At 40.7% G+C, this 72,089-nt stretch overlaps 1 protein-coding gene across 1 annotated transcript; it reads left to right on the top strand.

Moving 5' to 3' along the window:
• Positions 1 to 45,226: 45,226 nt before the first annotated feature.
• opn8a (opsin 8, group member a) lies at positions 45,227 to 65,239 on the top strand (the record flags this gene model as incomplete). Its single annotated transcript, XM_084560629.1, has 4 exons — positions 45,227 to 45,299; positions 53,618 to 53,911; positions 58,862 to 59,187; positions 64,865 to 65,239. 4 exons carry the CDS (start codon positions 45,227 to 45,229, stop codon positions 65,237 to 65,239), a joined length of 1,068 nt encoding a protein of 355 aa, XP_084416755.1.
• Positions 65,240 to 72,089: the final 6,850 nt, after the last annotated feature.

Genomic DNA, 72,089 nt, shown 5'->3' with positions numbered 1-72,089 from the left:
TGGCTCCAAACATAGAGACACGAGAGGGGGAAAAAGAGGGATGGAGGAGGAAAAAAAAAAAAAAGAAGAAGCATTCTGGGAGCATTTGGCGATGGTTCAGTCATCTGCAAGACGTATCGCTTGAAGGGTGGAGAGAGATGGAGGGAGAGCGGCAGGGAGGGAAAAAGGAAGGGGAGACGTTTGGAGATTGCGTTGCGGGTGTTCCCTTGATGTCCCCCTGACAGGAACCAGATTGGGAGCCGCGCGGCGTCGGCGCTTTTGGCTTTTTATTCGTCTGGCTCCGCCGGGTTTTTCCTGGCCTGAGCAGGCCCGGTTCTGAGACGCTGTGGCCCGCTCGTGGAGCCAGCCTGTAGTTTAAGTGAGAATAACAAATGCTAGAAAAAATAATAGGCCTACAAAAAGAAAAAGAGAGAAGCAGCACAATCCTACTATTGTTCGTGGTAGCTAGGCAGAAAGCACAGTCCAGCCACGTCTTTGGGACATTTTACTGGCTCCAATAAAGAGTGTGTGGTCCCTGTTTTGGAGAGGTCTGCCAGACTGACAGATATGCTCTACGGTAGTATTGGACGGTTCCGTATCATGTATTTTGAGTTGTGTTACTTGGCATGGCTCAGATGGGACCCGTCATTCATCATACTTTTTCCCGAGCTGAAAGTCCGAGCTGCTTATGATGGCACAGCGTGCTATACGGTGAATAAGTAATGGTAAAGGTGGTCGTGGATGGCAGCAGACACAGAGGTTTCACCTTCAAGAACACACATAAACTGACAAAATCCTCTAAGTTGACTGGCAGGTCTGAACTCACCAGCAACGGTATACGTGGATTTCACTATCAGAAAAATATTTTTACATGTCAGTGAGAAATAAAGCTGTAAGTTATTTAGTAGACTATCTGAATTTATTTTGAATCAGATGTTTTATTGATCATGTGTAATGTGTAGTTTAGCAGCAGGGGGTATGCAGCTTCACAATGGACATCTTTGTGTGGTTATAAGGTTACGGACTCATTGCAGAAAAAGAAGTATGAGGATTTGACTTTCAGTCTGGATAAAGATCTGTGTATTTAAATCCCTTTTTTATTGGTTTTTATGCGTTCATCAAATGAAATTTCATAGGAGATTATTCCCCCTTCTCCAGACTTTTTGTGTTTAATATTATTCAGCGATAATTTGCTGTATTTCAAGCGCGCACGCACACACACACATGCAGATTTGTGTCCCTGGCTTCTACTGTGTGGGGTACAGGAACACAGTTTGGTCTGTGCTTAATCAGCTCTGTTTTTAAGTGTTCTCTGCTCGGTTTTCCAGCACAGCCCCGTGAAAGAAAAACGTCTGGTCGTGGGTGGCTTAGCTGGGTCACTGAGCCCACAGAGTAGAGCATTTCATAAGAAAGAGCCCACTTAATTCTGAACCATACGTCGCATTAGCTGATTTACATGTGGACAGCTATCATTCTGTGAAGGCTTTGACATTGATAAATGAGGTGTTTTACCTAATAGGTAATAAAAACAAATTACAGGTCTTAAGAGAAAGGATGTTCTTCATTTGGCTCTGTTTTCTGTCTCTTCGGGGGCAAGGGCCAGATTGTTTCCATATGATTGTAGCCTTCATTTGTTAAGACTGCAGACAGAGATTAATAACAGCATTTTCTGATGACCAATCCATACTTTGCCATGGGGTTAATTAAAGGAACAAATGGTAGGAAAAACTGGACATAAAGGATAAATGAGTGCTTTATCTGCACGCTTGGAGACTTGCAAGTTCCCCGACTATTATTATTATTATTAGAATACTGTATTTTAATCTGTCATTTGGGTGTTGTTATTTTTACCCTGTGATTCTCTTTCTTTAACTAGACTTTTACACTGTTTGCACAATTAAACTTTATTAATTACAGGAAACTACAATCCCTCCAGTATAAAAACATGACATGTACACATAACTGATATTTATATCCTCCTAGCTGTACGCTGAGGGCAATAGGCATTTCTCTGATTAGCCGTATACAAATATTGATGAAGTTTTCCCGGTAAGGCTGTTAATTATGAAGGGTATAAATGCCTCAATGCAGCGATTATGTGGCCGCTTGCCTTGACCATGATCCGTCAAATACCCTAAAATCAAATTAGTCAAACTATAAACAATCTACTTATGGTCAGTGGGGATTCACGTGGTTTTCTCAGAGGGTAAAATTCTGACATACAATGTGAAATGACAAATGGCAGTCCAGAGACAGGAACAAATCAGTGCTCTGACTGGAGTCTCTTTTTTTTTTTTCCAAGAAAAAATATTAGCCCAAACGGTACTTAGTAGGTGAGGGTGTGTTATTCTTAACCGGTTTGAATCACTACTGGACTCTGAAGGTCCCACAGAGCTCATATATAAGCTCTCTCAAATTTCTCCAGCTAGGCGTGAAAAGGCTTCCCTTCTGGTGCAATGCAAGCCTGACAGAGGACAAGTCTGCCTCTATTCTCTGCCGAGAGCAACCCAAAAGGATGAGGCAGCCACATCCACGGTCACGCAGGCCATAATTTTCCACAAACGTAAAGATCCTTGCGTGTACACTGCGAAACCTGCTCTGTCATCCTTAACCATACATCTGCAGCGGCGATAAATTTGCCCTCTGCACTGAGGGAGCAGTTAAATACAAATGTAAAAAATATTTACGCCTTTTCCACCGTTCGCTTACAGGTATGACATTTTGCCGTGCTGTAAAATGAAAAGTCCATATGTGAACGCCGGTCAGAGGCATCACTTTTTAACCCTGAAATCAGAGTTATGTTTCGTCACAAACCTGCAATCATTATATAGAGAAACAAAGACGATACTTTTCCTGCGAATTGAAATTTGCTGTTCCGTCTTGCTTGTAAATGATGCAGGCATACATAATGACTGTGTAGTCATGGCGAGGTAATTTTAAGTGCCACATCCAATCAGCGTTATCGCCGCAAAGCATCCCAGCTTGGAGAGCAGTCACTCTCTCCTCGTGGCCCTCAGCTGAGGTGATGCTCGACCGCTGAAACACAGTAAAAGTTACCAATACAGAGGAAAAAGAAAGGGTGAAGAAAGAGACGGGAGCAGGGGGGAATTGGGGTAGAAGGGGTGAAAGAGTCTTGGATCCTGTGGTAAGTGCCAGAGGGACACGTTTTGTTGGAACACGGGTTGTGCTGAGTGATGGGAGAACGGCTACAGCAGTGTTTAGAAACACCAGTCGGCCAGTCTATTGCCTAGGAGCCTGGGTGTCTGCACTGAGTCCCCCCCCCCCCACCACTCTAAGTAGGATGGTACATGCAGCCTCACTGCATACCACTCCTGCGCGCCGCTAAAATTAGCCCCCCTGGAACCAGATGGAATTCTAAACAGAATAAACTTTTCTTGACTTGATTATATTGAGCCTTTCCAAGCTCCGACATTAAAAAGAAAGAGAGAAGGCAAGGAACGAGGGGGAACCTTAGAAGCTAATTGCCGTGGGTCTGGCGTGCACATTGGGCATTGTGTTGAGCTGAGACGCTGCAGTAATGCCGGAGCCTTTCCCCGGGCCGTGTCTCCCAACTGTCACATCTTCCATGCGTTTGCGGTGGGCTTGCAGCTCCACATGGACTGCATGTGAAGCCGCTAATTAAAAGCAAGCGATCCGTAACTGTCTGGCTCACCAGGCCATGCTCATCCATGTGGCCCCCATCGGCTCCGATAGACCCCCAGCCCATGACGATGGCTATTAGGCCCCTGCATGGGAGTAATTTTCAGAAAAGAATTCGTGACTAAAGAATTTCTTTTTCTTTTTTGTTTTTTGGGGATTTAATACAGTGTAGCCACTGCCTTTAACTACAAAACCATTTAATCAAATGATTGCACTTACTTCTACTTATATGAGCATAAAAATATAGTAACATATTTTAAATAAATTATACATTTCATGTCAAAATAATATTTTTGACAGTAATTTAAAATCTCTTTTTAGAAAGTAGATATTTGTTTAGAGTGCAGCTGCAGCTCAGATTTTTTTTCTGAGCTGAAATTTCTTTCTGAGATTTTTTTAATAAAGGAATCTGTCAACAGTAATTGCAACCAGCATTTGCAGACGTTGCAGCCTGACTCCTGTATCTGTTAATGTGAAAACTCAAAACATTTCAAAGTGATCAAAATATTTTTAGACAAATCTTTTTTTTTTTTTTTTTTTAAAGAATGATTGCTTTCAGCACAACAACAAATAAAATGCAGCTACCGTGACTACTTCACAATAAAAGCCACACTATTTTACCATGTGTAGACATTTAATGTGAAGCAGGATCAGTAAGAAAGAAGTTTTGCTTGTAATTACTTGAGACTATGGCAGAAAATATGTGTTAACTAATACAAATTGACAAATTGAGAACTGTGTTTCTCATCAACAAATAAAAACTACATAATAATATATTATAATAGTATAGTTTGCATTCAGTGACCTGCATGTCTCTGTGATATCACACATTGTTGCCTAGCACCTGACCAGTAATATATTTTTCTACAACATATTGTTCAGAAGATGATTTAACCACTGGACTTGTTGGAATGCTAATAATTTGCATTCAATCATGTTACGTATCTATCTGTATTGTTACCACTCTACCACACAGAAGAAACTGATTTATAGACTAAATTCATCAACAATCTGCTTGGAATTAAACAAGAAGCAGTAACACAACAGCTGAGACACACCATGAACCTGTCAGCAGCCAGTGAGCATTTATAAAAAGATACACTGCTAATGTAATATCTTTAGATCATATGGACATCTTTAAAGTAGCTATCAAAAAGAATAATATTCAGGAATGAACAAAGAATTACCACTGTGTTAATGATTTATCTCCTCTCTAGTTAAACTCAGATGGTGGACTGTATTTTAGGGCTGCTAGGCAAACTAGAAAAGAATCTAGTCTGCAGTGTGTGCTACCACAGCCTATCCCTTTAGCTACTTCACGTTATGAAACTGTAATTCCAAGAAATAATCTCCAGTTCAAGAATAAATGTTGTCTTTGTTTACAGATTACTTCTACAAAGGAGTACAGTCCATCTAATGGTGCAATGTCAATCACCTGAAGCTTAATATCAGCAAAACCAATGAGCCTGTGGACGACTGCCAGAGGAACAGGGGGCTCCCTGTCCTGGGTTTCATCCAGGGAAAGGAAGTGAGGAGGCTCGACCCGAATGCCGGAATGATGTGTCGACGCAATTTATGACATTGATTACGTAAATATGCCGATTTGCATAGTGAGTAAGTATTTAGACAGTGAGTTTTGACCGATTGTTGGTTTGTGGTCGGTGACTGTGCCTCGTCATTGTGTCCTCACGAGAAGACAACACTGCTTTCCAGTGCATTTGCAAGTTGTAAGGACTTTGTTTCTACGCATATCGACCCATAAAACTGAATCATGTAGATTTCTTTTAACACTCTCAGGAACCTTTTCCGGATAAACAATAAAGGCCCATTTCCAATAGAAGTCCAGCGATTGAATTTAAATCGTATTCAACACCACCTAAGGCAGTTAATGGCAAAATATGGTAAACAACACCTTTCCTAATTGGGTCTACACAACAACGTATCAGCAAATAACAGATCTGATAGATTAAAGATCGACTAATCGAGAGTTGATAGATTAATCAATTGAAAAAACAACTGTTACAGTTGTTTTTTCAATTGATTAATCTATCCTGCCTTAACAGACTGGACATTTATGTGAGACTGTGTCGTAATTTGTAAGTGCACAGCGATCTTGACCTTTGACCATCAAAATCTATATTTGTGTCAGATTTGAAATGCACTGAGATCCTGAGTAAAAAAGGACAACAAGAAATGCCCCCAGCCAAAGTGCTCACTGAAGTGAATAACTCAAAAATGCAACATGGAGTAATCCATTGTCTTGACTTCTTGTGAGTTTTGTCTGTGTGGTCAGTGTTAATTTAACTCATGTCTTTAAGTTTTGAGTTGAAAAAGGCAACAGAATTGGACAGAATTATTACTATAAAGTCGTGATACCTCAGAAGAAGATTAAATCGAGACATTAAAACGTCAGCAAAAATATTGGCATTTTGTGTGAAAATAACACGACTACTTCCAGCGGCGGATGGACACAACAGACTACAAATTGAAACCAATGAAACGGAGTCAGTACACCTGCCAAGCAGATAGCCCCAAGTGGGAGTAGCAGATGAAACAGATTTGCGCCTAGGCGAGAGTTTGTGTTAAATGTAGAGTGTACTGTATATTGTCCATGGGTTTTAATAGCAGTTTTAAATTCTTGTTGATAAAAGTTAATAAGGATGGTTTCTTCCTACTATCTACCGAGAGAATTCACTGCAATGTGTTTTTGGCCACTGTTTACATTCCCCCACGAGCCAACTCCACGGCAGCGCCCTGCAAGCTCCATGACGTCCTCATCGTCCTAGAGACTGCTCATCCTGATGCTGTTTTTATCGCCGCTGGCGACTTCAATCAGTGCAAGCTACGGTCTGTGTTCTCCAAATACTACCAACATGTGGACATGCCCACTCACAAGAAAAACACCTTGGATCGTGTGTACAGTAACATACAGCGTGCACCTCGCCCCCACTTCGGACACTCGGACCACATCTCTTTGTTCATGTACCCAGCCTACAGACAAAGACTCAAACAAACAAATCCTGTCACCAGGCAAGTTAAACTCTGGACCCTGGAGCCTGAGACCACCCTGCAGGACTGTTCTGCTACGACAGACTGGGATGTGTTTAAAGCTGCAACCACACTGGAGGACTCTTTTGTTAGCACACAGGACTAAGCTGAGTATGTGACTGGGTACATCAGCACTTGTGTTAACAACATTGTAACCTCCGTACAAATCAGGAAGTTCCCAAACCAGACGTCCTGGAAAGACAGTCAGGTATGACACATGCTGCATGCTCTTGCACGTGCTCAGGCAATGAGGCAGAGTACAAGGCTGCAAAGTACCAGAGAGTGGTACTGGCCAATATCCAGAGCAGCATACCAGACACACTGGACCCCCTGCATAACCATTGTCCCAACAGGTCCACCTTGGACGCCATCGCCGCTACCCTTCATATTTCCCTATCCCACCTGGAAAATAAAGACTCCTACATTAGGATACTCTTTATTGACTACAACTCCGCCTTCAGCATGGTCATACCCCACAAACTCACCCACAAGCTGTCACTTGGACTGCACCCCAAACTCTGTGACTGGCAGGCCCCAGTCTGTCAGGATTGGGAACAGGACTTCAGCCACTAACATTGGCACTCGACAGGGTTGTATCCTCAGCCCCATCCTCTACACCCTGTTCATCCACGACTGTGTCGCCTCCCACAAGGACAACACCGTACTGAAGTTTGCAGACGGCACTGCAGTGATAGGACGCATCACTGGCGGGGACGAAGCAGCCTACAGGAGGGAGGTGGCCAGTCTGGTCGCATGGTGTTAGGGCAACAACCTTAACCTCAACACGGACAAAACCAAGGAGATGATAGTGGACATGAGGAAGGAGAGCAGCCCTCATCTGCCATTGTTTATCCGGGAGTTTGAAGTGGAAAGGGTGAGCAGCTTCAAGTACCTAGGCGTCCACATCACCTTAGACCTCACCTGGACACTGAACGCCACACAGCTGGTTAAGATGCATCAACAGCAGCTGTACTTCCTGGGGAGGCTGAGGAAGTTCAGCAAGTCGCCTAAGACTCTCTGTGTGGTACAGCAGCACCACGGCTATGGACTGAAATGCCTGCAGAGAGTGGTGAAGACTGCTGAGAGGATCACCAGGACTCCACTGCCCTCTACAAGCATAGAATCCACAGGAGAGCAGCCTCAATCATTAAGTACCCGACCCACCCCCAACATGGACTGTTCACACTCCTACCCTCTTGCCCGAAAGTACAGGAGTGTGAAATGTAGGACCTCAAGACTACAGAAGTCCTTTTTCCTCACTGCCATCAGACTCCTAAACAGCTAACAGGAGTCTAGATTCATTGACTAAAATCATGGACTACTCATGACTACAATGCACTGTTTACTTTTTCAGTTTCTATTTACATTTTTCAGTTCATTGTTTACATCGATTGCACATCCATATTTGCACTAGTTATTTTATATTTTGTATTATACGTATCTTTTTATATTCTCTTTCTAAGATTTTTTCATATTGTCAGGCATTTGGGTAGACGGCAAAATAAGAATTTCATTGTACAGGGAAACATGTTTCCACAGTGTACACATGACAATAAGCTCTTTAAATCTTGAATCTTGTGACTGTCATGGGTTTTCTTTGTTAATTTATGCCTTTATCAAAGTTTTGAATACTAATATAGTGGGGTTTGTGGAAATGTTTTCCTTGGTCCATTGAGATGTGTATGTCATTACTGTAGATGGAGGTATAACACTTTTTTTCCCATTAAACCAAACGGTTGCTTATTAGCTTATATTAGCTAGCGGTTAGTGTTAGCTAGTTAGCTACGCAGTCGAAGATTTCTTCAAGCATGTCCCTTTCATGAAGTGGAATTGTAAGTTTTGTGCATACTGCATTTTACTAGTGGTCAAGGGAGAATACTACAGCACTGCAAACAATGTCATGGGTGTCATTGAAGGTTCAGGCCTCATCTGTATTTACAAAGGCTGTTTGAAAACGTTTCAAACCCAGTCAGAACTTAAAATTCATTTGACAGAAGATGTAAAAAAATCTTTTGAAATTGAAAGCAAGTTATCCTGTGATTTATGTACATTCTCAGAACCCTGTGACATTACCTAATATTTCACTAATCTGAAGACTCATTTAAGAAACAGAGAAGTTGCTAATGTCCCTTTTCTGGTTGCCTTTTCAAAACTAATGTGCTGTCGACTTTTACTGCTTACAGAAGTGGCAACCATAGGTCTTCCACCTTAGAAAATCTGAGACCGGGGCTTTTGGCACAGCGTATACTTTCAGGAAGATTTTGTTTCTGACAGGGAAGATATACTTCCACTTAATTCTGTAACTGAGGTTGAATTTGGACATGAAAATGGAAAGGGCATTCAGCATCATTTGGGACCTGTCTTTCTCTGCATGCGAACACTTTAACATGTATCAAATTCAGCAGTTCAGGAAATAATTGATGAGCTATTTGATACTGGATAATTTGCTCATCAAAATATAAAGACAGTCATTGATAAAGTCTTGAATGACAATAACTGTATAACGGACCCTTCTGTTTTAACCTCACTGACTGAAGAATTACATACTTTGAACCCACTCAAATTTCTCTCGAGGGATGGTCTTGTTGGCAAAGAGCTCAAAAGACAGTAATTTTATATAAAGAACTGTATCATTATTAAACTAGTTGAGTATTATATGCACAAGAAAAAAAACATACTTTTGTTTACATTCCTATTTTAGATTTGCTCAGCGAACTGCTAAAAAGAAATGAGATATGCCAGGCACTGGAGAAATCCAGCCAGGATGATGGTCATTACAGCTCAGTTTGGGATGGAAAATACTTCAAAGAAAACACAATTCTTCAAAAGAATTAACCATAGCTCTTGGATTACATCACATACTTTATATTGGATTTTGAACTTTATAATCCATTAGAACTTCAAAATAGAAGCACAAATGTTGTGGTGTTTATTAAGCGATTGCCAGTTCCCCTATAAGACCCAGTTTACCCTTAGATCAGTATTTATCTAGCTGTTCTGTGCAAAACAGTGCACATAAATGAATATGGTTATAGCAAACTTCTAGAGCATCTGATTAGAGATCTTGCACTCCTTGAGAGAGAAGGTGTGTTTGTTCAAAGTTTAGGCTCTAAATTTAAAGGAACAGTTTTGCATGTATCTACCAGACAACTTGGAAGCACACTCACTTGCAGGACTCCAAGAGTCCTTCAATGCGGACAAGTTATGCAGATATTGCTTGGCAAATCGTTTAGATATTCAGCAATATAATGTCAGAAGTGGGATTTTTACTTTCTGAACACCAGAATTCCCTTAAGCAAAGTGAAGTGTCTTGTGTTGATGGTGTGAAGAAAGAGTGTCCTTTAAACAGACTGGCTCACTTTCATGCTGCCAAAGGATTTCCTCCTGATTTTCTACACGATATACTGGAAGGACTGTACCTGTGGAACTCTGCATATGCCTCTCAGATCTGATTGCTAAGAAGTATTTTACATTATATGACCTTAATGGGAGAATAACAACATTCCTATTTCAGTTGTATGACAAAACTAACAGACTTCAGACAATACAAACACATTTCAAAAAAAAAAAAAAAAAGGAACTACAGATGGAAATGAACACGAGAACTGGACACTTCTGAAATTTCTTCCCATTAGTTGACCACTACATTCCAGAAGGTGATGCCTCCAACATGTTTCTCAGAGTTATTGTGTCACAAATTTAATGGTCACCCTAGAAAGTGTTCCTGAGTCAGTCAAGGAACTTTGTGAGACACTACATACAAATCTGGGTTTGCTGGGAACTTTCATTCTACAGTTTCAAGATCCAGACTTTGGAAATGAGCTGTGTAATTTGACAGACATCAAAGATCTACCACATGATCAAGTAACACTGAAAGTTTTGTTCATTTTCTGATCAGTCAGTTTATGACTCAACATTAGATACTGTAAGCTTGAGTTCCCTAAGTAGTGTTTCCTCAGTGAAATGACTTGATCCTTTTGTTATTCCTGATTTTTCCCATGACGTTGAGCCTCGGCTGAGGGAAGCCAATAATGCCTGTGCCAAGGATGGAACAGTGATGGTTATCTTCAAGGGCATTGAGAGTGGAATACTGGACAAACTAGCTGATATGATATCCAAAATCACTGCATATCCAAGTAAAGACCATTGTGAAAGTGTAGCCACAGCTCTTGCGGCAAAGCACCCTTGTCTCAGAGAGCCAGGTTCTGCCAAAGGGTGGTATGGCTGGGTATTCAGTAATTACCGTCAAAGGCTGATGGCAGCTGGATGCCCAGAAGTTGTTGTAAATAAGAGAAAGGGTGGACAGACAACCAGCAAGGCACTCAAGAAGTCGAAAAAGGGAGAGATCCACTACCTGCTAGATCTGCCAGAAGGACAAAGTGCTTTTACATCAGAGGAGAATCGCTACACTTCTGGAAGTGCAGAAACATAATCCAAGATATAATGACTTTTATTAAATGGATATAATCTAATAAGTTGTTTAAATTCATTGTATCAAGCTGAAACAAGAAATGATCATTACTTGTAACTTAGCTTTTTGAGTTGAAACTGAGGTTTTCCTCAAATTGAGTTTACTCACGTTTTTAAGGCAGCATGTGAACTTTTGTTTCTAAGTTTTACTGACTTGCAATGTATTACAGTGTACTATCTGCTCTCCACTTGGCGTACATGGTTAACCTGCAGCCACTTAAACATAACAAACACAGCATATGGGGAGCTTTGGGGCTTGCCAGATCTGTTCATGTGCCAAGGTCAGACAGTAGATGCAGTCATTGTTAGCCTGTAGATACTACTGATAATTTCTGCTCACGTAACTGAGACTAAAAGAAGCATGAGAACCACGGTAACTGTAAACCAAAACCAAAGAAAGAGACGGCAGCAGCTTCAAACTTCTCAAAAGACAAATAAAAATGTATGACAAAAATTAGACATGAAACGTTTCATGGGCTAAAACTACACTACGGCAAGAAAACTACAAGGCTGATATCTGTGAGATGAAATAAATAAACTGTAACAGCGGATCCCACACATTGTTTCCTGTCAATCCCTCACTGAAGACAGCAAGGCATTTTTAATCCACTGGAGTAAGGGCACACTCGTCCATGATCGTCACTATGTTTACATGCACAAAATATTCTGGTTTTTGCCCTTATACACAAAAATACAAATTTCCTGCTAAGCTGTTTACAGTCGTGCTTGGTACGTGGGCCCACACACTTAGACGGCTTAACTTTTTTTTCAAGATCATACAGTGAATTAATACTGTTTCAATTAGCTGACTACACAACCACTAAACAATTTAAATATTTGCTATCCAGGTATTTCATAATGTTTGATGTCTGTGTGTGTGCTAGATTTTACTTTGGGGCATGCATTTCAAGTCTTGAAAACTGTTGGATATAACACACACAACTGACTATAAACATACAAAAGGCAGTGTATTGTGAACTGTGGTTAAATATTCCCACGGCCTGACTACTATCTGGATATCCACTGTTTTAACTGGAAAATACTGAAAAGACAGAGTTCGGTATATGCTCGTAACGTGAATATTGTCAGATTCCAAATAATTCGGAAATATTAGTGTCCATACAACAGTGAAAAGTACAAAGTTGTGTATTTACAGAGTTGAAATGCAGTTACTTTGAGTCTGTTTTGAGTCTTTAAAAGAGCCCACAGAAGAGTACAGTTTGGAATTATTACATAACTTTGCGCACTTTTTGTCAAATTATATAAACTGCTAGTTTGTTCTGCCTTAAAAATGTGTAACTCAGACTATGACCAATCTGTAAACAGAGTAAACTAAAGAGGACTTAGAGTACAACATATATTCCTTTAACGAATCAACCCACTCTAAGCAGAGAGGATGGAATGGGATTTTGACTTCCTCCAAACAGTGACTTTGATTACCAAGATTTGTTTGTTTCCACAAAATGACAGCTAAAACCCCAAGTCCTTCTCTAAACCAAACTCTCACTACACTCCAGACTCAGCTCGGTGGTTGGCCACCTACAGAACGGCAAAAAAAAAAAAAAACAAAGACGAGGGAAAATCCCCTTTATATCAAAGTCTATCTTCTTGCGACTCCCTGGCCCGTGTTTATCGAACGCTGATTTTAATGTTCCAATTTTATCATGGTGATTAGCATTGTTTAGTAATCAGTCAAACCGAGACTTCCCCTCGTCGTGCGAGTGTAAACACTTGTCTTCTCAAAAAAGCTTCATTTGGATAAAGAAAGGTCATAAATTCCTCTGTGAATATCATGGTATATTTTTTCGTATTGTTCATTGAAGCAGAAGCATATGATGCAATGTGATAGTGTTTACCGGGGGGAAAAAAGAAGTAATAATATTAGTTGTGAGTCATAACACATATGACCACCATGAATCAGCCTTTTCTCTCTCTGAAATCCATCCCACTGCAGTTTTTCCACCATTCACTGGTTTAGTCCTTTGCCACAAATTTTATTTGATCCCCTTTTTTTCAATAACCTCAGTTTGCTTTGATTACTTTAATCACCTTCGAATCTGACCAATTTTCAGAGTTTGCGGTGGCTAAGTTCGGGCCTACTGTACTTGATGGCATGTGTGTGATTGAGGTGAGACACGGAGAGGTGCTGCAGGAGCTCATTTGAGCCGGAGCCCGAGAGTTTCCTCGACAGTAGGAAGGAAAACCTTCGGGAAAGGGGGGGGGAGGGGGTGGACGGAGGCAATGTGAAGGGGAGAGTGAGAGAGCGACCCAGACAGTGACTTGGCCGGGGTCAGGTGTAAACACATGCACAGCTGGCGGACAGATGTGCTCAGGCGTGAGCCCAGTGACCATGTCTTTGGTTCCTTCCTGTCTGCTCACCTGACATTCGACTAATTCAGCAAACAAAAAGAAAGCTGCAAAAAAAAAAGTATGCACATGTAAAAAATACAGAAAAGAGGTCTTAAAAGGCAGAGAAATCACACAAAATCTGACAAAACAAAGAAATCAAAACCTCTGATTACTCCGCAAATGGCCTCTACCCCTCTGTTGCTGAGTTGATCAAGCGACTGTGTGGTCGATGAGAAAGAAAGTATAACATTTCCCTTTTTCTACTTTACTGGAGTGGTCTGGGATACTCATCAGATGAGATTTTAAAAGGACCTTTCAGTACACTGACATCCACTAACGCACCATGATTACATTCCTTTCACCCAGCGATTCCTTTTTTTTTTCACTGCCTTTATTCAGTATTTGCCCGGCCAACAGGAACGACAGTTTTGTGCATTTTTGTGGATTTACTGAGACCCCTAATCAAACTTTCAAACAAATGATCTCATGATGTAATGGACTGGAGAGACGCAAGCAACAACAAAACAAACTTCGCTCTGCTGCTAGAGCAATAACCAACGTTTACACCCCGGCAAACGCTTTAAATATTTACCAATCTTAGTAAAACAGCCAGGGATTATCCAGTATTGTTGTAACGTTGAGAAAAGACTCTCATACTTTCCATATTTTCTACTGATTCCACGAGGCTGAAAACAAGGAGGGGGATCAGATTAAAATCTCTTTGTACATAAACTACCCATTGACTCACTGTCTTCCTGTCGGAAGGAGCAATTAGCTCTCCGAGACAAAGATCTCAGACATGTTAAATGGCTGAAAATAAATAAATGTGGGTATTGCTGTTAGACTTAAGGCCCTGTTTCAATTACAGCAGGGGCTGTGGTCTGTGTCTCTCACTGAGCTGTTGGCTCCTTCAAGCCTTGCTTGTATGGGGACTTTTTAATTGCTATGTTTTAGCTGAGAGGGAAACAGAGAGGGGAAATGTACTGTATTCATCTTGGCCTCCCACTATGCTTCACTCATGAAGGCCTGGGGTGATTTGTCTCTTTAACGCTGGACGTTGTACAGTGAAGTACAGTACTGCTCAGACAATGCATTCATTCTTCCCATCATGAATGGAGATTTTCTTCCATGGGTCATTTTTTTTCTGCTCAGCGGATTGATTTATGTGACATAATTTATTATGACCAGCCACCCGAGCTCCTTCAGTTTCAGGCAGTAAGATGATCTTGAGATTTGCTAAAGTCACAACACCTCCAGTATAAAAGCTTTTGACAAAGTCTGCAGTTGATATTCATCATTAGATTAGCGGCTGGCATCTGTTAAGCCTTATATAACTGATAAAAAGTAGTCTGTGGCTTGTATTTTAAGGATTGCATTCCTTTTCAAACATTCCACACGATCTGCTGAAGCTGGTAATACCTTCGATGGAGCGTAAGATTTCAGTCAATTCGGCTTTTTCCACAACCAGCTGATGGCAGCCATGTCAGCTATCAAAAAGCAGAGTCTGCTTTGCAGAGATGACTGATGAGCGATAGGAGCCAGATCTGCGTGTGCTCGTTCTTCCCAAGCATCCAAACATGTGGGTCGTGGCGAGAGAGACCAGACACACACCTCTTGATCGCTCTGCTGTCAGATCAACGCTTTCTGTCAGCGTACCTCTATCTGTGCCTCCCTCACCCTCCCTGTCTATCCTGTCTATCCTCTGTCCTCAGGCATCCCATCAATCATTATCATTCAGAGCTTCGCGATGTTTAAAGGTCCCTTTGTCCCTTTGAGAGTGGGAGCGATGTGAATTTCCTCTCAGATGCGATAATCTGATGACGGTTACGCTATTTTCAGGGGCACCGCAAGTCTTGTTTTGAGCCTCTCTACGCCCCTAATAAGCTGCGTCTGCCTTCCGTGATGACGGTTATACCTTTCACCCTTCCCTCTCTCCGTGCATTGCGTGATTCCACGCAGACAGATGGTTTGAGTTTGAGCCCTGCCGCCACTCGCTAATATCAGACATGCTTTAAATTTATCTCACATCTTAATGGACGACAGCGCAGACAGGCAGTTTGCAAACTGCCGAGCCATTCCTCTCGCCCTCTGTTTATTGCCGTATTTATTTGACTAGATTCAAGGAATGAAGGAATTGGCTCCCGCGAGAACGAAACAGATAAAGTGAGAGGGGTAAGAGCTCCGTGCTGAATGGTCATGTGTTTGACTGTTAAGACTGCGGTCACGGGAGCTGTCGATTGCTTGTCTGTCTCATAATAAATGACATTACGTAGTGACGTCAAACAATCAAACCACTTTCTTCCATCCTATTTCATCTTGGTGAACTTAGGCTTCTCTTTTAGATACTTAAGTCTCTTCCTGCCTCTGGCAATAATGGATCAGAAGTCTTTTTCCTCAAGCACCAAAGCTAATACGTTGATTAATGAGTTTTGCCACTCCGCTCCATGTTAAAGAACATCTTCACACGTCAACTTGACCCCAAAGCCACGGGAATACACGAGGATGCTTGTGCTCATTTTTAATTTTATGCAGCCGTTGCAGTATCCCATTTCACTAGAGCAACCCACACACTTACTGAAAGATAAACTCTTTTTGTTGATCCACAGTGATTTGCTTACGCTTCATCAACTGGTCGACCGGTCAAGCAGCAGCGGTGGGAGGAGAGACGAAGGCGAAGCGGCTCAGCTGAGGTGGCAGCGGGAACAAAGACTGGCTTATGGCGTGTGGCCATCGGACAGGCTATATCAACACTGTTCGTCAGGACCCAAGAATAGTGCGGAGGGCTGAGTCAGCCTAGCAGCAGCTACCCACAGCAAGAGAGAAGATGTGTGTGTACTTGCGAGGAGGCCAGATACAAAGGGAACGGAGAGGAAAAAGGGAGAGAGAGAAAACAACCCGAGGTTCTTGTTAAAACGGGGCTGTTAAAGATTCCTGCTGTGGGATTTACTTTTTTGCCATTCACCATTTGACTCCGTGATTCCACTCTTGACCTCGTAGCACACAAACACAAATGGGGAACTTGGCTTCCATAAGGGCCCTGTTTACTGGAAATGCTGCTCACCAGGGACAATAAAGACTTATGATGCATACAAGGCTCCTGCCGACCTTTACTGTTGCGGCCTAATGCAACTCCCATACGCACACATGAACACTGCAGACACGAATAGAGGGAGAAGTTGCATGATAAACAACACACATATGTCCCTTTCAGCCAGATAAAAAGAGTGACTCATTTTAAGACACACCATGAGCAAAGACGCAACATTTTACTGTTCTCTAATGAAGGCAGGAATTAAATTTGTCTTTGTCTCGGGTCAGGGGCTCCATAAAAACCCACATTAAACTTTAAGGGGAATGAGATTAGGTGCGAGACAAATTTATTAATACAGACATATTGATAGTTTAGGGAGCTACTGTGTATAGCAACAGGAACCGGCATTGTCATCGACCTAACACTTCGGGCGTTGTGCGGCGGAGGGATGAGCTGTTTATTTTGTTTAGCACTTCGCTCTCTTGACTGTACGTGGCGTGTGCATGTGCATGTGCACGTGCGTTTTCATTTGGATGTGATCTCCTGTGTTTTTCCTGTTGCAGAGCACAGAAGCGTGTGGTGTGGAAGCTCAAAGCCTTCGCCCACATCAAGGGAAACCATCCGGCCTTACAGCCACAAGCCCTCCCCCCTCCTCCCCCCCCTCTCAAGCGTAATAACAGAGCCATCAAATAGCCATATTTATAATCTCCGAACGGGCCAATTTTAAAGTGGTCAGCTCCAGAGGTATAGGAATTGTTGAGAGCAATTTGCGGTTTTCATTCTTAAAGAGGCACCATCCCAGTGGCAAATGAAATAAAGTCAGTTTCCTTTTTTTTCCGTTTGTCAGTAGGAAGGCTGCGTTCAATTACATATTTGGCTTGGGTCTGATATCACTTCCCAGTGATTTATCTAAACTGTGTTGGGCAACAATTATTTTATTATAATTCTGCTGCAAGTTTGTGTGCCACAGGAATAGGAGCATTTATCAAATTCGAAAAACGTAAGGATGAGGCTGTGCCAAACTGATAGAGCAGGCTGTGAGTGGTGCTCATCTGAAACTAATTACTGTGTATCTTTAGAAGCAAGTAATGCGTGTGCAGTATTTGTTATCTTTTGTCCTGACTTTACCGAGGTGAAATGAATCACTTTCTCATAAGAACTTTCACTAGCGCATTCGCAGGGTTCATCAGCCCTGAGACGCCCGTTGTCAGAGGTGGAAAGGGGAAGCCGAACTCGAGCAAACGGCATCTGGTTTAGCGACACACTGTGAGCAGAACCAGCAGCAGATCAGCATACATGAATGCATTTCATCTGGTCATTACTGTGCAGTTATGGAGCCAAGCGTTCCTGCCAGTTTCCAGCCTCCTGTCACTTACTAGTGTCTGACACTGATGAAAAATGCAGCGTGTTCCGATCACCGCAACATTACCATTCTGTTTTCTCTATATGTTGAGATCAGATGACTCGCAAGTGTTGATCTAGTATGATAAATGTAGTGCTGTGTAACACATGATTTCTGCTAGTGTTTTTTGTGTAGTCTGCGTTGGCTTTTATAAACTTATTACAGATATATGACACAGGTCAATCACTTACAATGTGGAATATTCACCCAGTGAGAGATTTTTTAATTACATTTATAGTTAAAAGTCACATACTATATGAAGCTAGCTATAGTGGGAAAAACAAGGCTGAATTAACACACTGTGAGTCCTCTTAATAAAAAAATAAATATTCTGCTCTTCAAGAGTTTAAAAATTATTTAAACTAGCTCAACTAGTTGATAGCTCTAAAAGTTAGTCAATCCCCATAGACCCCCGTGTCAAAATGCCCAACTTTGGCACAAAAATGATTTTTGTGAAAACTGTACGGTGGGTGAGTTTTTATATAACTCACCCACTTAAATCATATCATGGGTTAGTTATGTATAATTTTCTGGCATTGCTGTTTTGAGAGGTGACAGGTGACGCTATCAGGCTCAGCTCCAATCATGCTCCACCCATTTTTGAATTAGCCAGGAGTTTAAGATGGCGACGCCCAGTGGCAACCACATTCATCTTCAAAACTGCTCTTCAGGAATCCTGTGGGCGACATGGGTACTAGGGTCCTTCTGTATTTTTATACAATCTGTGGCTTTAACATGGGGCGTCTCTACAAAATCAGGTCAAAATGAAGCCACAGCAAGGCTCTTAGTATCTCCATCTCACTTTATATATCAGTGTTAGCAACACATATTAGAAAGAGGTCTGAGGCCCTGAGGCAGTTTTCCACTTTGCTAGGTTGGCAATATGAAAACCCCTCACTATAAAAATAAGATACACCCTATAAAAAAAACAACAGAAAAAAAAAACAGGGCAGGTTTCAATGCCAATTTTGATATTACCAGAGCAGAAAAAGCTTAATGTAAACGACAGGTCAACATATTCCATCAATGAAAGAGCCATTCATTACAATCAAAGGCAACCACTTGATCAGAAACAAATGACAAGCTGCTTGCTTTAACCTATCCAAACAACGTGCCTAACACTAAAATAATTGTTGAAATACAGTATTTTCCATTTCTCTGACCTTTTGCATTTGTGCTGAAACCCATTTTCTGAAATGGAAAGAATCAGTGTGTGCAGTTTAGAAACACACACATCTGCAGCTTATGCTAAAACCAAAGTGTAAACATTTGACCTAAGGGCTAATTATTCGACATTTTTCTCTTGACTTAAAAACTATGGGATAACTTAATATTGTAACCATCTTAATGACATTGTTTACTGATGCTGAATCCTTTCAGATCCCTGTGTGTTTTTGACTGCGTGATATGCAATGCCAGACCCGCAGCTATTAACTTCCTTTCATCTATATGTCCTTTCTTTTGCCGCTCTCTGCCCTTGAAGGGTTGTGCTCACGCATGCCACGCTCATAATCAGCCATTCTGATATTCAAATGACTACAGAAAGGCCTTAGCCGCACATGTGCAGTTGATGACCAGAATACATCAAGGGACAGCTGGCACCAGAACCGCCTCTCATTTTTCTTTACTTTGTAAAAATGAGGATTGCAATGAATACAAGTGAGGCATGAGGAAGACATATTGGAAAAAGGGAGGCCAAGCTGAGGGAGCTGTAGAGCTGCTAAAACGTGGCCAAATTACACCGCTGTCTGAGCAGGAAGGAAACCGGGCTTTATACACTCCTCAATAACTTCCTGTTTAACATCCGCAAATCACAAACTCACAAAAGGATTACAAAAAAAGAGTATACCAAAGACCTAGTGTCATCTAAACGCCGGCTGTGTATTTATGTAACCCTGCTTGTAGGAAGCTGACCACCACCTGGTTCCTCCGCGAGTGAGTGTGTATGCATACGCTCAATGGGATGTGTGTATCATATAAAGGAGGATGTTATCAACATGGCAGTGATGAGAGATGAATGGTGTCCCATGGGGCCGGCTTAAGTCCCTGCACATGTGCACAGCACTACCGCCCACTAAAAATACGACTCCTGGATACTTTTCCAACTTCTGGCTCTGTCCATAAATCAGCAGCCGGACAGAGGGGCTTGGACTTGGCAGAGTATCAGACGTGCCTCCAGTGACTAGGCCTGTCCGTCATCCTGCCACTGCTGCCTGGAGCTGCTTAATTAATGTGGCAATTGAACGCTGCATATCATAATGAACACACAGCCCCCTCTATCTGAGCCTTCCTGGGCTTGTTATTCTTGGTCCGCGTTAAGGATACGTCCCTGTGTATGTTCGGATATTTATAGGTAATGGATCTATTAAAATGCATGAGAACGAATTAAAAAAACAAATAAATGCGAAGGTGCTCAAACGAGCCTGGAATGTTTGGAAAAGGGATTTTCAGTTTGATGTGTTTTCACAGCATAGCTGTCGAATTTATCACCTTCACTTTTGTTGGTGTTACTCCATCACCTCATTTCATCATGTAGAACACACAGGCTGTGAGATTTTTCATTTTCATGAGGATTCCTCCTCGCTGCGGTATAAAATATACTCAGGGAGCTGACTTTAAAGAAGTAAATAACCTGCCCCTTTCAAAGAGGAGGAATAAAAAGGTTCACTTTCTCCAAGCGAGCGATGACAGAGAAGCACATGTGCATCTTTTTCCATCTCTGACTATGCAGAATATCTACCTTTTATGGAAGCTCATTGCTCACTCTCAGGTGGTAGTTTTACAGCAAGCGAGGAAGCAACTGTATCAGTCTGACAACGGCAAGTAGAGGTTAATGCCTCTCCATTTGTAACGCTTCGCTGAGCGTAATGCCACCTCCCTTGGTTATAAAGACTTCATAAATCACGTGCACAGATCCTGTGCGATTCTCAGGCTGGAGACAGCCTGATTTACAGATACAGCTTCTAGCAGAGCTCTTATCCCTCCTTCAACTTTATTGCCCCCCCCTTCTACTATTCCCACACCACTGTTTTTGCTCTCTCCTCTCCAGGTGTCTGCACTCTAGACTTAGCACCACAGCTAGCCAAACAACACACACACGCACATACACAAAAAGGATCTACTTCCACGGAGGGCTAATAGGATGTGACATCATTTATGGCTCACAGGGAGTATTGTGACATGTCAGCTCTCAATGGCGGGATATTTTTCAATGAAGTATTTCAAACCTGCCACACTACAGAGTTTGAAATACAGTAAAATGGGATAAAATACTTCCAAGCCTTTGACACAGGGGAGCAGGCCGGAAAGGTGTATGGAGTTTATCTCTGTCTGGCGGCTGTCTGTGATCAATCTCCAGCTGTCACAAATAATGCTTTTTAATAAGTATGACCCCGGCCTGGGCTTAGAAAGTAGGTGTATAAGTTTAGTCATCTTCTCTCTCTTTAATAACATGCAAGCTGAATGCACACGGTACTCTTTTCAGATCAGCGGTATAAATCTACATGTTACATGTTGTGTCCCACACTTATTATTTATAGTATTTAGAAGCCTAAATCTGTAACTTTAAGGTATCAGCCTCTCTGATACTATATACCAACAATATTCCTCCTACTTTAACTGGATTCTATTCCAGTAACCACTCTAAGGCTAGTATGTTTTCTTACCTCAGGCTACATGATATTTCTCAAACTTCGCGGTTCGTTTTGTACTGGGAAGACCTTCAGTGAGCTGACTTTGAACCCCAGTCCAATTTCTCTGTGCAACTCGAAACCATAAAGAACCATTTTTAAAGAGTCTTTGTTTCGGTCATTGACGAAAGGAAACAGTCTTTCTTGGGTATGTTTGTATTCAAAATAGTAGACCCTTTGTATTAAGAGACTTTCATTTGTTATGGCTTCATGTCTCTATTTCTGCTGTGGTGCAAAGCCGTGGAGTTAGGGAAAAAATTCTGCCTTAGTTTGCTTTTGCTGTGCGTGCAAGTCTGTGTTTCTTGGTACGTTTGTGAGTCTCTGACAAAGCTATAGTAGTCTCCAATAGTGAGGAGAGAAGGGGGCAACCCCAATAATCTTGTTTGACAGTTGGGAGAAGGGGCCACTCGCAAATGGTGTCCCACAATGCAACTGTAAAAACAAACAGCGTGTAACTGTGTGAAGAGGGGTGGGAGGTGATGTTCACCACATTCTGGAGCAGAATGTATGTATGTATGTAAGTACGCACACACACATACATCTGCACATATATACATGCAAAGCCCTAAGAGTCCTTCCATGTGTCAGGCTTTAATCCAGTCCACTACACACACACACACACACACACACACACACACACACACACTGGTGTATTATGACAGCCACAACCTCCCGATTTCTTTCACTTTCTCTCTGTTGTTCTGTCGGCGCGGGCCGGGGTTCTAATCCTGTTAAGACCTGTCAGGAGTAATACAACGACAGGTCAAACCACCACAGCTAACTCTCCACAACTACCTCCACATCAGGGGTGTTGACACAAGAGAAGAGAGCGACTGTGTTTGCCTCTGGGATGGTTACTGTCAAACCGTCATGAACCATTCATTGTACAGGGAGTTGGTAAACCTCACATGAGGTAGGGAGATACCCATTTGTTCTGTGTCAAGCTGTCATACAAAGCCACTGCTAATCGCGTAACGAGACAGTAAAATCTGAGCTTTTTACAAATTTACAGGTGCCCTCACCCTAGGAGCTGCAGCTGACAATTGTTTTCATTGTCGATTAATCTGCAGATTCCATTTAATTGTTTGTTGTTTATTCACAACTTTCTGGTTTACTGCACGGACGTTCTTGCATCACATCAAACACCTACCCACATGCTGACACACCAGTTGGTGAAACAAACTGAAAGAAGATTGTCACCTCGCTCCACAGCAGGCAAAATCTGCAGCTAACATGGTTAAGTTGTTGTGGAAGGCTGCACGGAATCTAAAATCTGTTGCGTATTAGATTGGTTTCTGACAAAACTCTGTGCTCTGCCAAGTGCAGCGGCTACAATGTGATACTGCCGGAGCTTATGGAGGTGATTTCAGTGCATGAAAAAACAAATGTGATTTGAAATGTGCCACCTTCAAAAGGTAAGAGCTGACGCCCACTTCTCAGCAGTGTATGACACCGCCTCTGTTCAAAATAAGTTTGTCTGGTTGTGTTTTTTTTTTTTTTTTCATAATATAAAGAGATATATCAGAAACAACACTTAGAACCCAATGCATTTCCAAGCACATCTTTTAACAAATGCAATTTTAAAGTCAGTTTGGATTCTGAATTATGTTGGCAATGCAACTAATACATTTTCAGGCATGCAACCGTTCAACTCCATTCAAAGCTCTATGGGCTTAAACCAATAAGTCTGCACAATTCATTACAAATAAAGACTATTTTCAACTTTCAACTTTGATTTCACACTTGACTCTCCAGTGCTCAGCTTAGTGGTAAAACTTTACCGCAATGTGAATCAGTGGTGCTGTTTGCCCTTGCTTACGCTCATCTAACCTCCTTATTAGACAAGGGAATCTCTTTATAACTGCTACTTCCAACTAATGGCTCGCTCTATAGACTGGCTGGACACAACACACTTCCAACTGCAGTGAACCAGCACGGCTCAGTCTCGTGTCTGTGATCTGTTGAACAGACACGATTACACAATGCGAGCGTGCATGCATGTGTGCATGATTGTTTTTAACCATATGCTCTGCCAGTACTGGTCCTGCAGGACATAGCATGTTGACCCATGGGATCAGGGTTCACACCAACGCACACAGCACCACACACAAACACACGCTGCGGTTCTGTGGTTTCTCCTGCGGCCGCGCAGCTCATTCAGGCTCTGGACGCCCTCCTCTCCGCAGCCCCCCCGCCCCACCATACCCCATCGGTTCCCCATCCCCGGGGATCACACAGCGTCGCTGGGCACTCACATCCTCGACGGTAGGCACAGGGCCAGCAGCTGGGGCTGAGGCTGTGGGGGGGGACGCATAAGGGGCAGAGGGAGAAATCTGAGAGGAGGATTTATTAAGGAGGAAAGAAATAAGGTGGAACTGAAGAGGCAAAGGAGAGAGGAAAAGGTGGAGGGGGAGGTCAGTGGGGGTTACCTATCACATAGTTTATCATATACAAAAGTCCCAAGAGTGCCTGTCATACTGGAGACTGAGGCAGGGCTGAAAAGTAAACGTCTGAGTGCTGATGGAGATGAGGCGATGGTGACATAGGCTACACTATGATCATTGTAGGAGAGCTCCAGAAGAGTTTGCTTGTGTTTAGTGTGACCTCTTGATGTAAACTGAACATATTCAACAGAATGTTGTAATGAAGACGTGTTTCCATGACAAAAAAACAAAAAACAAATGACACGATTACTTGTGCTTGCTGATTTATTTTAGCGAGCGGGAAATTGGGCTCTAGACTAAAAACTATTGCTCTAGCAAATATGTCTGTGATTCAGCTTTGTCCACTATTGTTCTGGGCTCCCATCAAGGAAAAGAAAAAGCTGTGTCATCATGGGGGAGGTAGACAAAGTGTGGGAGGGCAGTGTAGAGGGAAATCTGGCTGTTTCCCAGGCCTGCCCTCTAGGCCTGTTAATGCCTTATTTTTCTGGACACACTTCAGCACATCTAGGGTGTGAGAATAGAGAGAACAGAGGAGGCAAAGAAGGGACTGAGAGAGGGAGACACTGAGAGGGAAAGGAGACAGACAGAGAACAGTAAGGGCAGCCAGTGAGGAGATCAAAGAAAGGGAACCTTAGTAATATGACAGATTTCTCCAGCATCTTTTCCTCAGTATAAGGCCCTGTCAGCCCCACATAAACATGGCAAAGCTGTGGAAAGTTTCAATCCTCTCTGGAGGGTCCCCTTCTCTCCTCGCTCTTTTTATTTCTGTCTAGCTGGCCTCTGGCTTTCTTGTCTTGTTTTAGGAAAATTCTGCCAGTGGTAATGGTGTGCGCCCCTGCAGCCATAAAGTCTTCCATGTTACCATCACAGTGGCACATGTCCAGTTCGTGTTTGTTTTAGGCAAACAGGCCAGTTGACACTTCATCCATCTAGTTTACCTCTCTGTCCTGAGAGCTGATGTTCCACCAGACGATCCCATGGGCGTATGGGCTATGAAAGTTAGCCACACCTCGGCCCATAACTCCCCACCCCGATGTGTCGCCTCCTCCCAAAGCTGCACTTCATTTTCAACATCATGTGACAAAGTCTTTGATTTCAGGAATGAAGCCAACGGGGAATGGGAGATGGAGACAGGGAAAGACATTTACATATGCTTGTTAAAAGTCACCAATTAGGAAAAAGGCCTCACACATAGTGGCTCGCTTTGCCAGGGTACACAGTGGTCTCAAGTCAAGACAACATCGCCATCTGCAGGAGAGCAGCAGGATTTAAATCAACAACAACAAAAAAAAATAAATGCCACATTTGAGTGCTGACAAAACAAGAGTAAGATTATATAGTTGATAACAATAAGATCAAGCTTTGTCCTATAGCACAGTTTAAGGAAAAACAAACATACAAGTCTTGCTACTTGGCCTCCTCTGCTGCAGGTGGCACTCTCACTTTATTCTCTGTCCATGACCGCAGTAAGAGCTGGATAAGGGTCTTGTTTGTTTAGCCAGCCGTGTTGACGCCCACCCACAGGTGCCAAAGGTATAGTGAATACTGTGCCAGCTGTTTGCAAGCCACAGCAGCCCCTGAGCTGCTTGGCTTCACCCTGCTTAACTGCCTGATCTCACAGGAAGGGAGGAAGTGGTTGAGTTACCCAGCAGCAAATTTGAGGTTTATAAAGAGAGAAAGCTGTAAAAAAATCCAAGTGCAGTTTCCTTTAACTCAGCGGCTAGCCAGGGTGAGGTGCTCCGTCCTAATATGTAATTCATTCTGTCATTAGTTAGTGTTAGATATTCTATCAGGACACGGAGATAGCAAGGGAGAAGGCTTAAACAGAGAGACAAAGGGCAGGTGTTTCAATTTCATGGAAATTTGCCTGCCTTGTAAAGTTGGATTTGTTACGCTATTAATCTGTTGTTACCTGTGGCACACCAGGGAGCCACCCACACCAACCACAAGCAAGCGAAACATTCCCACTGTGAGAGCAATAATGTGAGAATGCTGCTCATGATATCAGTCAGTTCTCTGGCAGGGCACACATAGTGTTACTACGGGGGGAAATATCTTTCAATTTCTTGCGATAGCCTAAAGCTGCATTTTACTTGAGATGTGAAATCAGTAAGGCATGTCTAGCATTTGGATTTCATGAAGGCCTACCTTAGCAGGGTCCCGTCTTTGCCAAGAAGTAATGGGAAGAGAGGGTAAAGTAGATGAAACTGGCAGCTTTGCATGGCTTGTTATTGCCAGTACAAGGAAGCTCAGTTCACACTCAGCTGCGGCATATTTGGAAAACTTCAAGCAAAGCAGCGAGAAGAGAAAAAAAAGGGGGCTTTTAAATCAGTTCCACTCTCCAGTAAATTACAACCCTGCATTTTTAATTTCCTCTCTCCATACAATGTTATTCATTGGCATCCAAGCTAAACATGGGCCCCTGCAGCCTGCATAGCTCTGCAGGACAAACTGTCCTCTCATGCAGTCGCTACCTGTCAGGAGCGCAGGGGCATGTCTGAAAAAATGCATTCCTTGATGTAGAGCTGAGAGGTGTGCGAGGTGGAAGAAAAAAAAAAAAAACGGGAAAAAGAACAAATAGTGACAAAACCGCTGAGTGTAGATTTAATCTCCAAAAAAACGGTTAAGCGGCTGTGTTTACATCTAAGTGGTTTGAGATAGACTAAATCTGCTCAGTAATAGCAGTCACTGGCAATTATCTGAACACTGGCACTTCAAACTGTTGCCATGTCAAATCCTGAATGTATGGACTTTGCATACCAATATTTCATGGCAATAATAGACCAATTACACGCCAAGAAGAGACTGTGCATACCAAAACATGCTTAGTCCATGCCTCGGGAAACTGTCTAAGCTTCTCTAACCACTAGAAAGAAACAGACATGGCCGCTGAAATAACAGCAAGGGCAGGTTTCTATAAAAGCAAAGCCGCATTTGTTAGCATTAGATATCTAAATACCATCTGAAAATCATGGCTCATTCTGATTAAGCAGGATCCTGTAACAGCGTAACATTTCACACAGCTTTTATACCGACCATTGTGTGCAGGCCCCATTACCATACATCTCCTGTTGGCAACCAAGCAGCCTTTCTTTCGGTCTGGAGTTACATTTCATGTTGCACCAAACAGATGACTTATCAACTCTAAAAAGGAGTTTGTTTTACTTTCTAAACCTAACTTTATGTCAGGAATTGGTGCTTTAACATTATGCTGGAATAATATAATTTAAAGAGGCCTTTTGCTATCATAGTGCGTCTGTTTTTGTCATCAGGTCTGGACACTGTAGGACTGTTTGACAGAGATGTCGAACAGGTTTCAAGCATGAAAGAGGATAAGAGATCTCATTTAGTGTGCCAGACTAACATTAGCCAAGGTTCTGCTAATTCTGCTGTTTCTGTGCCACACAAGGCGATAGGATAAGGCACCTGGCTTTTTGCTTGGACAGGCTTTGCATGTCTATGTAATCCAAAGAGACAGCGAGGGCAGGACTCAAACTTCTCGTTAGATTTAGGCCAGAACACAACAACATAATCATGTCATTACCCCTGGGCCATTCTGCCACATTGTTATTGCGGGTGGGAGACACTGGATTTGATTTCAGCAGACTTAGCTGACCTCTGGTTCATAGCCCACCAGAACAGGGGAACTACAGCAGCCTGTCCTCCATGCTGGCACTCAGCCTAGCAAAACATTTTAACTTTCATAGACAAAAACAAAACCGTTTCGCCTTTCTTCCCCCCATTTCTTCCAGTTAAAAAAAAAATATATATATATATACTTATATATATATATTTTTATGAAGCATTGAGAGTTTCTACTGACTTTTTGGTCTGGCAATTTTGTGCTGCTGTTGCAAAACTCTAGAAAAAATCCTCGGTACGCCCGCTCCATCTTTCTGCTCCAGTGTTGATTATTTTGCTTTTTGTCTTTTCTTTCCTCCTAAATGTGTTATTCATCCTGTTCCGTGTGTCTCCAGGCACACTTCAAAAATGGATCTAAAATAAACGGTCGTATTTTCGCCCCATCGCTAGGCCTTGACTTCATATACCTGGAACAATAAACAGCTGGGTTTCTGGGCTTGTTTATACTCATCCCTAGCCATTTGAGGACAGAAGCACAACAGGAACTAGACTGTGTGTATATGGATTTGCTAGGCAGACACCCACTATGAAGCACAAGGTTGGTGGAAGCTACTAGACCATGGTGGAGCGGAGGCTGCTGGCAGGTACTGTGCGCTCTATCTGGCACAGCTGAGGTTTACCTTGGAGTGACACCAACCATCTGCATGCTATAAGGACTAAATTGCCAGTTTGATGTCCAGAAAGCGAGACAAACCCGTTCTACATACATGGAGAGGGTGTGTGGTTGTGCGACTTTGTGTGTAAAAGAGAACCAGACAGGGACAGAAATAATAAGATATAGAACAGACAGCCAGTACTGGATAATAGCCAGCATACAGTAACAATTCTGAAGGACATGGCCATTTATTTCCTTTAATATACATTTAGCTTAAAGTGGGTCTTAAGAGAGCTCATCAATATTTTTAGCAATGAATACAATTACTACAAAATCAAAAAGTTGATGCTAAGGACAACATGAAGGAGGTCGAAGAAAGAGCTCTTCTCTCCTATTTTTCTGTAGCAAGGCAAGAAGGGCATTTTCCAAAACGTTCATTGCTCTTTATGAATTAAGAATGGCAAACTCCTATTCCATAATGAGTGTTTTTTTTTTGCATTCACTAGGTTCAGGTATATAGGACTTACTGGCTGGAATCACCAGCTACCAGTTTTGAAATTGTGGTTGGCCCAGTGTTGGCAGTGACCGACACCGTCTAACTCCTGGCTAATCAAGAATAGGCAAAGATGTGTTGTTTTTGGTGGAGCTGAGTCAGGCGAGTGATACCTTGACAGACAGCTACCAACCTGCGATGGCACCAATCTGTCACTCAAAGCGGCCACACATTTAACTGAACTTCAAGCTTTAACCCCAGACATTGCTGCTTGGCTAGAAAATTAGGCAATCTCCTTTATTCTGAATCATCCCTTTTCTGTCTATTCTTGCTGTGTTATCAATAAGCTAGTATGTCCATAAAAAACATCAAGCGAATTCCTCTCTGGGGAGACACATAACAAGGAAACACTGATGAGTCTTTCATTGAGCAAAGGAAGCACAGCTATGGGCTGACAGTGGAGAGTTATAGTAAGGAATTGGCAGTTCGCACTATAAAGCGTCTAGCTACAGCAAATTCACTAAATCTAGCTGGGATTATGGGTTGGCCCACACACAATCATCATGGTTTGGTTGGATATGCAGGGAAAGATTCATAAATAATATTCCCAGCGTCTCACGACAAAACACACCGGACTGACGCCTTTAATTCAGCTGAGGAGAAAATGAAATGCCTTCATTACCGTTAAGTCATCTAGAGGCAACAAACTTTAACGGCTCAGACAAACACAGTATGAATGTCGTTTGGCAAATCCCCAGCCAGCTCTGGGATTCTGATTCGTTTTCCAGAAGGATGTGGGACTCGCAAGTGTGGCAGCTGCTTAAAATAAAGTGACAATTTTTAATGGGGTTTCAAACCTCAGCGAGTCACTGCATCCTGCCAAGGCTCTAGTGGTGGCATGTGTCCAAACCCCGGTTTTATCAGACAGGACATGGAGGAGTGAGCTTGTTCCCTCGGCTCAGTTCTATTAGAAGGCCTGGATGCAGTCAACCATTTTCTAGAGTTGCCTTTCCCATCAGCAGGAGCTTTTTATAAGTGCCATACGCGCACACACGCTTACAGACTCAAATGAGGCCTTTGAGGTGAATGCTCCTCTAACAATCAATGGCATCAGAAAATCCTGTGAAGTCGAGCTAAACCTCTGGTCAGTCTGCGAGTTCTGGGCAAAGCTGTTTTCATGGCTCTTCTTACTGTCTCTACACTAAGTTCAGTCTGTATTCTGTGATCAAGGCCAGCTGAAAGAGGTGTTCAGTCACACATATACAAATATATAGACAGTGAGGAGAAGAGAGGAGAACTCAGAGACTAACAGGAAATGCAATTACTGTCTGTCTGGGCACAGCATTCCTCAACAGTATGGCCAATTTCACAGCAATTTCAGTGAGTCAACAGGTCGTAAGTAATCGTAATGAGCACCTTAATGTTTTTACACGAAGCGGAGTACCCCTTTGTGGTTTTATCCCTCGGCCATCTGATCCTTCTAATCATCTACAAGCTATTTAAACTGTACACAGGAGCTGCAGGCTCGTACAAATCCCCAGAGGAGGCCCACCGCCTCTGTGTTTATGGAATACTGTCATTTACACACTGTGTCAACAGGGATCAGGTTCCTGGCTAGGTCTCTTTTTCTTTTTTTTTTTTGTTCAAAGGCTTGCAGTGTACAGTAAAAGTGGACACTGCGCTGACAGCATCCTGTCAGGGCCTCAGGTAGTGAGTAGATATTTTAGGCTGCAGATCATTATAAAACTGTACTTCTGACAGTTCAGACTTTTGTAGGGGGCGGCGCTGCAAATAAGATAAATAATAGTCTCGAAATGAAAGGCTGCAGGGCAGACACTGTACGTCTGAACTGTAGCCTGTGCCATCACCTGATCAAACAGTCAACCCCTGAGCAGGTGAAATAGGATCGGGGATCAATGGCTTAACAAAATACTTAAAACAACTACAATATAAAGACGACTTTGCTTAAAGAGCTAAATTAGACTGTTAAAAAGACATGAAGAATTCTTTTTTTTTTTCATACCTATTCTATTTTTTGCAGCCTGTTGATCTTGGTCACTTTGGTGGGATGTCCACAATCTTCAGTCAAAAGAGAAAGCAAAAATCTAAATAGGCAAAAAGTTGACATTTGCGCTGAAGGGAAACGCACATGTTCTCGCACACACAGACATGTACAGTAGTGGCCATGAGTTCAAGTTGTCTGTGCATACCTCAGTCAGAGCCAAAATGATTAAACAAATACCCCCTTTGTGCACAGCAGCCTTGATTAAGCTGAGTTGCATATACCCCTCTGAAATAGAAATACAGGAAAGTGCCTTTAGTGGTGCCAAAATTCACTTGCGCTGTTAAAACACTGCTCCCATCAAAGTTGTTTTAACGCTTTCACATGGAAACTACATTTATCACGCCTCTCCTGAACATTCGGCTTTTTAAGAGAATGAGCGTGATTATTTATGAGAAAAATAAATATTGAAACTGCATCTGCATTAGTGGTCACAGAATGCTGACTTCAATAAATTTCACAAAGGGATTATTTACATTGCCACGACAGCAGTAGAAATACGGTTGTTGTGGTTTACTTAATAGACTGTGGGATTTTTGGCATGATGCCGGACCAGCATAAGTGATTATGATGTGACGAATTATACACAAATTTCGAAAATTCTAAAAGGGAGAATAGTCCTCCCTGTTCTTAAGATCACCCTTGTTTTCTTTTTATTTATAATAATTATCATATAAAACAAGGATGAGGCTATATGCTGTGTACTGAAAGTGCACCAAGTGTGGACTGTGTTAACAATCATATTCCCGGTTTATCAGATTATCTAGGTTTTCACCCAATCTGTATAGAATTCCCCTTAATATTTATCCTCATGGCAGATTGATATGTGTGAATGAAATAGCAGACTACAGGAAAGCACCTTCTGACCCGACATGTATTATCGCTGGAATCAGTAGTATCATAACACTGCACATGGGTATGAGCTGAGTAAAGGGATTTTTTGAGATGGACAAGCCTGCTCTCTAGTGGTGACACTATGACTTGCAATGTTTTAGTGACTTCCCATCGTACTCTGTGGTTCAGTTTAAAGCTGGAAGAATAATTATTTAATAATTATGCAACAATAATGTTGGGGATTTTTAATGATTTTTCATTGGTAAAACTACCAAATTACTCTGGTTTCTTCTCAGCTTCTCCAATCAGGGACATTTACAGTAGCCACATTACTCTTTAAGAGTCGGAAATGGACATTTGTCATTGTTTTGGACTCTTTTTAGGTTACACGATTAACTGAGGAAATAATACATGGATAAACTATTAATCAAAATAGTTGTTATCTGCAGCATAGTGACTTTGATAAAAGTTGATCCTTGTAGATAAAATCTTACGTTATAAAGGAAAATGCAATTACATACAGCTTTAAATTAACCTCTCATGTTCATTTCATATTTTTAAGTGCCAAGAAACAGGAGCTCATCTTTCTTCCAGCATCTCAAAAGACACATTGTGTCACATTAAATATAGCATCTTCACGCCATTTATTCATGACACACTCATACTATGCTTTCCTCTGTTGTACAGCCTCTGTTTGAGATGACAGATCACTGAATAATGAATGACCCTTATTAAGGATTCTTTTCATTTAATATTCCTACGACTTTTACTCCACAGAGCGACTTGAATACATTATGCCAAAGGCCCCTAAAGAACCTGCATTATTGAAGTGAGGTTTTGTTTAAAGGCTTTTTTTTCTGCCCTAGAAGTTTTAGCAGGGAGTGTTGCGCATCATCGTACTTACAAAGACAATGTGGCAAATTAAACACTTTCTCACAAGAAGTACTTGCGTGGAAAGGTTTCATTCCTCTAACCTCCTTGTCCTCAGTCCTGCTGTTTTTTCATGTTTACTAGACAAGGTGGAAAAACTGTATTTTTTCATGGATGTTGTTGTCTCTTTGGAGATTAATAATTTAAATACATGTGACTACAGTGTCTATATAGGTCATACAGAGAGCACACTCTGCTGTAACACTAGAGGGACTCGTTTACCCAAAAGAAGATCTGTGATACCAAGATTTATTTATTGTCATTTTTCACTGAGTACCTGAGCACTCAGAGAAGAATGAAATACATAGACAGTGCAAGTCAATAAAAATGATTTAAAAATCTAGAACATTAAAAAAAAACTAAACAAGATAGAAATAAAAATAAATAAACTATGATCACAAAATGTCATACAACATACACTATCAACTCTCAGGGAAGTACAGACAGAGGTAAAGTGCCAACAAAAAAGTGAAGTTTTACATCTTCTTCTGTTACCGCTTTTCTTGTGAAGGGTCACGGGGGTTATTAAGTTATTTAACCCCAAGTGATGCAATGAGTAGGTTCTCATTTCTTAAACAACCATGTTGAAAGATGCATCCCATGGTCGTGGAAAAGATGTTAGTCTGTTTGAGAAGGGTCAAATCATTGGCATGCATCAAGCAGAGAAAACATCTAAGGAGATTGAAGAAACCACTAAAATTTGGTTAAGAACTGTCCAAAGCATTACTAAACACTGGAAGGATAGTGGGGAACCATCGTCTTTGAGGAAGAAAAAATCCTGATTGATCGTGATCAGCGATCACTTAAACGTTTGGTGTAATCAAATCGAATAAAAACAACAGTAGAACTCAGGGCTATGTTTAATAGTGAAAGTAAGAGCATTTCCACATGTACAGTTCGAACGGAACTCAAGGGATTGGGATTGAGAAGCTGTATAGCCTTAAGAAAACCACTAATCAGTGACGCTAACTGGAAGAAAAGGCTTCAGTATGCTAGGGAGCATAAAGATTGGACTCTGGAGCAATGGAAGAAGGTCATGTGGTCTGATGAGTCCAGATTTACCCTGTTCCGGAGTGATGGGGGCATCAGGGTAAGAAGAGAGGCAGATGAAGTGATGCACCCATCATGCCTAGTACCTACTGTACAAGCCTGTGGGGGCAGTGCTATGATCTGGGGTTGCTGCAGTTGGTCGGGTCTAGGTTCAGCAACATTATGTGTCCAAAGAATGAGGTCAGCTGACTACCTGAATATACTGAATGACCAGGTTATTCCATCAATGGATTTTTTTCTTCCCTGATGTTCACAGGCATATTCCAAGATGACAATGCCAGGATTCATGGGGCTCAGATTGTGAAAGAGTGGTTCAGGGAGCATGAGACATCATTTACACACATGGATTGGCCACCACAGAGTCCAGACCTTAACCTCATTGAGAATCTTTGGGATGTGCGGGAGAAGGCTTTGTGCAGTGGTCAGACTCTTCCATCATCAATACAAGATCTTGGAGAAAAATTAATGCAACACTGGATGGAAATAAATCTTGTGACATTGCAGAAGCTTAACGAAACAATGCTACAGTGAGTGCATGCTGTAATCAAAGCTAAAGGTGGTCCACTGAAATATTAGAGTGTGACCTTTTTTTTTAGATGGCAACTTTTTTTTTTTTTTTTTTGACCAGGCAGTGTATTAGTCCACAACGTAAAGTAGTATAAAAGTATTTATGTCTCGTTGATGTTACTTTTTCCATTTGATCAATGTTACGGTAACAACATTAATGACAGACTTTGTTCAGTTTGATATAAAGTGTTGAGCTGTGTTCGGTTATATTAAAATATTAATGTCACATTTCAGCATGGATCCAGTCATAACGGTAGTCTAGATATTGAAACAAGGTTATATGTTAGTTGTTGAAGACGGTAATGTAATTTTAGACCAGCGGTTCCCAAACTTCTATACCCCCTTCTATATCCCAACCGTGCTGATGCACCCCCAATCCCCCACACCTTTAAAAAAAAAAAAAAAAAAAACGCAACAAGCTTTTTATTATAGCCATAGAGACAGCATGTTTAATCATGCTCAAGTTACCAGAACACACACATAACAAAATAATCACGATCACAACAACGCGCTCTCGCATTTGAATTAAACTGAAACATTTTCCATATAATGAAACAAAGTTACGCACAAGCTTCCACTTTTAAGAGCAAAGGGGATGGATGACAGGCTCAGGCTCGGAGGCAGAAAGCAGATAAGTTGGGGGAAATATTTTCAGCCGCATTAAACAAAAATTGCAGCAACTTTAAATGACCGTGGAGCTAACACAACCCCGTCATCATAACACAGTGGTTACGGAAATAAAATTAGAACGCCAGTAATTTTAATTAAATTGTAATAAAGTTACACACGACCCACAACATAAATAACAAAGAGCATAGGCTCAGGAACAGATAAAAAAATGAGGATCCATCTGATGATTTTCAAGTGCAGCGCAGCTGGCTCAGTTAGTTGCGCATATACGGCGCAGTTCACGTACCCCCAGGGGTGCGCGCACCACACTCTGGGAATCCCTGTCTTTGACGATCGAGGAACCAAAATGTGAATATTTGTAATAATATTCTGTACACATACATTATTTGACATGTAGTGACTGCAGTGATGTTTTACATGAGATAAAGAACTGGACTATCAGGACTTCTCATCTGTGCAGAGAACACTTTGAAAGTCATCACTTCATCACTGATTCCTTATTACAGCCCAGTTGTGTTAACTTTAGTGTTGATGTTTTGATGATTTTAATTTGTCATTTTTGCTATTAAAATTATTATGATTAATCATTAATTTGTATCTTTTTTCGTAGTTCTATCTGAGCCCATGAGGGATGCAAGCGAATGAATCAGTTTGTTAATGTTGCATGCCCAATAATAATGGATAAGATTGAGAAGTGCGAGACCACCCAGCTTTTTGGGGAGTTGTAAAACAGCTTTTTTTAATACGGGGTGGCTTATTCAACCACAGAAACGATGATATTGTCTGGTCTAGCTGCTGAAAAAGGATCTTCTCATAAAAACTGGAATGTGTTGGAACAAATAGAGGGGTTTGGGGAGAATCACCATCTTTACCAGGATGATGTTCCTGGTGATGCCCTCGACTCTCCCCTCCTCCCGAAGCCAGATGGCCAATGGCTCGACAGCTAAAGCAAATAGGAGGAGGTAGAGGTTGGCATCCCTGTCTGGTGCCCCGGCAAAGGAAGGCAACCTCACACCATTTGTGGCCAGTTGGGGAGTCATAAAGCAGTCTAATCCATGCAATAAAGTCAGACCTGAAACCAAACTTTGACAGGAGGAAGTACAGATACTCCCACTCAACCCTGTCAAATGCTTTCTGGGCATCTAAAACAATTACCACCTCAGGTATGACAGGGTTGGGGGAGCCAATAATGTTGAGAAGTCATCTGGTATTAAATGACGAATTCCTTCCAGCCATGAACCCAGTCTGGTCTGTGGAAATCAGGGCAGGCAGGGCTTGCTGCAGATGAGTGGCTAGGACCTTGGCGAGAATCTTTTGGTACGAGTATGCTTTGTAGAAATCTACTACAAACCCATCTGGGCCAGGGGATTTGCCATTTTATAGCTCTCCAGCCGCCTCCTGCACCTCCGCCAATGAGATCAGTGCACCTAGTTTGTCAGCCCGGTTACTATCGACTTTGGGATAAGTAAGCATCTCCAAGGGGTTGTGGCTCTTCCAGATTTCATCACATGTCCCCTCAGATATGCTTTACACACCTCCCATAGAGTGCCTCTCGTGATGTCTGGGGTGTCGTTTGTCTGAAAGAAGTTGGCTATTTCCTCCTGGAAAAATATTTTAAAACGTGGATTATTCAGTAGGTGGGAAAGTTTCTACTGTGTACATGGAGGGCTGTGGTTTGGGAAATTTATGACAACTGATGTAGAAGCACACTGTAAACCCAGATTTTGTTTCTAATTAAATTTACGAGTGATCATTACTTATTCTTTTATGTTTAGTAAAAACCTGCTATCATTACTAAACAACATTAGTTGTTTGAAATATTTAGCTGAAAGATCCATTGCCCTAATCAGGTTTAGCAGAGACAACTTGGTATGTTTACTTTCATAAGAAAGGGGAGGGGGCTAATTCAAAAACCTGCCTGATCACGTGACAAGACCAGCGTCTTGTAACGTGCGTCCAAGGGGGTCTTCACCTGGCTGGACGAGCACAGGCAGCGGCAGCAAACGGTACCCTGACCAGGAAGCAACCTTACTCCAAGTGGAATGGTTAGTATGTAAAATAACTACTGAAGCCTAGTTATCTTTGTGGGATTTTAATACTCAAAAGCTTGCAGATAATTTGTTGACGCAGCTTTTTTTTCTGTCTAATGTTGCTGTTTGAACCTCTGCATGGTGTTAATACATGCTTATTGCTAACACTAGGTCTATTCAAAAAAGTGTCAGCTGAATGTTAAAGTTAGCTTAGTGTTAACAGTCTGAGGACGGCTCACATACCGGCGAGTTTGCTCTACTGTATCATATATAACCGTCATTTTACGCAATAGAAAAGTGATTCAGCCGCAGTCGGGACAAAGGAGTGTAGCAGACGCTGTGGAGGTAAAATGGAGATGGTGAAACGCTGGCCTGCCCTTTTCACTGAAGATCAAGTATGTTTAAGAAAGAGAAGATAACAAATAACTATCTTTCTATTATGATATAATGTGTCTAGATGTATATTTCTCTTGTCCTCTTTAAGGAAAACATTGGTAATGGGGGTAATGGATGTTTTTCATTTAAACATCGACATTTCAAATCACATAAAAAGGACATTCATGGATGTTTTTCAGCACTACTTTGCAGATGACTTAGCTGCCTTGTATAGTTCAGTTGATCTAAGTTCAGTTTTTTCTCTGTATCTTTCAGGTGTTCATGGAGTTCAGCAGGATTGTGGGCAAGAACCTCAAGCAGGAATTCTATGAGAGCATCGATCGGCACAGTCCTCGTCTCCTCGAGTTATTTCGATCCAAGAGGGGAATGTTGGACAGTTGTTGACACAGATTTCACAACAGACCAATGTAGGTCCATACACATTATGTACTTGGCATTGTTTTTCACAGGTTTTGTAAAAACATCATATCACAATGCTACTCTATTAGTTGTATAATTCAAAGCCAAACATTGCTTGGTTTGTTTAAGCTTTCTTATAGATCATTATTTGTTTTTCATTTTAGCTATCTAAACTTGTGGTACTGTGTTTAATTCCCAAAAGACTACAGAGCCGACAGCGATCAAGACACAGGTAGTCAGAGGGCTTCCTATCATCCTTGGGGACAACCCCAGGCTTTGTAAGTAAGCTCTTGCTTTCTTATAATTTTCAACATTATTTATTTTTCACCATGACACTCTTGATTCAAGTTGTTTTTCAAATGAGAAATCTAATGTAATGATTGCGCTCTTCTGTTATTCTTTATTAAGGAATCTGATGATGATGATTCTTTTCCTGACCTTGACACTGGGATACTTCTCATTGAGCGTGAAGGTGCTGTGCTCACATCTTCCCAGCATCTCAGTCCAGCCTCGTTGAAAATCATTACTGAGGGAGAAGCCGTGATGGACAACATTCAAGATCTGCCAAAAGCAATGTGCATTCTGTTTGGACTCACGTATGCACTCCATCTTAACTACCCCAAGACTATGAACACACACACACACACACACACACAAACAACAGACACATTCAACACCCACACACAACACACACAAACAACACAGACATGGACAACACCCACACACACAACACAGACAAGGACAACACCAACACACACAACACACACAAACACATACCTGTTAAGTTTGTCATAACAAGATTGGCTGCCTTTTGCTATTTTTCTTAAAAATAAAATGCATTGGAGCATTTAGAGGTGTTTCTTTTTTTCCATCCAATTTAATTGAAACAATGTTTTATACCATATTTAAAAAAAAATCAAAAGCTAATTAAATTAGAGGAAAATGCAGTAATTGTAATAAATGATGAGTAGCAATAACAAGTCCTAATAGCTAGTTTTATCTAATGATTTTGAATACACACTACTAATAAATATAAATACTAAACTCAAGGTTCCATGTTAATACAACTCAACATGTTTAGTTTCAGCTTGTGTAAAAACTAAAGGGTATAGGGCAATGGGTTTCCACGCGATTTGCGAGTAAAGTCACCTAATTCATGTTAAGAGTGCATGGTCTGAGATCCCTATACTGATGTGATACTTAGTTTGAGTTGACCCATGCAATAGCCTATTATCAACAAAAAAAGCCAATTCTTGAGTATGTGGGAGAAAAATGAAAAGACTTTGGTGGATGGATTAAAATATCTCCAAGGATCACTTAGGCCAAGCTGGTTTATAAAAGATTTCAGTGTGGTAGCCAAGTTGGACAAAGTAAGGGATGAGGAGGATTTATCTAGAACAGGATCCTGAATAAGGTTGAAACTGCCACCTATAATCGGGTAATGACTGTCTATGTCAGGAGGGGAGGAGAAAAGATGAGCGATAAATTTGTCATCATCCCAAACCTGCTTGATACAGTCACAAAACACCCATTGGGATCTTCAATAGATTTCATTGGTTCAAATGTTATATTTTTACTGTTAATAATTGCCGTCTCTCTCGCCCTCGCAGAAAGCTTAAAACCCCTATATAGCTTGCAGTTTTTTATACTCACTGATGCCCATAACTTCACCACTCCTGCAGTACAAAATGTAACACTTGTAGCACAGACAGTCAGACAGTAACAGAGAAAAGTTCCTCCCATATTGTATGGCCTAAAGCCAAAGTACTCACATGTGAGCATAAACGTTGCAATATGGAAAAAATCCCCCACAGTATTTCAGAGAAAGAAAGAACAAGGCAAGTTTTCCAAGTACTCGACCCCTTTAGAGCAGTAGGGGATGATATGTCCCAGGAATAGAAACCAATGACATAAATAGAGAGGCTGCGTCTTCATGCAACATTAAAAAAAAAAAAAAAAACACATTCATCAAAACTCCCACTGTGACATAAACTGTGCATGAAGTATGGTCAGGGGTCCAACATAGTTAACCAAAACAAACAGGGGCAGATCACATGCACAACATCGGTTCAACAAGCTCAGACCTAATTTTACAAAAACTAAAAGAGTTCAAAAAGCATCATACGACACTAGTAAGAGTTCACAGTCACTGTGTGTAAAATATTATCGTGTCGAGACACTCTTACCGTCTGGGCGAGTCATCCCAAAGCCTGTATCAGTAATGGTGTTAACATTAGCCACTAGTAGATTAGCGAGAACATCGACTGCAGAGTTGGGGCAAAGAAGCAGCATCATGGGGCGGGCATGGATTTCGTGAAGGCAGTGGCATCTTCGACTGAGGAAAAACGTTTCTTATTGCCATCTTTTTGGTGATTTGAAGCTTTGCTGGGTAGAGCAGAGCTGGTCGGAGACCCAAGTTGTACAGCTTAGCCATGACATCGCAGTAGACCGCACGTTGCTCTGAATGTCTCCACTGTGGACATCAGTAAAGAAACTAAAGCAGACCTGGGCTTTGTTCATCTGGACTTGTTTGACAGCGAGGAGACTGAGGACATCACCACAGAGGAGGCCAAAAATGTCTCTGCCAATTTGTCCCCCACTGGCTCATCTCAACAACAAGAGTTCCATGAGGTGGAGTGTGCTGAACTCTCAAAACAAGATGAACTCCATAAGGCTCACCTGGGAGCTGCAGCTGAGACCAGCAGTGACGTAATCTCCCAAAGAGATGTCTTCCACTGTCACCATCAGTTCCATAGTGGACATCCAGGCTGCTAAAAAAGGACGACCTGAGTTCTGTCTCTATGAACTGTGTAGATTTGGAGAAATGTGATCCCCTAAACCAGTCCACCGGCAGCTCATCAATGACAGTAAAGCTTCACAAAGAGAGGTCTTCAGTCAAGGAGAAAGACCTGATCGACTACAGATCCTCAACTAAAAGGCCTTAAAGACAGGACAAACATCCTGAAGTTTCCCAGAAGGAAGGAAGAAAGGAAGAAGCTGGATAAGATCATCAGGAAGTCCAGCTCTGTCCTGGGCTGCCCCTTGGACTCGGTGGGGGAGGTGGGTGACGGGGGAGTTCTGGCTGAACTGTCCTCCATGCTGGACGATGAGTCCCGCCCCCCTCCATGGTGACCTGAAGGGACTGAGGAGCAGCTTCAGTGACGGTCTGCTTCACCCTCGATGTTTGAAGGAAAGATGCAGAGGGTCTTTCCTTCCTGCTGCCGTTGGGCTCCACGGCGAGCACTCCTAATATGTGCAATATTATTACACCTTGGTGTAATAACACCAGTCTGTGCAATATGTCTATTATCTGTTCCATCTCTGTCATTTCTGCATGCTGTTGCAAACTGCAATTTCCCCATTGTGGGACAAATAATGGTTTTCTTATTCTTATTCTTATTCTTATTATACAAGATTTCTTTGACAGCATATCTGAAGAGCATGTTATCTATTATTTCACTTTTGAACATTATCTCTCCTCCCGGGAGAGGAGTGTCAGGCATGTCCCACTGGAAGCAGACCTCGGGGCCCGACCCAGGATACGATGGAGGGATTATATCTCTCGTCTGGCTTGGGAACGCCTGGGGATTTCTCCGGAGGAGCTCGTGGATGTGGCTGGGGAGAGGGCTGTCTGGACTTCCCTGCTGAGGCTGCTGGCCCCGCAACCTGGATCCAGATAAGCGTGGGATGACGAGACGAGACGTGACAAGAATACATAAAGAGAAAGCCATATTTGACCAAGATAAATTCCTGAGTATTCCTAGTCCTATGCTCACACATACACACTGTAGAAGCACTATGCTAGTTGGGTTTCTGTGACAAAACAAATAGAGACCGGGGGCCCATTGTCCATATGTGGATGTTTTAGTAGTAATAAATAGTTGACAATATTACGTAATCCCACATTTTTTGGTTCTTTCGGTTCTTTGAAATAGTTGGTGGATTGGTTATCACGGCACCATATCCTGTATTCTTGGGAGAAGATTTATTCAGTGTAAAAAAGAAAAGGGACTTAAACAGCGTTGTTAAAGGATAACGGCGAGAATTTTGTATCGTCAAAATCTTTTACCATACCCTGACCAATTGCTTTTAGAGAGGTACCGTTTCATTAAAAAGGAAAGAATTCCCATACACCATCGCCATACATCAACAATTCTTGAAACTACTCACTCTAGTGATGAATATTAACGAATAAGGGATAAGGTCATATAGATGATAAAATCATTAACGTAGAGGATACAGAAAGGTCAGAGGGACTTAAAATAGCTCTCTCCATTCCAAACTTAATCCAGTCACACTATTCCAGACCACTATAAACCTGGTGATGACAACACAAACATCCATGTAGATAGATCAGACTCATGTAATATTTTGGGACATTCAGTCTCCATATGTGGAGGGTGTATAATCTTACAAGCCAGGATCATGTATCCCAAAGTGACCCTCATTTAGATATAAAAAACACGCATATTCTAATTCTTCTGAAATCCTTCTGTCATCAATCAAGATGATTATTATCTGGGGACCCCAAATTCCAAAAAGCGCACAATAACATTGCTAACATGGTAATATATTGTAGGAATAATAATCAGGTAACCAGCTAGGTATCTAGTTTGTTTGTTAACAAGCTTGCTAGTTAGTTAGCTAAGTGCAGCTAGTACAGCTTTGGTTATAAACTAAAGATAATAGCAGTGCTAAGGAAAAGCCGGTAAATGTCTGTACAAAACCTTAGTTTGCCACTCATTCACATCAAGCAGGTGTTGAGATATTTCACAAAATAAGAAATGACTTTGGCCAGAAGGAAATACTGTCAGGATATTTCCACAAACAAATCTATATATTGCCGAATGGCAGGAGATGAAAAATCAGGGGATAACAAATGGAGAATACAACAAAAGATGCTACAAAACTATAATAAATATGCTTTCTAGTATTCAAGTATTCACTTGTCACTCCACATCCTTCAATGCAATAGCTTATGTAACAGCTCACTGTCATGTGTGCTAAAGATAGACCACAGGCAAGAAAGATGTTTAAGTGGCGATGGAAGGTTCATGAACGCTCCATACATGCATGCAATCTTGTTGGAACAAATGGAATAAGGAATATAATAATACTGAAGGACACCGGTGGGGATGTTGATAAGGATGTTACTGAGGGCTGGATAACCCACTCCATCCCTAGTTATGATACTGCAGGGGTGCTGTACTCTTTATACATCTCTGAGGCCGATGCTGCCTACACATTGTTTTTAACCTGGATTCTTGATTTTGCTATACTTCCCTGCGTATATTGCTCTTTCTTTGGAAAAACAAGCACTATATGTAAAATATTTCAGCAGTCTGTAATTGTAGATGCAACAACCTTTTTTGCCTATTTGTAAAACACTTACTGTACGGCACATTTACACAATTAAAACAACATCCTGAATTCCCACTGCTTTGCATTAATAAATGATCAGATCCCTATGATTTTATTGATTCACTTAACAGATCATCAGTATCTAAATGTCACCTCATATGGTAAATGATATGCCTTCAAATTAGTTTATGTATCTCAAATATGAATCCATTTTCAACTTCACTGTCTTACAACACTACTTAGCACATATGTCAGTTTAATGTGTCCCTAGGGAATTTAAGATTTTGCACAACTTGTTCCAAACATTTTCGTACATTTTGCATTTTCTGGTGGATGTGTTTATCAATTTGTTTGTCCTGTATTTATTTGCATTTTTTCTAAATGCCATATTTGTTTTATGATGAAAATGTTCTGTTGCAATGTGCCATCCACTGTAGTGTTTATTTTCATGCACATCACCAGACTACATATGCAAAATGATGCACGAAGTGTATGCCTTTTGTCCATATGTTTATGTAAACAGATAAGGAACAAAGCAGTCCCTCTAGAAAAACCCACTCCATTAGCAAGACCTGACATTTTGTTTGACCCTGTGAGGGCTTTTAACAGACTCATAAATAACACTTTCTCGTGTGAACTACGTAAATGTCCACTGTCTAATATGCTGAATCTCTACAACATTTAGTAAAAAGGCTGTGACATCTAGCCAGTTTGCTTAGAGAGAATGCTATGTTCTTTCTCTACAGCGATATAGGACTTGATGATAGTTGTGTGTGGTTACATCATTTACACCTTGACAGCATTTTTGTACATCAGAGAGACATTATTGTAATATTACAGTTGTATATTGTTTCTATATTTTGGATTTATATTTTTGTTGTATAGTGATTTCTATATTTTATACCTCTTTTTAACTAAACTGTTGACTCTGAGAGCCCTGCACAGGATTTCCAATGTACCTGGACTGTTGGTTTATGCACAAATGGCCAAATAAAGAACCTTGAACCTTGAACCTTGAACTATGTGAAAATGTGATTTCAGTGCCCTTTTCACACAAAAAGGGGTGCAAAGATCACTTGGATACGTGCGGAGTAAGGTGCATGATAAAGGCATCCTGCAGGCTATAGTGCTGAAATCAGGGCCAATAGTTCAGTTAGCCTTGGAGTCAGAGCATGTCCAGTTTAGACAACCAACAGCCCTAATGGCAAATTCATACATTCATACAAAAGCAAGCAGCACACCTACCAGAAAAGAGTTACAAAGCATCCTAATTTAGATGTTCCTCTAATATCCAAACTTACACCCACATTTAAGAGAATATGAACACACACAGGTCAGAATTATATTCGTAGACAGACAGCAGGCTGGTTTGCACCATAAATCCAATACAAAGAAATGAATGTCATTCAATTCAATCTTCGGCCGATCAAGTAAGATATAATAAAGCTCCTGACAATCAATGTAAGATATTAAAATCTATGGTTGCCAGCACTGACATATAGTGTAATTGCCTGAGGCTTTTATCAACCTTGTGTGTATATGTGTAAATGACTGTTAAGAGTCGAGTGGAAAGTGTTCTGAAATGATTGGTAGTAATTATAATTATCTGCACAGGCAGTGTGCGTGTTCTTGAATGTGATATATTTGTGAGGACCAGTTTCAATTTGAAACATTGTAAAAGAGAGTATTTTGAGAAAGTCAGGATGTTTTGAGCGGTGGTCCCTTTCTGACAAGACAGGGTTAAGCCCTGGTTTTAGGGTTGTTGTCAGAATTCATTTGGGGTTTGGGGGAAATGATTGGGCAAGTCATCAGTTGAAGTGACGGTTAAGGTTAGGGCAAGGGAACGCATTAGCTTAATGACTGTCCTCCAAAAGGCGGTCATAGAAACATGTGCGTGTACACAGTTACTGCTGTGTTTCTGTGGGTTGTGCATGCAGACGGGTGGTGGGAGGGTCTGACGATGGTGCCATTGTGTACCGCACGGTAAATTATCTGTGTGGTTTATTTTCACAGGTATATTAGGTGTCAGATGCTGGACTGCACAGTAGGCATGAGAGGGCTGAGAGAAAAAAATGCTTAGTGCAAATACATGTGGAACCACACTTTAGAACCTGGAAGAGGTGTTTTCTCTACTTTGAGTCATTTATGTGACTAACTGGACAAACATGGACGATAAATACACATCCAAACTGTCACCTACTGTTGACGTTTGGGCAGGGATCTACCTGGTCATAATTGGTAAGTAGTCCATTGCTTACTTAATTTGCTCGTTCTGCAAAGCCTATTACTATTAGTATTTTGAGTTTGCATGGATTTATCTAAATTTTCTCAGTGATGACTCATGTGAAGTAAATCTTTTAAGCGGATTTCTTGTCTGCTTTATTGAGGGGTCACAATTCGAGTGACAAACTGCCTGTGTCAGTCTAGTAAACTCTGCATGTTTTTTTTTTTTAACATTCTGTTCACATAACTTAAAAGCTGAATCCTTCACAGCTAAACATAGTCTTAAACTTTAAGATATCGTAGAGAATTGAGGAAGTAATCTGATAAGGGTGTTTTTACAGCCTCCGTATCATTCTCCTTGGTTTAGTTGCGCTTTCATTCTTTTACATATATTTACATTAGGCTGCGATACAGTGCAGCAGCTGACTGCAGAATGTGACGTGAAACGATGGTTATAACGCACATGAACAACTCAGTTCAGTGTTGTATTAGTAATTATTTATGAAAACTTAAATTGTGACCCACAAGCTGAAACCGAGGGAAGGTCTGAGTTGTACTGTCACACTTATATTCCACGAGTGGGAAAATAAGATGGAGAAGTCATTCATTCATCAAATCATTCATTGTCAACTATTGAGGTAACTCAGTTTCAGAGTGATTGACATCTTAAGGAATCAAGAAACCTCTGCAGGCAGATGATCAGAAACCTGGGTCCAGTTATGATCATAAACAGGGATATTTCACATGTTCGAATTAAACTCTATGTCCTGAATATGATCAAAACCAGGATAATAACATGTCTGGAGACACATACCTGCATGAAAAAGAATCCTGCGACTTCACTTGTATTCATTGAATCCACACGTCTGTACTTGGTTGGCTGTGTTGCTGTTTACAATGGTGGTGTAATGATGTAATGAACAACAGGTGATCCAATGTCCGGTCAAAGCAGTTGCTCCATTGCGGTGAAATCTGGGGAAACATGACATAACATGTCAGATGCAGGAATGAAGCTTTGATTCAACCTCCTTCCCTAAACCAGAACGTTGAAGATGGGTTGTTGATGGGTCTTCCAGCATGACAATTACCCAAAACATATGGCCGAGACAACAAAGGAGTGGCTCAAGAAGCAGAACATTATGGTCATGGAGTGGCCTAGCCAGTCTCCAGGCCTTAATCCCAAAGAAAATCTGTGGAGGAAACTTCCAGTTGCCAAGCAACAGCCTCAAAACCTTAATGATTTAGAGAGGACCTGTAAAGAGGAGTGGACAAAAATCCCTCCTGAGATGTGTCTCACCACCAAATACCAAATCATGTTTTGTTTAGGGATCAAACACAAATGCAAATCGATTTACAACCTTTATGTAATGTGTTTTTTTGTGTATTTGTTGTTGATATTCTGTCTCTCTCAGTTATAATAAACCTACCATCAAAATTATAGACTGTGAATGTCTTTGTAAGCGGGCAAAAAATCAGCATGGAGTCTATATGAAAAGTAGACTATGAAAAAGCTTCATCGAGTGATGAAAAAAGGCCTTTATTAATTTCATCTGCTGCTGTGACATCCCCTGTTGCTCTCTTCACTCAGACACATTCTCAGCCACTGTCCAAACCCTAATCACTACAGGTAGCTCTATGTATGTCTGTATGAACCTTAACCCCTACTGCCTCAGCTGCCATGGTCACTCGTTGGACCTCAAAATGACATTTAATTTGCTTTCTCTGTAGGAGTCACAAGCATTATAGCTTCACCTATAGAAGCAGATGTATACCGTATCTGCACTCAGCTCTTCGACCAATTTCGTACTTCAAATTGGCTGAAGCCTACATGCACACAGACATTGATTTCCAGCTGATAACATATATAGAGAGCTTAAATCGACTGACACAATTTCCGTTCCAACTGAAGAGCTCATATACTGCTGGAAATTTCATTATATGACATTCTCTAGCTAAAATTTATTCATGAACAATATATTAGTTCATGTATCAAAAAAATAAATAAATCTAGTGCTATGGAAAACAAATACCAAAATAAGCAATAAGCTAGTGTTGCTCACAGGACTACTTACACTTATATTTTTGTTATTGCATAACTGTTTTCACATTCCAGTGATAGAGCAAATTCTGAACATTAAGCCAATGCAATGTCAGATATGCTGCATTAATGTTAATGTTAATAATGTTAGCAGTGGTCTAATTGAAAAACACTGCATTTCCCACTGTAGCTCAAAAGCTATATGTGCCCCCTGTTCAGGTAATAGGGGTACACGTTTTATAAAGAGTTTGCTCCTGAAAAAATAAAAAATAAATGTCTACATGGCACTGTCTGTCGTGACATAACACTGAAAACACATTATTCCTTCTGTAATACTGGCTGACAAAAATACTGGATAAACCCACCACACACTAGCTGCATGGAAAACAAGAGATGTTACCAAGATAATCAATGGTTAGCAGTAAACACAAGATTGTCACAATTTCTATCCAAAAAGCTTTAGAAATGAATAATGAAAAAAAGACATTGACATGTAGTTGTTGTTCTAAATCTGCAGAAGTTATTGTGCCTGTGTTTTGGCATTGTAGCTGTAAAGAAAATTTGTAACTTCATTAATGTGATGAATAATGTGCTGCTTAGGAGGAATGTATTGTTTGGTTTCTTAGAATAATTTTCAGAACAACACCTCGGAATTATTGATCAGACTTATAATTATTTGGCTACATGTCATATTCATAAAAGCAAATGTATTGGTAGGAAACTCTGCGGTGTTGCTTTCTATCCAGAGATCAGTCAATACACTCCCACATTTCTGTTTTTTAAAAGTCAGAAAGCAGGTAAAACCGCATCTGCTTGTACAAAGATCTTATCCCCCTTGCATGTTTTTTTCTTCCCGTTTTTTTTGTTGTTGTTTCCCTATTTCATATACCAGTGATCTTGCACAGTATATTGTTTAACAGTTTTAAGTGTAAAGCTGTATATTTTTGTTATTGGTTTCTATTTGAATAAAGCTTTATTAACAAAAACAAAACAAAACAAAAAGAATAACTGCATTTTAAATTTAATTTAACTTTTGTCAAACCCCCTAACATGATAGGAAGTTTGCTTGCTGTACACATTTAAACACAGGCATAATTATTTAACCATCATTATTCAACCACCTCAAACAGAGACAGAATAGATCTAAAGACAAAATTACACGTACACCACATTTTCTAGACTTCAGACCGCACACTGATGTTATAAGTCATAATACTTAGGCCTACGGGGCAGATGTCTTCTGTTAGACTCTTGAGCTCCACATGAGGTTTGTGGGAACATATTTCTTAGTGCTGTCAGCAACAGTTCAACCTGTCTGCTGTGGAAAATTACATTTCTGTCATATCGAGGTTGTTGTCATTTCCATTTTTGCTGCCTAAATGCCATGGCGATATTATTGCTCCTGAGGTGTTTCCATGTAACATGCCTCCTATCTGGCCTAAATAAGAAGGAAGTAAGACAGGAAACATAACTTACTATACGGTATGGTAATGTATAGTGGATTTTATTGTTATCGAAATCAGAAATATAATTAAAAAAACTATTTTGTCAGCAACACAGACAGCATATATTATATCTCATGCACGACACGTATGTAACATGTCAGTATGTCTTAATTAGGTGTCTTTCTAGGAGCCTGTTATTTTTACTCTTCACAGTTAAATTACTATTCTAATTAACCTACGTCTTTCAGTCCCAGTAGACTGGAATTATTGTCCAGGTTTATATAGGTTTGAAGATAGATGGAATTTATTTTGTGCTGCTCACAGCATTTAAATAAAGCTTTTAAAATGCCACTCCTTGTTATGCGAGCGTCGCCTTTGTTAACCTGCTGTTCAATGCTAATGTAGCTCCCTGGTCTGTGTGTGTCCTTTTGTCCTTCAGACGCTGATAGAAATGAGGTTATAATTAAAGAATAGTAATTATTGTTGGTACAGTAATGAACATGTTGGAATCATACTAGAGTCAAATGTGGAAATGTAGTGAATGTACCCTGTGCTCAGCACAGCCAGCTATACTAGTTAATGCTGCCAAAAAAGATTCAATAAACAAAACTTTAAAGCATTTAGAACAACAAAAATTATTATTCCATCCCCATGAAAAGAAGTGCTACTTCTTTGTGTACAATGTACTGTGTAATTCAGCTACAAGCACTAAAGTGTACAGTCTGTCATATGCCTTCCTCACTACACCGGAGTCAATGAGTTTATCCCTTTTAGTGTCAATAAGAAACATTAAACAGCTGTTGTATTTCATGACTGATGGTCGTTTCTAATGCCTTGAAATAATTGATCCTGACTCTCCTGATGTGAATGTTCTTTCCCACACAGCCATGACAGAGTCCTGTTATACCCTGCGTAAACAGTCTGACCAGTCGTACGCATGGATCACACTGTACAGATAGTTCATCTTGTGATTTTCTCAGTGATAATTCATCAAACGATTTTTCGCAGCAAAGCAGTTGTAACAATCACATGAAGTCCAACAGAGTAGTTTCCAATCAACAATCTCTGCGTTATTCTTGGGTTATGCTCTGTATTCTAGGGGACAGTGCCCCAGACCCCAGAAGTGAGGTGGCAACATTACAGCATACAAATGTGAACAATTCTGCAGCCAGCAGAAGCTTCAGTTTGACAGTTATCTGACTATATGTGCGACCTCATTAACTATGTCAAAATGATGCAACTGGCCGATTTAATTTTTTAGAAAACCCCGCTGGCATGAGTGCTCAAATCTTTCCATAACCAGTGTGCATGAATTTTAAAATGAATCCAGCCGGAGGAGACACCCCAACCCTATCTTTAAAATTACCTTTATTTGTGGTGATCTTGATTCAGACTTGATAATTGGTGATTGTGAATAGACATGAAATACGACTTAAAGAAGAGGGAAAGGCTTGATTGTCAACCAGGAACTCAGGCAGTGATTGGATGCCTCGAGAAATCGGAGGAGAGAGAGGAGGCTGGACTGGAAGTGGGAAATGTAGACTTGATTCATACTGCAAAATCTGAACACCTAAAAGATATTTAAGCGATGCTCTGTGCGTGGGGAAAGAGATGTTAAAGCTTGGGAGTCCAAATGCAGAGGAGGAATTCTCCCTGTGAAATGGTCAGTTGTTTATCCATTGACTTAATCTGCACTGATCACCTATTCCCATTTATCCACACAGAAGAGTGCCTTAGCAATCAAACGTCACCATTCCTGCTTTTGTATTTATTAAATTAGAAACTGGAAGTTCCAGGTTTTCTGAAATCATTGTATGAGGCAGCTACATTATATGTATTTGAATGTGTACAGTATGTATGTATGTATAGGCATGGGTGAACTGCATGCGCCCGCTGTATGAATGACGTTCATGCACAAACAAAACTTTCAATACACCAGCCAAAGTGAGCAGTTCAAGGCAATTCAAATACTAATAACTAAACATATGCTAAAGTGTGCTCTAGTGTTCTGTATAATAATAGCACAAAGCTCAAGGCTAAGGTGTGAAACCAGATGACTTCTGCCAAGGTTGCTCTGGCATAGGAAAATTGCAGTAGGACCACAGAGGGTCAAAAACCCAAAGCTTTTCCAAAGATTAAAAGGACTATTTAAAAACTGAACAGCATGAGAATAATATTGTGTGTATGTTGTATCAATCAAATATCCATAAGCTCATGCGGGAGAGCGATATTATGTAAAGCAGGTTGAATCCGTAACACAACAACCAATCTCTGTAATGGAAAAGACATTAGCAATAATTCTGTAATTAATTATGGTTATATTTTTAGAGTCACACTAAGCCTCACACTCACCTCGTACTACTGCACCGTAGTGAAAGCAACCAATTTTTCCCAAGATGCAATCTGTTACATATTAATCAGTTCTTCTCCCACATGAACTACACGATTATATGTGATTTCCATCCAGCTGGCAGTTTATATGCTCCTACAGATTTGTCATAGCATCATGGAAAGAAGTTACATGCAGTGAAGATAGATATTGCATAATGACGATAGAACATTACATACTGAGAATCACATTGTATGGCTTATGCATTTACAGTATCTTTTTTTTTTTTTTAATCGGCATGGAATAATGCACATCATGCCATAAATAAGCACATAAACAAATAATAACAACTCCTACACCATTATTTTGTGTTTCCAGTGATCAGATATTGAGTGAGTTTTCCTTTCTGTGGACATGTTTCCTTTACATATTCTTAAACAAAGGCAAGAAAACACTGATAACACTGCTGTTAAATCAGTACATTTTTGTGATATAGAAAAAGTACTTTTCTATAGTATCTTTGTTTTAAAAATGACAGCCAATGGAATGCTACTGAAAACCAACGTGACACATTTCAAACGTCTCATTCGTAGCTGTGCACACCCCTGAACTAATACTTAATTGGAGTACACTTTGTGTAAGAACCTATCATTTTGGCACATCTTGACTTGGGAATATTTTCCTCTTATTTGCAAAAATGTTTCAGATTACCTGCCACCTCTCGTGCACACCTCTGGATTTTCTACAGGATTCAGCTCAGGGCCCTGTTCAAAGGGTCTGGAACCCTATCTTCTGGCAAAGACCTGCCATGCCAATCAAACCGTTTGGCCGTGTTTTATTATGGACCGAAGAGTAACAGCAACATGACTGACTGGTACTTGGAGCTACCCATGATTCCCTCCACTTTCACTAAAGCCAAATTTCCAGCTGAAGGAATGCATCCCAAAGCATGATTCTGTGACCACCACAGTGATTATGGTGTTCTTTTGACAATGTTTTTGCCCCCCAAACTTTTTTTCCCCCACATGGCTTTGGGAGACTGGGACATTGAGTTTGCTCAGACAAAGCTTGGATCTTGCCACTTTGCCCTATAGATAGTTGTAACATGTGAAGAACAGCTGGTAATTGCCAGAAAAAGCTGCAGCTCCGGTAATGACACTGTTGGTCTCTTGACAACCTCTCTCGCTAGTTTTATCTTTGTCTTCTCATCACTTTAGGGGGGATGTCCTGTTCTTGATGAGGCTGCGGCTATGCCATGTTTTCTCCACTTGTTGGTGCCTGTCTTGGTATGGTGTATCCATGGTGTTCCATGATAGATCTAATACCGTAGACATTTTTTGTAGCCTCCTTTCAACAATAGGATCCTGTTAATGCTTTGTAAGCTCATTGTGGCCTATCAGAGTCACTGCAAGTGAAGACGAATGTGTACTATTTCACATGATCTTAGCCACGTACCCAATCATAAAAGGGTGCACAAACTCATGCAGTTCTCCGTTTTTTAATTTTATTGTATTTTCTCTGAAATGTGTCAGATTGGTTTTCAGTGCCATTGCATGTCCTCAAAATAAAGGCACTTAAGTGCAGATACTATTCGTCTTTGTTCATTCATAAAACCTGCCTGTTTTAACAGGGATGCAAAACAACTGTATCTAAGGAGGGAAACGATTTAAGCTTGAAAAACTTTAGCATACATACTGTACTTACACGCAGTATTTGCACAAAGTGTCACTTGTTTCTTGGGTTAAATGAGACACAGTGAAGAGTTGAACATTAATGATTTTTCATGTCAGTCTTGATGTTTCAGTATAGGCAGCCCATAGTGTAGGCAGCCCATAGTGATGAGAAGTCCAAAGAAGAAGAGTAACAAAGGTTCAGTTTACTGGAGGGAGGATGACGTTTTGAAAAACAGCTGCAAGCGAAAATGCGGTGAGAAACCACATTTTCAAATACATAAGTGTTAAATAAAACCCTGTCTTGAACCTAGCAGAATTAAAGAGCATTCTTTAATGGATGATGCTCAGGGTGAAAGGGTGAGAGCAGAGTTGGAAATTAGACATGACTCTATATTAATCCTAAAAACACAAACAGCCATCGGGGGAAAAAGTGTGTCAGCACACACGCTTTATCAGCTGCTTCATGTCCATAAATCAGAAATGTTTTATTCTTATGTTTTATATTATACTTAAACAGATCTCTTTTTCCATGCTGTAAACAAAACACAAGGTCATGTAAAAGCGGCCATGTCTGTTAGAAACAGACAATAAAACAAATGGGAGAATATAATCAATGTAAATATGTGATGCAATTAACCGCCATAATTCTGCAATGATCAAATGAGAAATTAATACTGTAGTAGGAATAGTAGCTTGTTCCTAATGAAACACCTTACCTGACACCTTACCTGACCCTGGGTAGTTGATGACACCTTCTGATTAATTTTTCTGCAGGGATAGGTTCATAAAGAGATTTTTTTATGATGTTCTTTATATGTTTTCTGTCCTTTTTGTGTTGTTTCCTGCAGCTTTTCTATCTATCGTGGGGAATGCAGCAGTCCTGGTCAGTGCAGGCCGTCGCCTCACTCTGCTCAAAGCTCCCGAGTTCCTGACAGTGAATTTAGCCCTAACAGACATCGGCATGGCTGTCAGCATGTATCCTCTGTCCATCGCTTCAGCCTTTAACCATGCCTGGATCGGAGGCGACGTCACTTGCCTCTACTACGGACTGATGGGCATGATTTTCAGCGTGACTAGCATCATGACTCTAGCTGTGATGGGGATGGTCAGGTACTTGGTGACAGGAAGTCCACCCAAGAAAGGTAGAGTAAAATCAAATTAGATCTGAGTGAGTTTAGAGCTGGTGAGCCACAGTCCAATGTTGAACGAATGCAGGATAGCATATTTCAATACTTAAAGAACGCAGTCAATATAATCAAAGGTCAAATGGCTTAAACCTCAAATGGTGAAAAAGACCGAACATTTTTGAAACCCAATCCCAAAGGATTACTTATGAACCTTTTTAATTATCATCAATCATAAACAGCCACACTGATACGAAGTATTGATGACACCCAAATTACATGAGACATAAATATCGGGACTGTACCCAATTGATATTTGCAGCTTTACTGATCACCAACAATTAAGTTGACTGATCATACCTCACTTTTGTATTCTGTCTTCTTTTATCTTAAGGCCAATTAATAAGGTCACTCGCCACCAAGTGGTCAGGGGTGTGAATTGCAATCTGTCAAAATGACGGATGGCCTTCAGATTTTTCCGTCACATTTAAAAAAAAACGGTCAATGACGGAAAATATTCGGTTAACGCGACCCCTGAGTGTGAGCTACTGAATAATGGATGTAAATCATGCCTCATTTGCTCCTTTAAATTAAGGAATATCAGAGAGACATACAGTACATTGTGACATACAGTGGACTTGTGAATATGCCTGAACAACAGCTTACTTTAACTGCATACAATAATCAGCCGCAACATTAAAACTACTGACAGGAGAACTAAATACCATTGACCATCTTGTGACAGTACAATGTTCTGCTGGGAAACTTTTGGACCTGGCATTCATGTGGATATTACTTTAGACTTTAAACTTTAGAAGCTTTATTGTCATTGTATAAGAATACAACGAAACTCTGTTTGGCAGCATCTCTTGTAGCAGCTACATGTCATAGGCATAGAGAAAAAAAGAAAATAAAGGTAATATAAGTAGTAAATATTAAGGTGCAGTAAAAATACTATATATAAATAGTCTGTATTTACACCAGTGCAAAACGTAGTGGTCCGTTTTCTGGTGTGGGAGGTAGTGTGTGTGTGTTGGTTGGTTGGTTGGTTAGGATGGGGGGGTCATGGTTCCTGCAGCAGTCTTTTCATAGCCATGGGGAAGAAGCTGTGTTTAAGCTGTGTTTGGACATGTACCACCCTCCTAGACCAGACCAGGCACCCCCACCCCATAGCAATGACACTTCTTGATGACAGCAGCCATCCCCGGCAGGATGCAGCCTGACACAGGCACACACACAAAAACGCTTTAGGAACAACTAAAAAAACATGAAAAACAACACAAGGTGTTGACCTGGCCTCCAAATTCACTAGATCCCAAACTGATCAAGTATCTGTGACATGCACTGGAAGAAGCATGATCCACAGAGTACAGAGAACAATATTCTGTTGCCAGACACCACAGGACACCCTCAGAAGGCCCATGTCCATTCTCTGATGAGGCACAACTGTTTTGGAGGGACAAGGGAGACCTACACAATATTAGGAAGGTGGTCATAATGTTATGCCTGTATTTTTAACAGATTACAGAGCTCAACAAAAATTGTTCTTGAAGTACAAAAAAATATGGTCTTATTGTTTTTTACACGCTCGTATCATCTGATGATGAACAGTACTGAACCTCAGCTGAAAAATAATATGGACCAAAGTAGTGCTGGGCGGTATACCGGTTCATACCGAATACCGGTGTTTTTTTTTTTTTATGATATGAATTTCTCATATACCCCAATACCGGTGAGTAGCGCACAAAACGTCGCGCCGCCGGACATTGTTTGAGAGGGGGCTGTTTTGCAGTTACACCAAACAAGCAGCATATGAGAGCACAGCCTGTGTCGAGAGGTGAACAAAATGGATCAACACGGTTCTGAAACTGAAGTTACAGAACGAGTACCGTATTTTCCGGACTATAAGGCGCACCTGAATATAAGCCGCACCAGCTAAATTTTGGGGAAACTACAGATTGTTCCATATATAAGCCGCACCCGACTATAAGCCGCACCCGACTATAAACCGCTGGTGTTTTAATTACCGTAAGAGTTTCTTCTACCACGGAGGGGATTGTCGGGACAGAAATGACTGTTTGGAAACGCAAAGCGTCCCATTCATTTACATTTGACAAACATAAATCTTTCGATCAATCAAACAAAAAATCAATCGATCAAACTTTCACATCTTTGACATTACAAACAGCATTCGTGCAGTGCACAAATACAACGGTGCGCTCTTAGCGCACTTCCTGCAGTCATAGTAGCCAACCGTAGTAGTGCAGTATAACAAAAACAGCTTACAACGCTTGACGAGGCAATAACGTTAAATGGCTAAATTTAATTTGTCCAAATTATTCAAGCAGAGGAAGAAATACTTCTATTGCAAATTAGGGCACGACAAAGGAGACAATGATTTTTATGAGTGGAAACCGGAAAAGCGGTCTCCAGCGGATGTAGTTAGCGGACCAATCACAGCCAATGCCGCTGCGTTGCTGCTGCGTTGCTGCTGCGCTGCTGTTGCGTCGCCTCGATGCGCGTCGAGGATTTTTGGGAGGTGCACGTCTGGCCCTTGCGTAGGACGCACGGGGGTCCGCAAGGACGTAATAGGTCCGTAATAGGTCCGTACGCCCCCTCGTGCTGTGTCAACGCGGAAGCATAATTTCGGCTTAAAGTTGTAGCCGCAGGCGGCAACACGAGCAATTTACTTCACCACCTCGGCCGCAAGCATGTCCTGGAATGTCAGGAATGTACGAAACTACGATCTGCGTCATCCACGTCTGCAGGTAAAGGTAGCACTGCAGTCATGCAACAGTCAACAGTCATGCATTTTGATTCCTTCACTTCATTAATACTAGTGTGGACATTAATGTTTTTCTATAATATTCACTCCTCATGACAGTAAAATATGTCATTCCAAGCCAATTTACTGCAGTAATTATTCTCTAAATTATTAGAAAATAAGGTTAACACCCAGTCGTGCTTGAAAAAAAAAAATACCGTCAAATACCGTGAAACCGATATAATTTTGAAAAATACCGTGATATACATTTTTGGTCATACCGCCCAGCACTAGACCAAAGTTCGTCTTGTGCATGATTAAGTTACAGAAATAAAGTTTATGGTCTCTCTGAAAAGTCAAGAAGTCGTTAGCTATGGTCATTTTGGTAAAGCCAAAAGAAAAATCCTTTCCTACTTTATTGATCATTATATGATGGTTTAAGGTTAAAAATATGAATTCCTTGATTTATGAGGAAATGGAGTTGTGTTTTTAGAAAATGAACTTTTACTTTTGACTGATTTTAAATAAGAAAAGAAGTGTTTTGTTTGCAATGTAAAATGTTAAATTTACCACTAGTGCAGCTTTTTTTCTAATCTAACTTATAAAGCTATTGTAGTGTACTTTGGGAAAAAATAATTAACAAATTTTAATATTATCAGTCTGGAGGAGTTCCCCAGCTTCAGTGTGTCTGCAGGTTTAGAACCTCTGAGACTGTTTTTTCAGGCACATTAAGCAAACTTCACATGATGAAGCAGCCTGCATGGCTGCATTAGTCTGGTTGTTGCCACTGGCACAGCATTAAAGCGTGAAAGTATAATAATCCAATAAAAGAAGCTGACCACAAGTGGTAAATCATTTTTCAGAATCCTACATATACAACATGTATACTCCCAAAGCATTTAAAATACTGCAAACTCTAGAAATGTCATGTTGTGTTGATGTTTGAACCAAATTCTTACACTTTTAAAGAATACATGATGCTAAAGATGATAAGTAAAACTGAAATAAGCTAAACCAGAGCTGATTTGAATAAATTCCAGATAAGAGAGGAGCTGTAAACTGTACGGCAAGACAGTGTAATTACTGTATCCAGATTTGGGCACACAAAAAAAGCATTAAATATCTTTAGAGTATCACAATGATGATATCAGCTCTCCATAACAAACTCTCATCTGCTGGTTATTATCTTATATTTCCTACAGTAATGTGAATGTGGGTTTAGCTAGGTTACTACCAACTAAAATTTAGGTTTTGGAACATAGAGTTGGTTCTGGTTCCATTCGCTTCATCTTGAATTAGCATTAGCTGAGTGGCATTAGCTGTTTCATTCATGCTTCACTCTCATTGACTTAATCGTCAGTCCTTTAAGTTTCCAGCTGATTATAAACTTCCAGTGCCTTGGAACTATCTTCCAGTCGGATCACGCTTCACAACCTAAGCTTGAATTATGCTTCTCTGGGTTGCGTTGTGTATATTTAGAATCTTTCGGTTTATTTTTGTGTTAATTCAGAACCAAAGAATTGAAATCAACCAGCATTGCTGAGGTCTGGGAGGCATGCATGTCGGCTCATCTGTGAAAAGCCGTGATTAAACCCTTTGGAGACGTTTGGTATAACCACAATCTTTCGCTAACCTCCGTCATAACAAAGTTGCGGTATGAACATACTCTAGAATGTAAAACTCAGCTCAAAAATAAAAAATGCTGACATTAATTAATTAATTCTAGGGTACAGAATTTTGATATTAGTATTTTGCAATAGGGTCGCGTAATACGACATTTGGCGATGTGTTCGTTTGAAGCATTGTTTGCTGCCAGAGCTCACCCCACCATGCCACCAACTACCTCCTTATGCACCCAGCTTTGGTTTTGTTGATTTAACTAAGAGCCTGTATTTATTTTTGTGTGCTCTGTGTTAGCTCCCCCAGAATTTTCAGTGCTGTACGGATTATCTCTATAAGAGAACAACCTTTTCCACTATAATATAACGGCCAAATCCTTTAAGCATCCCTGCACCAGTGGTACTTGAAGACTCCTCACTAACGCTGCTGGAAAAGGTTACCTGCGGAGTTATCTCCTGTAGTTGCATCATTCCTTTATGGTGCAAAGCGATATAACGAGATATAAAGAGTTAGCGTATATTATGGTGTAGGATAAAGTAGTACAGGATCTTGATGCACTGAATTTAAAATCTTTTTCTACACAGGTATCAAGTTCCGGAGGCAAACCATCAGTACTGTTATATGTGGGATCTGGCTGTATGCTGGCCTGTGGGCCTTGTTTCCTCTGCTTGGCTGGGGAAGCTACGGGCCAGAGCCGTTCGGACTTGCCTGCTCGATAGACTGGACCGGCTATGGGGAGTCCCTGAACCACGCCACTTTCATCATGACTCTGTCTGTACTGTGCACAATCCTTCCCTGCCTGGTCATTCTCTTCACTTACTTTGGTATCGCCTGGAAGCTGCACAGGGCCTACCAATCCATCCAGAGAAATGATTTTCAGAATGGCAATATTGAAAGGAAAATTACTCTCGTAAGTATAAGGTGACTGTGTTGACGCTGTCCTCCTTCTGTATGGGGAACTGAAACTGCCACAGTAAAATCAATATATGACTCAGTAAATAAATGTATATGCCATTTTAAGGCATTCGTGTCCCTGCCCTAGATCTGATGTCAATCAACCGATCGGTGAAAAAATCCTCACATGATTAATGATGCAGAAAGGTAAAAGAAATAGGAATAGGAACAGGAAAAGAAAAGAGAAAAATAAATTGGTTTCGGGAAGAAAAATGGGGATACAAAGGAAAAATAACAGAACTGAATGCACCGTATATACAGAAACAAAAACATTTAAAATTAAGTGAATGATAAACAGTTGAATCGAAAATGAATGCAATACAGAATAAAAAAACAGAAGCAAATTTACACTAAAATATCAATTTATGAATGAATAAATACCTATATTGTTTTTTTTTGTTTAATTTGTTATAATATGGGTGCATTTAAGTAGCATACAAATTTATTTTTGAGTCTTTTGAGACTTTTTATTTTTATTATTATCTTTTTTTATCATAGTCAGTTTCAGTCCTCCATACCATGCAACGTACTGTAATTTTGCTCGTACACTGCACCAAATCTGGGTAAAGGTGCTATCTTGGGTATGAACAGTACACTGTATAAAGGAAGCAGATGTAACCACTGTGATGCCACAGTGGTTTGTGCACTACCATCGTGGTTCATGTTATTATTATTATTATTATTTTTTTTTTTTAAATCCAGAGGTACAAAGTCGGGTAAGAAGAAGGGTACCCATCTGCTAGTTCATCACAAGGCTAACACAAAGAGACAAACAACCCTTCATACCTGCCGGCACAGCCAATTTAGAATCACCAGTTAATGTAACTAACATAACAAGCATGTCTTTAGGTTCTGGGACAAAAACATACAACTCAAGTCTGGAACATTCTTGCCACTAAAAACTGCACGAATGTGTTACCGACAAATATTATCAATAATTTATATTTATTTATATATATTTGAATTTATACACCAGCCTGATTAAAACAAAATAAAAAGTCATGCCAAAAAATGGCGACATTTAAATTCCAAGCAACCCATATTAATATCAGATGAACATATCCAATGAAAGGACCGTCTGTATCTGATTGCATAACAATGAGATAAATGAGTTTCTTGTAGGATAAGTCTATCAATCCTCTAAAAATATAAAGCGGCAGGAAATGGATTTGGACTGAATTAGTATAACTACCTACGCTGTGCTACGAAAAAACATTAGAGTGGTCCTCTACATCATAGCACTCTGCTGATACAAGAGCACTCCACTTCATTGTGAGGCATGTGAGGTGATAGGTGAAGCAATAGTTCTTGCATCTTGCATGAGGCCTTTGGTGAGTGCGTCATCTAAGCATACAGATTGCACATCCATATGTGTGCATTTATTCATGGCCTTGTTTGTACAGATCCATTTCATTCATGAGTGTGATAAAGCCTTAGAGAGAGCAAAGGGGAAAGGGAACCACAGACAAAGGGCACTCTCTGCAACTGTATAGCTACTCCTGTTTTTCAGTCAGTTCTTAAAAGTGAATTCTTAAAAAAGGCTACATGCAGCTCTGAGATTGTGAAATGCTATTACTGAATAAAACTCAATCATAGTTACAAACAAGGGAAGTGTGTCAAGTTTTGAACTTCGCTCTTGTGCATTGCAAGTCTCACATAATATGATTTATCAAAAACAGAACACACGCCATAGGCAAGCTAGGGAACTGGTCTAATTCAATCAAATACATTAGCAGCAGAAAGAAAGAAAGAAAGAAGACCCTCTGCTGTAGCTCCAACTTGTGGTCAGGTTCATTCTGTTCGCTTTAATTATGCATTAGTCTGCCCGAGTTAATGGAACCAATTGGACGTAGTTTAAAGAGGGACACATACTGCCTGTATGTATATAGTCCCACAATTAATATTGCATGTCAAAACAAAAACCCAAGCCATGAAGTAGACATCATTGATAAAACTGCGGAAAAAAGGCACATGACGATCTGCTTGGAGTTTTGTCAATTCTATCTTAAGGTCTTTGAGAGCATGACTTGGCAGGACTCCAAGCACGATGACTGGTGGACAGCAGTCACTATTTAAGGCCAGGCTAATATGACCTCAACAGAGAAGCATGGTAGTGCTAGCATCATGCTTCAGAGTGACTTTAGACTGGTAATGTCTCTAGCTGAATAGGGTATATTAGACACAGCTGTTCATTATGACACAAGCCTAGGGGGCTCCGGCAGGACAAAGATGGGAGTAGTTACGGCTAATCTTGAGACAGCTATGCTAACTTTGGCTGGAGTCCCTATAGGTGTTTTTCTGCTGGTAACGTTGTGCCCATGATCTGTCTTGGTGTCTGCAGCTGAATGGGCTGTGTTGCTGCCAGTCGCCATGCCACAGTGTTTAGACAGTTAGCAGCACTTAAATTACTGCTCTTCAGGGCACTCAAACACAACAGTACAGACTGAAACAACGTAGCAGACCTGTGTCATTTTGATCACAGTAGTACTGAGTGCATTGCATGATGAAAACATAATCCTAACTGTCATTTTAGGAAATATGGTTGTTAGTTAGACTCGCCCAATGACAGCTGGGATAGGCTCCAGCTGCCACGTGACCCTTCACAGGACAAGTAGTTACAGAAGATAGCTGTTGTTAGTTAGATTTACATTTGACCCCATTCTTACACCGAGCAGCCAGATTCACCATCTTGTGACAATTCAATGTTCTGCTGGGAAACTTTTGGACCTGGCATTCATGTGGATGAACTTAGACATGGAGCACCCACCTAGACCAGACCAGGCACTCCCACCACATAGCAATGACACTCCTTGATGGCAGCAGCCATCCCCAGCAGGATGCAGCCTGACACAGGCAAACACACAAAACTGCTTTAGGAACTCAAAAAAAACAAAAAAAACAAGATATTGTCCTGGCCTCCAAATTCCCTAGATCCCAAACTGATCAAGTACCTGTGAGATTCACTGGAACAAGCCTGATCCACAGAGGTCCCTCCCCTTAACTCATAGGGCCCAAAGGCCCCCACTAACAACATTCTGTTGGTAGATGCCACAGGACACACTCAGAAGGCCCATGTTCATTCACTGTCAGAGTCAGAACTGTTTTAGAGACACAAGGGGGACCTACACAATATTAGGAAGGTGGTCATAATGTTATGCCTGATCAGTGTCAGAATGTCTAATCGATCTTCCAGTACCGCCAACTTTTACAAATGAACATGGACATTTGCTGCAAAACTAACTTCCCTTAGTGGGACAGTGAAGGAAGATTTGTAAACTTTGTAATATCTTCCAGCTATTAACCAGTATCTTGCCTTAACAGCTGGGCAGTATGGAAGGAATAAAGAAATGACAGATAATGTGTTCATTTGTCAAATCTAAGTAACATCCTTTAATTTTTCACGTTATGTTGAGTTAATTGCTTACTGATTCTAGCATAATGTAATTTAAGGGGTCCTTCGCAGTGTAGGATTTGGAGAGCTTTACTCAAACAGGAGCGAAAAGAGCTTAAATACTTACCCGTGTTCATGTTTAATACATATTTGGTATTTGTTCGAGTATGTAAGGCAGAAGGATCATGTATGTATCAAAATCAAGGTCATCATAGTGAGAGAACAGTGCAAAGCTTGAGATCAGTTGTTTTTGTTTTATTAAAGCAGACACGTGTCACATGGTTGTGATTTGTTTTTTCCATTGGATTTCCTGACAAAAAATAGAGAATATCTGTGCACACCACAAAAACTCTGTGTTAACGAAGACCCTCCATTGTAGATGCAGAGTAAAGGTCACCAGATAAAAAGCGGGGTCTCCTTTGAGATTTGCAGATAGCTTTTCACCCTTTGACTTGCGAGCACTGCTCAGCGTGAGATTATGGGTGGAGTGCTATCTGTAAGTGTCTGGTGTGTGACTCGTGGGAGCATTCCCATTGTCTGTCCACATCTTGTGCATTTATGTTTCTTACTATGAGTGCGTATGCATATTCATGACTTTCACGAACTGTGTGCATTAGAGACAATGAGTGTGGGGGGGGGACACTACGCTCACATAACATCACAAACAAAGCAAACAACAATATTTCCTGCTCTTTTTGAGGTAGAACCTGTTTTGATTGTATCGATAGTACAAGATTTACAAGATTTAGATGTGGTAATTAGGACTAGAGCTGCTTTGATCACTTATTCTTGCAGCAGAATTAAGAAAAACTTTGATCGTGCAGCAAGAAAGATGGCCTTGCAGAAAAGTGAGCAGGGATAGACAAAGTCCAAAAATAAAAGTGTTTCACGCAGTGTCATCGACTGGTCACCACTTATGTTTTACACATCTGGGTTTCTGTGAACAGTTTTAGCATCTGGTCTGTGGGGAGTCGATGTTGAGAGGGTACGCGTCATAGTGTGCATGTTTGTACCTGTCACATTCATATTCAAGCTGTTGTCCCACATGAATGGATTTTTGGATGTTCTATAGATCCCAGATGACAGCCATGTCTACCTCTTCTGCTCGCTCTCTTTCTCAACTTTAAATCTATGAAGTTTAAGCACAAAAAAAGGACACTTTAAGTCTTTATCTTATAATATATAATGAAATGTGATGTTTAAAACTCCTCTGATACAGTTTAGGCACAACTAGCTTATTTATCAACACATGAAAACCCTGAATATCTTCTAAAAATGTAGAAGGGCTGTTTTATGGTTTGTAAGGCGGCGTATGACAAGATAAAGAAAAGGCACTGGAAAGGCAGTGAATATGCAGACTGCTGACAGAGCTTAAACTATACTTTTACATGACTGACGTGATTTAAATTGACATGGGTATAAGTCATTTGGTCCCGTCTGATCATTTCATATTTCTTGAGGAGAAAATGAGAATATTGATGGAGTGGGAAAAGTCAAATCATTTTCCGGAGGATAGTATGATATTTTGGGAGATATGTTAATTTGACCGAGGGTTAAATGAGCCGATCAAAGGCACTCGCATGTCTGGGAAGCATAAACGTGGCAGGAGCTATTTAGCTTTAGCTCAACTTTGCACAAATCCTAGAAATGGATAGTGATCCTGTTTGGGCTGAACTTCAAAGAGCAATTTAAGTGAAAACCAAATGGTACTTTACTATCTTAAGTACCAACGTCAACTCTCTCCACTCACATAATCATCATTAAAATTCATGAATATCACATGTGTAATTCATGGCACAATTTAAATGAGATTAAAAAAAATTGTCACGACAAGTGTGCATATATGTTTTGCTGAAATAAAAATCCCCAGTCCCAGTACCCGCCGGAAGGGACAGGACTTTGCCGTTCAACAGACACGAAGTAGCCTGGCAAAATGTATATTTTTTTTACACTTCGAGTACTGATTTAACAAATCCAAGTCTAAATTAGTTTGTTTGTGGGAGTAAATTCATATTCATTGTCATATCAGAGAGAAGATCCTTATGTTTCTTGCAAGGAAATATCCATTTCAGTTATTTCTGAAATCAGCAGATGGTTTGTTTCTGAACTGTTTTCCATTCTTTCTTCTCTTTTCCCTGCCATCTTTATTGGACTTGCGTCATTGACATGCCCCCCCACTCTGTTTCTTTAATCTTCCCTCCTCTCTTGTGTCCACTGGACTGAAGTGCTGTTCTTGTTTCAGATGGCTGTGATGATCAGTTTGGGTTTCCTCATAGCCTGGTCCCCCTATGTTGCCGTCAGCTTCTGGAGCATGTTTCACTCACGGGAGCAAGGCCGCATGACTCCATTCGTCAGCCTGTTACCTTGCCTCTTTGCGAAGAGCTCCACCGTGTACAACCCTTTTATATATTTCATCTTCCAGCGTACCTCCGCGCCCAGGCTCCTCCTTTTCAAGAGACACGTGTGTTGTTGTCACCACACGGCCGGTTCGCCGGCTGAAGGAGCACAGACGGGAGGCAACTTGACCAAAATCACTGACGGCATGGATGAAAAATACGTGAGTGTAAACGGAGTTCCTGCATCACAGCTTGAGGGCGAGAAGACAACATTGGGCTAATATCTCTTTGACGTTTTTACATTTTGGGATAAATTGTACTTTTTTTTCCCCTTTAGTTGTCAAATTGATGCCATTCTCATGAAAATGTGGCTTGAGCCAGCAACCAATTAGCTTAGCCAAAGGGAAAGACTTGTAAAAAGGGGAAAATAGCCAGCTTGTATCAACTAAACAATACAATATCCATGTAATAGTACTTTTAAATAAAACAAATAAAAACAATACATCTCATTTGCTCATGCTGCACGGAAATTAAACTTTAAAAACAGATTTGTGTTGGTCTTAAGCCCTATTTGCACGGGAGGAGTTTCACCTGGGCATGTCCTGTGATTCAGAAATGACCCCCTACGTCTGTGTTGCATGTGGCGCATTCGCACGGGATAAGCAAACTCTGTGTTTTACTCAAACTGACTATCCATAGTTATGTCTTTGCTACTTTCATTCTCACTCCACTGTGCGTCAGAGAACAATTTACACTTTTTGACAGCTTTACTTACTTTGCAAATTCTAATGGATAATAGAAAATATATTTTGGATACTACTGATCCCGATTAAGAAATTATGAACGACCAGGCAGTATTTAAATCAGCCCTACCTTCGTTGATGTACACATTCCTGCTTGATTTAATGATTTCATCCATCTAAATGGGTGAACGGATCAGTGACATCTCGACTTTGCACCCAAATATCTGTCCAAAATTTAATTTATAGTACATCCTTCATAATTCTTTAGTGACAAGAAGCAGATAAAAGCCACAAATCAAACAAAAGTCTTGAAAAAGTAGAACCACACCCCCAAATCACAGAGATGCCGAGTATTATCACAGGATAACACTCTGTGGTACGAGAAATATGGTAAGTAATATGAGCTGTAATTTTTACTTTATGTATTATGGATACTGACGATTCGCACGGGATTAAAATCACAGATGACCTCCGCTATTATTACAAATTACTGGAGGTCCCCAGGTAAAACTAGTACGATGTGAACAGGGCTTTACTGGCTGTTTCCTCCAGTTTCCTGTCTTGGTGCTAAGGCTTGGTAAGCTAACCGACAAAGCAAACTTACATATCCATGTGCTTGCATGAAAAAAATGCAGTTTTTTAACTCTTGACCTGAGAGCAAAGCGTAGGAGACAATACAAACACTTCCCTCTCCAGCGGTGACAAGGTCATCACAAATAGCAGAGGAAAACTTTAGAGACAGAGAGACACAGAAAAGAGGCTGAAATGTTTTTGTTTGCAGATGACTGTTACCTGTCCTTGGCCTCCTGTCAACGAGTATGTGTTCCGTGTCTCTGGTGAACTCTGAGTCAGTCCCGTGACATCTTCTGTGAAAGTGCAGCTCGTTTGACCTCAATATGCCCGAGGCAGCCTCAGAAGAAAATGACAGATAATGGCAGTGAGCTTTGAAATCTGGTGTTCGTGACACAAACACTACATGTCTAAGACTTCTCCTGGAGATGACAGCTCAAGTAACTCACGAGAACACAGAAAGACAGTAACATATAAAGTAGCAAGACACATTAGCATATCCTGACATATGCTGCACATAAACAAGGCAGTACAGATGCAATGGGTGACACATTCGTCCATAGGCAAAAACCGCATATATAAAATGATCAGATGAAGCTAAATGGAGATTGGGAAAAACAAACCTGCAGTAGTAGTTGGAGTATAATCTGTTGTTTCAGCAAGATGAATCAGAAGGAAAGTAAAGAGCTCCCAATAGCCATTATTGTTTGGTATTACCTTCATTTTGTGTCATGCACCACTGAGGAGTGTAACGGAAGATGAACAGCCCAATTATGAAAATGTACTTTTGTTTACTTGTGTGTGTGTGTGTGGAAATAAAGAATGTAACAGTTTATTTAAAGTTGGTGTTGTTGTTCTTTGACTGAGACACCTGTCACAGGTACAGCTGCTCTTTTCCTACAGCATTAGATAGCCACCCAGCTCGTTTGTCCTTCACATCACTACATACACTGCTTGGCCAAAAAATAAGTTGCCACCTGTATTTAACTAAGCCAATAGGTACGTGCCAACTATTGGATAATTACTGAACTGATGCCATGAGTAGCTTCTCATTTCTTCAACAACCATGTTGAAAGACACATCCTGTGGTCGTGGAAAAGATGTTAGTCTGTTTGAGAAGGGTCAAATCATTGGCATGCATCAATCAGATAAAAGTCTCTAAGGAGATTGTAGAAACTGCTAAAATTGGGTTAAGAACTGTCCAACACATTATTAAAAACTGGAAGGGTATTGGAGAACCATCGTCTTCGAGGAAGAAAAGTGGTCAGAAAAAAATCCTAATTGATCGAGATCAGCGATCACTTTTGGTGAAATCAAATAGAAGAAAAACAACAGTTAGATCTCAGGGCTATGTTTAATAGTGAAAGTAAGAGCATTTCCACATGGACAATGCAAAGGGAACTCAAGGGATTGGGACTGAACAGCTGTGTAGCCTTAAGAAAACCACTAATCAGTGAGGCTAACCATAAATCAGCATCAGGGATGAGAAGAGAGGCAGATGAAGTTATGCACCCATCATGCCTAGTGTCTACTGTACAAGCCTGTGGGGGCAGTGCTATGATCTGGGGTTGCTGCAGTTGCTCAGGTCTAGGTTCAGCAACATTATGTGTCCAAAGAATGAGGTCAGCTGACTACCTGAATATACTGAATGACCAGGTTATTCCATCAATGGATTTTTTTCTTCCCTAGATTCCAGGATTCATCAGGCTCAAATTGTGAGTGGTTCAAAGAGCATGCGCATGAAAGAGCATTTTCAGTCCAGACCTTACGCCGATTGAGAAGGCTCCGCACAGTGGTCAGACTCTCCCATCATCAATACATCTTGGTGATAAATTAATGCAACACTGGATGAAAATAAATCTTGTGACATGTGGAGAAGCTTATCGTAACAATGCCATAGTGCTGTAATCAAAGCTAAAGGCAGCCCAACGAAAATATTAGAGTGTGTGACCTTTTTTTTTTTTTTTTTGGTGGCGACTTTTTTTTTGGCCAGGCAGTGTACATTAATTATTTAAACTGACCCTGGTGAACAGGTTGCATCAATAATTAACAAACTCCATAGGTGAATTACATCAGAAGTGGAAGCAGTGCTCACAACCATGACAGAAAGGTCAGAGCTTGCCCTGAGAGAAACATGCAGTCACAACTAAAATAAATATAGTACAAGAGTGCTTTCATCTCAAGCAATAAGTCCATTCCGCAGACATTCCTTTCAGCAGCATCAGCTCATTTTATCTTTTATCTGTAGATTCATTTCAAACACTTTAACACCAATTAGTGTTCATCTTAAGGAATGCATATGTAGGTTTCAGGCTTTACAGAATAGAAACACTTGGGGAATGCCTCCACAGCCACGAGGACCACATCTTGCATTTAAATACGAGAAATCATATGGGATTTTCATATAGGACTTTAAAATCCTTGGGTTGCAAATTATTATACATACTGTGCACTATCCACATGATAAATAGTTACATCCGGTAAAAAAAAAAAAAAGTGTCTGCAGTTACCTCTGATTATGCGTCATCAGACTGCAGAGGAAATGGTCAGCTTTTTACTGTATGCATCTTTCCACAATGTTCTTTTGAAAAACACAGTCATATTAATATTTCCTCTCATGCATGCAGACCTTTGACTGTGCTTTTGCATGTATTTAAGTGGAACGCTTAAGAAGCTTGAAATGATGTGACGCAGAGCCTCTTTTTTTTTTAATATATAACTTCGCTTCAAAGTTCAAATTCAGGGAATGTTGAACCTCACATGTGTCAACTTAGTTCCAGCTGGCCCTATTCAACAATAGCTTGACATTTTGCAAAGCTTATATGTATTCTCTTTGTTGCCAAAAGTTAAATGAAAAGGACAATGGCCCTCTCATATTTGGTAAACTGAAGCTACAGCTCATGGCTGATTAGTTCAACTAGAATCCTACAGGCTCCCTCTAAAGCAGGCGTCACCAACCTTTCTGAAACTGAGAGCTACTTCAAGGGAGTAATACAAAGGGATACTTGTTTGATACAAACTTCTTGAATAACATAGTCACACATTCATTCATTCATTCATTCATCTTCTGTAACCGCTTGTCCTCTGGAGGGTTTCTGGGGGGGCTGGAGCCTATCCCAGCTGTCACTGGGTGAGAGGCGGGGTACACACTGGACAGGTCACCTGTCTACTGCAGGGCTAACACAGAGAGACAGATAACCATTCACACTCACATGCACACCTACGGCCAGTTTAGAATCACCAGTTAACCTAATGAGCATGTCTTTGGACAGTGGGAAGAAGGCGGAGTACCAGGAGAGAACCCACGCAGACACAGGGAGAACATGCAAACTCCACACAGAAAGGCCCCAGTCAGCCTGGATTCGAACCCAGAACCTTCTTGCCGTGAGGCATCAGTGCTAACCACCACTGAATAAAGTCACACAGTTCACCTTTGACAATAAAAATAGTAATAATAATAATTTATATGTGCAACGAGACTGTCTGCTCACGTTAGTGGTTGATGCTATATCATATTGTTGTTACTGAATCGTCAAAATAAAAATTAGTGATTTACATGGTAGAAACCTATTTATTTAAACATGCAACATTTTTCATTATTTGTTTTTTTTCCCTATAATTCAGTGTCAACATTTGAGCTATCACACCTCCCTCTGATCATCTTTCTTTCTTGACTGCATTGTATGAATGACACTTTTTTTTTTTTTAACAAATCATGACCTTTGTCCCATGTCCGTACAAACTACCAGCAATGTAATATTAAAAAAACTGAACTTTTTTCACATATTTAAATTAATCATATCACATTTGCATAAATCTGTAGCATTTTAACAAAAGAAAAATGATATCTGTTTTATGAACAACAACAAATCATTTTTCACATTTTAGTTCAATATTTGAGTTCAACGGCGCCATGGTGTTTCACTAAAAACACCCGTTTTGCTAAATGACGCTTCACTTACATCTTTTGACTTCTTCGCCGGCCTCATGTAAACAGTCTGCCTTTAACTCACGGCCTTTTTCCATCCGTAAGGCGCTGCCAGGCTGGTAGTTACCAGTTAGCATGGAAGCTAGTCCGTCACAGTGTCTCTCCATGTTGTGCCGCTTTTCTGTTGCCACAGTGGCAGTTTCGCTTTTCATCCATGTTTTTCTGTTGTTACGACCCACATCTAGCTCCCCAACGTAGCCGCTGCCGCTTCCGTATATCGTAAAAAGAAAGATGGCGGTTGCGCCTGATATTGAACTTTGACACCAGACAGGTCAAAGTTCATATATACATAAAACATAATAAAATATATATAATTTTATATTAAATAATGCCACGTTCCACTCTACATTAGTGATAGTGTTATTGATATAAAAGAACAGCAAAACAATTAAATTAATTTTTTAAAGGCGCTCCACAGCGACAAGTGCTATTTTTAGAACATACCCTGCCGCTACTCACTTGGTTCCTGCGGGCGACCAGGTGCCCATGGGTACTGTGTCATCTCTTCAACCTTGACAATGTTTTATGTAATTTGTTTTTACACATACTTTGTATGCGCACACGGAAAGAGAGAATGGATCTACCACCAATTACTGTAATGAATCAACAGACATAGAAACATCTATCAGTGTAGTATGAGTGTTTCTGCTCATGTTAAACAGAGGTGGACAGAGTACACACCTTCACTACTTGAGTAAAAGTACAGATACTCTTTGTCAAATATTACTCCAATACAAGTAAAAGTAGCTTAGTCAAAATATTACTTAAGTAAAGTACTAAAGTATTTGCTTAAAAAAATACTTAAGTAAAAGTATTTAAAAAGTATCTCAGGAAATACAGGAAAGTAGCTTTATTGTCATTATACAATCCACTGATGCGATTCTAACGCACGCGCACACCCACCCACCCAGTCTCTCTCTCTCTCTCTCACACACACACACACACACATACCGCGACGTGCTTTTTCAGGTTGGAAGACGAATTCTTGAAGGCCGTGATATAATTTGTTCGCGGTAAGCACAACAAACATTTAAACTGAAACGAATCAGTTTTTGTGGCAAAAATCTCAAACATGGGTTTCAGATAAGGCCACGGGTGCTCGGTGGGAGTTTCTCTAGGTGTTTCTCCAGTTTCTTCCTCCAGTATGGATTGTATGGCATGACGTATACGACTAAGACAAACCATATGCGAATCAGCAGAAACAGTTTATTTTCTCAGAATTTTGAAAAAATAAAAAAATAATCAGCTGACGTAAGCTCAAAAGTAGCGAGTAACGAGAGCATCAACAGAAATGTAGTGGAGTAAAAAGTACAATATTTGTCCTTCAAATGTAGTGGAGTGAAAGTAAAAGTATCCCCCAAAAATAATACTCAAGTAAAGTACAGATACTCAAAAACTGTACTTAAGTACAGTACTCAAGTAAATTTACTTCGTTACTGTCCACCACTGATGTTAAATATAGAAACTGTAAGGTTAAACTGAACATCCTACGGCTCCACGAATGAGAGACACTTGAGAGCATTATATTATGTCACCGGGCCAGAATGTGTTTGGGGAAAACTCCAGCAAAAACTGAGCTCAGTGACGTAGTGTTGAGGTAGAAGATGTCACAAATTAAGCACAACACCTGTTTTACTCGTTGTAGTACTGGCCATTCTATCCACTCGGCAACTTGCTAAAAAATGACGTTGGGTTGTGTTTTTATAACAGACACGGCCAGAGGCCTGTTTAGTGCCCTGGGTGAACTTTGGTAATACCGCAGATGGAAGAGGTTGATGGCTCCTCATCCAGTGCTCCAAAATACTTTAAAAGTGCCCCTAATTTTGTTTT

Source organism: Chelon labrosus (assembly GCF_963514085.1).
Source record: "Chelon labrosus genome assembly, chromosome: 14".
Lineage (NCBI taxonomy): Eukaryota > Metazoa > Chordata > Actinopteri > Mugiliformes > Mugilidae > Chelon > Chelon labrosus.
This window is presented reverse-complemented; position numbering and strand designations above follow the sequence as displayed.